This window comes from Furipterus horrens, unplaced genomic scaffold, assembly GCF_987537825.1.
Source record: "Furipterus horrens unplaced genomic scaffold, mFurHor1.1.pri manual_scaffold_5, whole genome shotgun sequence".
Lineage (NCBI taxonomy): Eukaryota > Metazoa > Chordata > Mammalia > Chiroptera > Furipteridae > Furipterus > Furipterus horrens.
The window spans coordinates 42,302,953-42,375,041 of record NW_028327175.1 but is presented as its reverse complement, the minus strand read 5'-3'; the positions used below and the strand labels follow the sequence as shown (position 1 = coordinate 42,375,041).

General features: G+C 38.1%; 1 pseudogene; it reads left to right on the top strand.

The window, feature by feature from the left end:
- Positions 1-34,304: 34,304 nt before the first annotated feature.
- On the top strand, positions 34,305-36,476 carry LOC150008459 (vacuolar protein sorting-associated protein 4B-like; annotated as a pseudogene).
- The last annotated feature ends 35,613 nt before the right edge of the window (positions 36,477-72,089 follow it).

The following is a 72,089-nucleotide window of genomic DNA, read 5'->3' as shown; positions in this document are numbered from 1 at the left end:
CTTGAGTACTGGAAATGTCATGCTGAGCCCCCAAAGAACAAAACAAAACAAAACAAAAAAAACCCATGGAAACAGCAACAAGCCACCCTGGTCTCTATTCTTCTTGAGTTACAGTCTATTTGGAAATAGGAAAGTCGGGGTAGAAACAAGCAGCATAGTTGTAAAGAAGCAAGATTAATTTCTGAAAGGCATACATACTATGAAACAAGTTAGCCAATACAAGGTGAGATTGTCTGGGTGGTCAGGAGGATTTTGCTACTTTAGAGTATGTGTCCAGGAAAGGCCCCACACTGAGTAAGGTTAGCAAAGTTAATCTGTGAATTGACCTATCTGCTTCGACATGAATGATGAGAAGGAGGCGACCAAGTAAATATCTTGTGGATGATTATTCCACGTAGGATAAACGGCAAGTTCATAATCAGAGAGCTTGCTCAACAAATGGATGTAAGTCCACACAGTGAAAGAAGGGGAAAGTGGTAGGCAGTGAGATCAGGGAGGAAGATAATATAGGACCTTAAAGTTCATAATAAGGAATTGGGTTTCATTCCAAGTATTTCACAAAGCATCAGAAGCCTTTAAATAAGGAAATGGTGTGGTCTGCTTTACATTTTAGAAAATTCCACTGGAGAATTCATATAGGATTGATTCCACTGGAGACAGACACATGGAGAGTTCAATAAGCCATTGCAAATATGAGCCTGAGGCTCAGGGGAGAGCCAGCCTTGAAGATACCAGTTGCGGAGCCATTGGTGTAGGGATGATATCAAAGGAGGAAGTTAGGTGGGGTGACTTCCAGAGTGAGTGTAGGTGGCAAAGAGTCAGGACCCAGAGGACTGGCCAGTGCTCTTCTAGAGACCACTCAGTTATCTGCCTTCTAACAGGGCAAGGCTCTCTGGTTCTGATTCCCATTCTTTCCTCAGCCCACTCCAATCAGACATCTATCCCCACTGCTCTACTAAGTCTGCCTCTGTTATGATCACCCTTCCTTCCTTGAAACACAAAGCAAGTGGGTTTTAATAGAGGAACAGCACGCACGAGAACTGAGGTGTGAGGGGGATTTAGAGCAATACTACAGTGACAGGATTTCAACAGAGAAAGATTAGGAATGAAAAGTTAAAATGCTGAGTAGGGTTTCCACCATATTTGAGAGCAAAATCCTACCAGAAACATCATGGCTTGCGTCTGACTTCTTGAATTTCAACTGCTTGCTTGTGTTTCTGCTCACCATCTGCTCCGGGATTCCCTAAGGCCAAGTTCCACTACCAATCCCTGTGACTTCAAGTTAGGCCTCCTCAGTGTTTGTGCCAAGCTGGCATGCCACCTGCTCTCTATGGCCTGGCTTTTCAGATACTGGGTTGTCCAAAAAGTCCATTTAGTTTTTTTCTGTTAAAAAAAAAAAAAAAAAGACACATTTTTTCATTTTCACCAATAATTTTATTGATTTGGATATTTTGATTATATCATCCATCTCCTGCTATTGGTTTCAAGTAGGTAGAGGCCAAGGGTGTTGCTAAACATTTTCCAATGCATAAGACAGCCCCACAGCAAATAATTATTTGGCAAAAATGTCAATAGTGCCAAGAAACTTCATAAACCACTTTTGACACATTTGATCAGTCACAGCATCTTCTCCATACACTGTACAAATCTTTTCTTGTGTTTCAGTTGTCCTTTTGTCCTTTTATTTTTCTTGAAACAGTGAAGCATAATACGCCTAAAAGGTAGCATATTTTCTTTAATCCTCAATATTAAAATGACTGTACAAAAATTCACCAACTTTGGTAAGTTTCTTTTTAAATGCATGCTGTTTTGACAGCTGTCACAATAGATCAAATAAAAATTGTTTCCAATGAAATTAAAGACAACTAAGCACTACTAGAGCCATCTTATGGGGAAAAAATATGAACTTTTTGGCCAACCCAATATGTATATTCTGCCTGCTAGACTGAACCTCTCTCTTATACCTACAAATAAATATATTCCTTTCCTATCATCCCTTACACATTTCTAGTTCTAATTCCTGACTTCTCTAATCTGTGCCTCTTCCAATAATTAATGAAGTTCTGGTTAGCCATGTCTTTCATATGACATATTGTAACGAATCCAATTTACTAATCCTTCATTCCTTACTGAATTCTTTAGGGTCTAGAATATAGCTTACAAGCACTGAGCTTTAAATCTCTGGATTGATGCACTGTAAGAGTTTGCAAACTTTGAAGGGTCTCTGTGCTCACTTTAATATGTACCTTGTGACTGAGCCAGGTCAGATCCCCAATAAAGGCTGTGCTCCTCTTTTAAGCACATACTCTCATATGTTTATCAAAATTAACAGAAGTGGTACAGGAAACAGTGACTGGAGTGAATAGAACTTGGTAATCAGAGGTCTTTTGTACTGGGAAATGTTGGACCAAAGTTTGGGTACTAAGGCCTTTGCCACTGGTTGTAACTCTTCTTCCTAGTGCTTGGTAAAGGAAGACACAAGAGTTTTGGAGGAGTTACTAGGAATTTTTTTTTTAAAGTCACACTAATCTTAAAAAAAAAAATCAACTCCTCTATTATTTTGAGTTTACAGTTCAATATATATTCCTTGAATTACATAATTTATTATTTATCTGAAGCTTGTATGTATGAATTGTGCCCCTCAAAAATTTGTATGTTGAAATCCTAATCCCCAGTGTCTCAGAATGAGATTTTATCTGGAAATGTGACTGTTGCAGATGAAATTAGTTGAAATGAAGTAGAGTGGGCTTCTAATCCAATCTGACTGGTGTCTTAAAGGAGGAATTTGGACACACACAGGTAGAACGCCATGTGGAGATCAAGGCAGAGATCTACAAGCCAAGGTACACTCATGCTTGCCAACGAAGTACCTGAAGCCAGGACAGAGGCATGGAACAGCTTCTTCTTCAGAGCCCTTAGCAGGAACCAGCCCTGCCAATGCCTTGATCTCAAACTTCCAGCCTCCAGAGCTGCAAGACAGTAAGCTGCTGTTGTTTAAGCCAACCAACTTGTGGTTCCTTGTTATGGCAGCCCTATAGCAAACTAACAGAAAGCTTGAGCAGACATAAATTATGTTCTCTACAATATTCCAGTAACGTTTTCCACGATGCATTAATAAAAGTACAGCACAATTCGTCCACACTTCAGAATCCTGCCAGCACAAACCCTCACCTCATCACAATCACCACAGGGAGGAAAGAGAACAAGCTGAGGTGTGTGTGTGTGTGCAAACACATGCTTGCTCTCCTGAAGAAAACTGGTGGAGCGCTTCTTAATTTAGGCATATTTCCAAAGAGGCTAAAGAAAGGAAAGCACATTTAAAACAAACATTTACCCTTGTTGCTAAGTAAATGCCTCACAACATTACTATAGTATCAGACATGAAAATTAAACCAGAGTTATGCGGTTGAGTCTAATGCTGTCTATTCAGTTGGTAGTGACAGACACAGAATAGTTGTATTTTGTATGATATAATTGGCTGGGGATGTGCAGCATGAATTTAAAAACGCCATGCCAGGACACTTTTGTATATCAGAAAACAATCTCATTAACACATTTCATGAGACACTTGTTTAAAGAATTTTAATTATCCCTGAGGCTTTGGACAGGGAGCACGATACAAACCACTTTAGTAATAGAAAAAAAATTTTTATATTGCCATTGGTAGTATCAATTTCATAGCTTCATTTTTATTAACATTTTATCATTAATTGACTGTAATGATTAATATCTTGCAGTATAAGTAAAAATACATGTTTATGGAAATATGGGATATGGACAGATGGACAGAATATTTACTCCATTCAGCTGACACAGTGGAATCAACTGAAATTGCAAATGGGTGAGATAGGTTATGTAAGAAAAATACTGATTTCTTGTTTGTTACTTTCAAATTTGTACAAAATCCAAAGAATAAAAACTAGCCCAAACAATAGGTAACCTCCCCAAATTTGATCTGGTAGTTTGGCTTCATAATACTTGCACTGATGGGACATTAGTTTCCACACAGCTAACCATGGACTTTAGAAATCACTGCCTCTATCCTGACCCCACATTCTTCATCTGTCTTACCTCCATGCCAACCAGATACAACAGGGATCAAGACTGCTTCTGAGCAATTCAGACAGGACAGAGCAGCGAGTGGTATCCACCTAGCCAGAGACTAACCAGCCTCATTTCCCAAACCTGTCTGTTATAACTAACTTATGCTTGAATCACAGGGCCCCTGCACACCACCTAACTGGTTTAAAAGCACTGCTTTGTCATTTTAATAGCTAGACCTGCAGGCAACATGTACTCTGTTGTGATAGGGTGAGAAGTGTTTAGCTTGTCTAGGATCTGATTGGCAGGACAGCCTTAGTCTTTATAATAGTTCTTAGAAATGTTTATTGAATGCCTTGTTCTGCACTTCATTATAAAGCATACTGTGTGAAGTCATGCCACAGCTCAGTATAGAGCTGGGGGCCAGTGAGAAGCTTCAGTTTTCCTAAGAAGGAGCAGCCTCTCTTTTTACTCCAAGCACTATAAAAGAGACATTAAATTTAAATAGAAATAAGAAATGTAGATGAGATCAGAAGAGTGCAGGACTCTGAAATAATAAGAATGCCTTTTCTACCAGAACTCATAGTCTCCTGGGGTGGGGGATGTTTAAGCAATGACAAGACAGATTTATCTCTCATCCATTTTGTAATACCTAAATTCAGTGCACCTTGGAAGATAGCAAAATGCACAAGACTAAATGGTGCTTTATGGTTTTAAGACTAGGACTCTAGGTTCTTTTCTGTTGTTAGGAAATCCCTATGGATTTATGAAGAAGAAATTAGTTTTTCCAACTTTTTTAAAGTATATTTTATTGATTATATTGTTACAATAGTTCCAATTTTTTCCCCTTTGTTTCCCTCTGCCCAGCACCGCCCCTGCCCCAGCAATACCACCCCCCCCCCCCATTCCATGCCCATGGGTCGTGCATACAAGTTATCTGGCTTCACCCTTTCCAATATTACTTTTTTTTTAATTAATGAATTAATTAATTATAGCAATAAAAAATAACATTCCCCCCTCTCAGATTTAAGACCCATTATAATCTTACAAAGTTGCTTCAAGCTGGGCATGGTCATCGTCCTACCTACCCTTGGGTCCCGAAATCCCTAATAAGAGTGGGAGTGTGGAGAGGAGGGCGGCCTTCCCACATGGGGAAGGATCTTGCAAACTCCAGGTCAGTTGGCTGTCCCCAGATAACAGCATGCTTGGTTTAACAGACTGGCATCCTTGCTGTATTCTGGGGGCAACAGATTTGGCAACAGGGTTAAAAGACATCATTCAATCCATAACCACTAGATGACAAAAGGCAGGTATTAATTTTTCAATGTCCCACATTAGGAAAAAAAGAGCTTCTTTGGAGTAAGGTGTGCCAGTCACATCACACCTGTCCAAAATCCTTTTGCCCTTTATACTTAGTTTGGGCTGAGGGAAATATTTTAGGTTTCCCCCCTCTCAGACCTCTGGGCCCTTTCTGTCCAACCCATTAGGATAGAAAAGAGAAACCAGTTTTAAAGTGAAGCCCATAGACCACCCCATTCTTCACCAACCCAGCCACTTAGTTCAGTCAAACTGTTGAGTCTCAGGAGGCAGCGATGTGGACAGGATTAAGTGAGACCTATACGTGCAGCCTATGAGATCATAGGCCTATGCCCTTTGACAACAGAAAACACATGTTAATTTATGCAACATGACCCACAAACAAGTCTCTGAATCTGTAAGACTGTCTTATTGAAAAGACATCCAGTTGCAAGGCATTCGACATTCTTGCCTGTAAATTAAGCACCTTTGATGATGCCACAGACATGGTTTAACTTTCAAATGAAAACAAACTTTGTATGAAAAGAAACTTTGAATGAAAAGAAACTTTAAAGACAGTTAGCTGCACTACTTTATAGTCTACCACTGAGCATTGTGATTTTCCTTGAATTACAATTTTTCTCCTTAAGATTACCCTCCTTGTCATTAAAGGGACTACATTAAGTCCAGTTTTAATTTATCCTGTTCATTTGCATAAACACAATAAGAGCAGAAAACGATCACTTACGATCTTTAGTTCTGCTTTGCTGGAAGCCACACAAGAAACATTTAGGGTGACCTTCAGTCTGCTCTTCAGGGCACAGAAGCTGAGCCACATACCTGCCATTCAACCTTGTCTGTAAACACTTGTCTTTTCCAAGTCCTTCAGGTTTTCCATTGTGCCTTAAGGTCCCTTCTAGCCATCTTTCAGGAAAGCAACCTTCATTCCTACCCTGGAAAGATTGCCATGGACTGCACAACCAAGCAAGGTACCAGGCCTTTTTTCTCATGGGCTTTTATTACCTTCAAAAATCAATCCAAGTTCCTTGGGGCTTTTTGGTAACAACCAGAGCCCAAGCGTATCTCCTTTAGCCATTACATTCCAGTCAAAGTCATGGTGAACAAAACCTCTATTAACAACTGGTCTTATTAGTTTTATGCAAAAAACCTTATGCCATTACTTACTTCTTCAGAATGCCAAATTCTGGAGGGATCAGATAGGGAGAAAAATATACAGCGTGAAGGAAAATCCTTGTCTTCCTAATATTCACTAAAATTGTATTTCATTCTTTATATTTTCTTTTTTTTCCCCCACTAAAAAAAAATTTTTTTCTATTACAGTTGTCCCACATTTTTCCCTATTGCTTCCCTGCACCCTGCCTACCCCTTCTTCACAGTCTGTCCCCACCCAGTTGTCCATTTCTGTGGGTCAGTTATACATGTTAACTAGACCCTTCCCCTTCTTATCCCTTTCTCTCCCTCCCCCCTCCCCCCTTGTCACTGTTAGTCTATTCCTTGTTTAATACCTCTGGTTCAATTTTGCTCATTTGTTTGTGTTGTTCATTAGTCTCCTGTAATAAGTGATAGCATAGGTATTTTTCTTTCATTGCCTGCTTATTTTGCTAAGCATAATTCTCTCTAGTTTTATCTATGTTGTTGTAAATGGTAGAAGCTCATTCTTTCTTTCTGCTACATAGTACTCCATTGTGTAAATGTACCACAGTTTTTTGATCCACTCTTTTACAGATGGGCACTTAGGCTGTTTCCAGCCCTTAGCTATTGTAAACAGCGCTGCTATGAACATAGGGGTGCATAAGTTCTTTTGTATTGAGGTTTCAGGATTTTTTTTGGATATAATCCTAGCAATGGAATTGCTGGTTCAAAAGGCAGTTACATTTTTATTTTTTTGAGGAAATTCCAAACTGTTTTCCATAGTGGCTGCACTAGTCTGCATTCCCACCAGCAGTGTACCAGGGTTCCCTTTTTTCCACATCCTCACCAGCACTTGTTGTTTGTTGATTTGTTGATGATGGGCATTCTGTTTGGTGTGAGTTCGTGTCTCATTGTGGTTTTTATTCGCATCTCTCTGATGGCTAGTGATGTTGAGCACCCTTTCATATGTCCATGGACCCTCTGTATGTCCTCTTTGAAGAAGTGTTTGTTCAGGTCCTTTGCCTATTTTTCAATTGGGCTTTCTGTCTTCTTGGTTTTGAGTCATATAAGTTCTTTATATATTTTGGAGATCAATCCCTTGTCTGAGGTATCATTGGCAGATATATTTTCCTATCTGGTTGGTTCTCTCTTCATCTTGCTGATGTTTTCTTTTGCTGAGAAGAAACTCTTTAGTTTAATATAGTCCCATTTGTTTATTCTTTCCTTTATTTCCCTTGCCTTAGGAGATATATCAGTGAAAATGTTGCTACATGGAATAACTAAAATTTTCCTGTCCATGTTTTCCTCTAGGACTTTTATGGTGCTATGGCTTACATTTAAGTCTTTGATCCATCTTGAGTTTATTCTGGTGTATGGTATTAGTTGGTGGTCTAGTTTCATTTTTTGCATGTCCCTGTCCAGTTCTCCCAACACCATTTGTTGAAGAGGCTCTTTTCACTCCATTTTATGTTCTTTCCCCCTTTGTCAAATATTAGTTGACCATATAGACCTGGTTTTATTTCTGAGCTCTCTATTCTGTTCCATTCATCTATATGTCTGTTTTTATGCCAGTACCAGACTGTTTTGATTACAGTGGCCTTGTAGTATAGATTGATATCAGGCATTGTGATTCCTCCTACTGTGTTCTTCTTCCTCAAGATTGTTGTAGCTCTTCAGGCTTTTTTGGGATTCCATATAAATTTTGGAAGTATTTGTTCTAGGTCTGTGAAATGTGTTGCTGGTATTTTAATAGGGATTGCACTGAATCTGTAAGTTGCTTTGGGTAGTATGGACATTTTAATGATGTTGATTCTTCCCATCCATGAACATGGTATATGCTTCCATTTATTTGTATCTTCCTAAATTTCTTTCTTCAGGGTTATGTAGTTTTCTGAGTACAGATCTTTTATCTTCCTGGTTAAGTTTATTCCTAGGTACTTTATTTTTCCTGTTGCTATGATAAATGGGATTTTTCTTTTAGTTTCTATCTCTGACATTTTATTGTTGTTGTACAGAAATGCCTTCGATTTTTGAATATTGACTTTGTACCTTACTATTTTGCTGAGTTCAATTATTAGGTCGAGTAGTTTTTCGTTGAGTCTATAGGGTTTTCTATGTACACTATCATGTCGTCTGCAAATAATGACAGTTTTACGTCTTCTTTTCCAATTTGGATGCCTTTTATTTCTCTTTCTTGTCTGATTGCTGTGGCTAGAACTTCCAAGACTGTTGAATAGGAGTAGAGAGAATGGACATCCTTGTCTTATTCCTGACCTCAGGGGGAATGCTCTCAGTTTTTGTCCATTGAGTATGATGTTGGCTTCAGGTTTCTCATATATGGCCTTTATAATGTTGAAGTATGCTGCCTCTATTTCCATTTTGATGAGAGCTTTCATCATAAATGGGTGTTGTACTTTATCAAATGCTTTTTTTGCATCTATTGATATGATCATGTGGTTTTTGTCTTTTATTTTGTTTATGTGGTGTATTACATTTATTGATTTGTGAATATTAAACCATCTTTGCATCCCTGGGATGAATCCCACTTGATCACAGTGTATAATCTTTCTAATGTGTTGCTGGATCCTGTTTGCCAATATTTTGTTGAGGATTTTAGCATCTATGTTCATCAGCGATATTGGCCTGTAGTTTTCTTTCTTTGTTGTGTCTTGACCTGGTTTTGGATTTGGGTAATACTGGCTTTATATAACGAGTTTGGGAGTCTTCCCTCTTCTTGGATTTTTTTGAATAGTGTGAGAAGGATAGGGGTTAGTTCTTTCCTAAATGTTTTGTAAAATTCACCTGTGAAGCCATCCGATCCAGGACTTTTGTGTGCCTGGAGTTTTTTGATTACTGCTTCAATTTCACTATCTGTTATTTGTCTGTTCAGGCTTTCTGCTTCTTCTTTATTTAGTTTCGGAAGATTATATGTTTCCAGGAATTTGTCCATTTCCTCTAGGTTGTCAAATTTCTTGCCATACAGTTGTTTGTAATAATTTCTTACAATCGTTTGTATTTCTGTGGTATCAGTCGTGATTTCTCCTCTTTCATTTCTGATTTTATTTATTTGGGTCCTCTCTTTTTCTTGATGAGCCTGGTTAAAGGCTTGTCAATTTTGTTTATGTTTTCAAAGAACCAGCTTCTACTTTTGTTGATCTTTTCAATTGTTAGTTTAGTCCCTATGTCATTTAATTCTGCTCTGATCTTGATGATTTTCTTCCTTCTACTCACTCTGGGCTTTGCTTGTTGTTCTTCCTCTCATTCTTGTAGCTGTAGGGTTAAATTTTTTATTAGAGATTCTTCTATTCTTTTTAGGTACGCTTATATTGCTATGAACTTTCCTCTCAGGACTGCTTTTGCTGTATCCCATAGGTTTTGGGTTGTTGTGTGTTCATTATCATCATTCATTTTCAGAAACTTTTTGATTTCTTCCTTGATGTCATTGTTAACCCATCCATTATTTAATAGCATGTTATTCATTCTCCATGAGTTTGAATGTTTTTGAGTTTTTTCCTTGTGGTTGATTTCCAATTTTAAGCCATTGTGATCTGAGAAAGTGCTTGACATAATTTCAATTTTCTTGAATTTGTTGAGGCTTGTTTTGTGTCCTACCATGTGGTCTACCTCTGAAAATGTTCCATGTACACTTGAAAAGAATGTATATTTTGCTTCTTTGAGGTAAAAAGTTCTATATATATATCAACTAAGTCCATTTGATATAGAGTGTTGTTCAATGCCTCAAAGTCTTTGGTGTTCCTGTGCTTTGAAGATTTGTCCACTGTTGACAATAAGGTGTTAAAATTTCCTACTATGAGTGTGTTGCTATCTATATCCTTCTTGAAGTCTTTCAAAATTTTTCTTACATATTTGGGTGCTCCTAAGTTTGGTGCATTTATGTTTATAAGGGTTATATCTTCTTGATGAATTTTTCCTTTACATACTATGAAATGTCCTTCTTTGTCTCTTTTTATGTCCTTCGCTGTGAAATCTGTTTTGTCTGATATAAGTATTACTACCACAGCTTTTTTTCATGTCCAAATGCTTGGAATATTTTTTTTCCATCCCTTCACTTTCAGTCTGTGTAGAACGTTTGTTTTAAGGTGGGTCTATTGTAGACAGCATATATATGGGTCATGCTTTCTAATCCATTCAGCTACCCTATGTCTTTTGATTGGAGCATTTAATCCATTTACATTTAAGGTTATTATCGATAGGTGCTTATTCATTGTCATTTCCCCCATTTGTACTTGTGTTCCTCTCTGTCTCTCTGTTTCTTCATCTTCTTAAAGCAGACCTTTTAGTATCTCTTGCAATGCTGGTTTCGTGGAGATGTATTCTTTTAGCCTTCCTTTGTCTGTGAAACTCCTTATTTCACCTTCCATTTTCAATGAGAGCCTTGCTGGGTAGAGTATTTTTTGTTGTAGGCCTTTGTTTTTCATTGCTTGGAATATTTTTTACCATTCCCTTCTGGCTTGTAGTGTTTCTGCTGAGAAATCTAATGATAGCCTTATTGAAGCTCCCTTGTATGTTATTAGTTGTTTCTCTCTTGCTGCTTTTAGGATTCTCTCTTTGTCTTTGAATGTTGCCATTTTAATTATGATGTGTCTTGAAGTGGGCCTGTTGGGGTTCATCTTCATTGGAACTCTCTGTGCTTCCTGGACTTGCGTGACTCTTTCTCTCATCATGTTAGGGAAGTTTTCTGTCATTAGTTTTTCAAAGAGGTGTCCTATCCCTTGCTCTTCTTCTTCTCCTTCTGGAATTCCTATGATATGGATATTATTGCATTTCATGTTGTCCTGCAGCTGTCTTAAAACCTCTTCATTCTTGTTTAGTCTTTTTTCATTTTCTTGCACTGCCTGGGAGTTTTTTTCTATGTTGTCCTCCAGCTCGCTGATCCAATTTTCTGCTTCCTCTAGTCTGCTTTTAATTCCTTCTACTGTGTTCATCAATTCAGAAATTGTATTCTTCATTTCCTACTGGCTTCTATGTCCTTTTTTATGCTGGTGTAATTCTCAGTAAGTTCCTTGTAGTTTCCTTGGAGTTCTTTGTAGTTTTCTTTGAGCTCGTTGAGCTCATTGAGCTTCCCCATAATCCATGTTTTGAATTCCATATCTGAGAGTTTGCTTCCCTCTATTTCATTTAGCACTCTTTCTGGGGATTTTTCCTTTCCTTTCTATGGGGGGTTGTTTCTCTGTCTCCCCATTTTTGTGACTCTTCTTGTTTGTTGTTGCTTCTTAGATTGATCTGCACTTTCTGTATCTGCCCCTGGCAGCGTCAGATAACGTACCAGTCTGGGCCTAGGCAGCCTATTGAAGACTACCAGGGAGCTACTGCCTTAGTCTGTCTCCTTTAGTTTTTAATCTATTCAGTCCGTTATTAGCCATCAGACTTAAGGATCGAGGGTCGGACAGCTTAATTCCTGTAAGCAGGGTTTTTGCTTCCCCTCAGGTTGATGCCACTCAGAGGGGAATAGTCTTCCTGCAGTATTGGGAATAAGTCAGCACTGGGACCCGATCAGCTGCTCCCCCAGTTCTCTCCTCAAAGCCACTGCCCCAAATTCTCCCCAAGCATCTCTAGTCCTCTTTGCCTTCCCTCTGCTTAAGCCCAGGGCAAGTGGGGGCCAAAATATTTTCTTATGTGATCTGCTTAAGAGCTCTTTTCTCCAGCTGTTTCTCTCCGGCTAGCAAGAAACCCTGTGACTTTTCACTTTTCACAGCTGGATACTATTTCACTTTCCACTATGTTGCTGTAGGCTGGGAAGCCCAGCTAGAGGTTTAGACCCTGCCTTTCTCAGAGGGAACCCCCAGCTTCTGAGATGTTTCTCAGTCCCTTTAGCTGCCACCCGTGGGAGCCCAGCCAGTCCTTTCGCATCTCCACACTTCCTACTGGTCACGTTGTGATGTAGCAGCCTTTTCTGTCTCTCCATGGTTATAAGACTTCTCTCCAGCTAGTGTGCAGTTGGTTATTCCAGATGATTTCTCCACAATTAAGTTGTAAATCCAGACTGGTCCTGGCAGAAGATTAGTGTCGCTTCCACTTACTCCTCTGCCATCTTGGATCTCTCGTGACCATCTCTTAAGTAAATGGAACATGGGCCAAAAACAATCTATGGTTCCTGTCTATTGGCAATACCAAATCTGAATAGAATTCTACTAATTTAAGGATACATAAAGAAAGAGAATAATATAAGGCCTGTAAAAAAATTCCTTGAGGAGAGTCAGATTCCAGTCTCATACCAGGCCCCCCAAACCAGAGTTCCAGTCAGTTTTTCCAACTCTTAATCAAAGAACACCTCACATCCTACTCACAGTGCTCTTCTTTTAGGCATTTTTGATCTCCTTTTTCTTCTCTGGTCTTCCAAAATACAGCATGCTTCAGCGTGCTTCAAAAAACAACTAAACACTTTCTGACTTCAAGCTTTGTTGCTCACATATAAAGAATAATCCCAGAACTTATGCCATTATTATACTTTATCTTGGTTTGTTGGACTTGTAAATTGAAGGATGTACTTTCATATTCAAACATACCCAGGAATGGTGATAGAAAAAGAAATGTGAATTCAAATAAGGACTTATGAAGAAGGAACACTAATGGGTGAATGAAAAAATCAGCTTACTATAGTATAGTGGTAAAGCCATGTTAATCTCAAGTCCAAACTTGGATGGGAAATACAGTGTTCTAATGAGCTGGAAGTTAAGTTTTGAAATCCCCAGACTCTCATGTTCCCAATTAAATTCAACATTTTCTTGTCTAACTGCATATAATTTATACTACTACTAGTTCAGCTTGTCTAGAGTAGGGAGAAAAGAAGATGGCATTTCTGTTCTCATGCTTCTCTTTGTGAGTCTCAGTGATGCACAGCAGGTGAGTGAGGGGAAATGGTTTTGGTTAAGTGAAGAAAACTTGCAAGCCTTCTTGCTGCCACCTATGTCTAGTTTTTACATTCTTCACTCAATAAATAAAATTTGATGATGAGAGTTCAGAAAGAACCCTTTTTGGTCCCAGCTATGCTAACACCTTGATTTAATTCCATTATTAACTACTTCTTTCTTTAATTCTACAAAAAATTTATTGAGTACATACTATTGCTAGAAATCATTCTAGATTGAGGTTGTAGCCACAAACATTTGACAAGTGTTCCTACCTTCATAGACCTAACTTGTAGTGAGAGGAGATGGACACTAGACAAGTAAGTGAAACTACAGGATGTCAGATGGCTGAAAGGGCTATGGAGAAAGGGAAGAGTGATAGGGAGTATGGGGGATGAGTTGAGTATTGAAGTTCAAAGTGGAGTAGGCAAGCAAGACTTGACTGAGAAAAAAGAAGTTTGAGCAAAATTTGAGTAAGTGGGGAGGACTGGATGTGGGTGTTTGTAGGAAAAGCATTCCAGGCAGAGGGAATAGCAAATACAAAAGCCTCAATATGCACCAGACTGAATATCAAAGCATGCCATCTCCCTTCTCTTACCAAAAATAAATGCCACATAGAATATAATTCTGCTCTAACAGGGAGCCAACTATGCATGAATCCTGCACTGATAACCTCAGTTAATTCTGCTCAGCAAGACCATTACAATTTGAAAGCACAAAGTGCCTTGGAACTCAGTCCATGTGTTACATCCATCTTAGGTAACTTTCTATTTGTTTTTATTTTATACTTGTTGAAAAGATACAGATAATACAGAAGTTTATATGGGGAAATATGAAGGCTCTCTGTACAGATGTAGATGTGAATGTAACCACCTCCATCTCTGAGTTCCAGATTTCATTTTTGTTTCATGCTGTGATCTTTGACCAACCTCACTGTCCTTAGCAAGCATACAAAAGCCCTATAATTGATGACTATCTGTGCTCCTTAAAATATATCCATAAATATTTTTGTTAGTAGCAGCCTAAATGGCATGACAACTGAGATAACTATCAAACTGATAATAGTATTGATTATATACTATCATCTATCACAAAACCACCAGGATGTATGGCCCCTCTCACTACCACAATCTTTGTCCCTGAGTCCTATCAGTCATTATTACCTGAGTTACACTCTAAAAAAAAAAAAAGTACTGTAACAGCTTGAGATTTAATTTAACCATTTAAAGTGTATAATTAGAATCAAGAAGAGGCAGAAAGTCTGAATAGACCAATAACAGCTAGTGAAATTGAAGCAGTAATCAAAAAACTCCCAGCACACAAAAGTCCTGGACCGGATGGCTTCACAAGTGAATTCTACAAAACATTTAGGAAAGAACTAACTCCTATCCTTCTCAGACTATTCCAAAAGATACAAGAAGAGGGAAGACTGCCAAACTCATTCTATGAAGCCAGTATAACCCTAATTCCAAAACCAGGTCAAGACACAACAAAGAAAGAAAACTACAGGCCAATATCGCTGATGAACATAGATGCTAAAATCCTCAACAAAATATTGGCAAACCGGATCCAGCAACACATTAGAAAGATCATACACCACGATCAAGTAGGATTCATCCCAGGGATGCAAGGATGGTTTAACATTCGTAAATCAATAAACGTAATACACCACATAAACAAAATGAAAGACAAAAACCACATGATAATATCAATAGATGCAGAAAAAGCATTTGATAAAGTACAACACCCATTTATGATAAAAACTCTCAGCAAAATGGGAATAGAGGGAGCATACCTCAACATAATAAAGGCCATATATGAGAAACCTGAAGCCAACATCATACTCAATGGGCAAAAACTGAGAGCATTCCCCCTGAGATCAGGAACAAGACAAGGATGTCCGCTCTCCCCACTCCTATTCAACATAGTCTTGGAAGTTCTAGCCACCGCAATCAGACAAGAAAGAGAAATAAAAGGCATCCAAATTGGAAAAGAGGAAGTAAAACTGTCATTATTTGCAGATGACATGATAGTGTACATAGAAAACCCTATAGACTCCACAAAAAAACTACTCGACCTAATAAGTGAATTCGGCAAAATAGCAGGATACAAAGTCAATATTAAGAAATCAAAGGCATTTTTATACACCAACAATAAAAACTCAGAGATAGAAACTGAAAGAAAAATTCAATTTACCATAGCAACAAGAAAAATAAAATACCTAGGAATAAACTTAACCAAGGAGGTAAAAGACCTGTACTCGGAAAACTACATAACATTGAAGAAAGAAATTAAAGAAGATACAAATAAATGGAAGCATATACCATGCTCATGGATGGGAAGAATCAACATCATTAAAATGTCCATACTACCCAAAGCAATTTATAGATTCAATGCAATCCCTATTAAAATACCAGCAACATATTTCACAGACCTAGAACAAATACTTCAAAAATTTATATGGAACCAAAAAAGAGCCCGAATAGCCACAGCAATTTTGAGGAAGAAGAACACAGTAGGAGGAATCACAATACCTGATATCAAACTATACTACAAGGCCACGGTAATCAAAACAGTCTGGTACTGGCATAAAAACAGACATATAGATCAATGGAACAGAATAGAGAGCCCAGAAATAAACCCAGGTTCATATGGTCAACTAATATTTGACAAAGGGGGAAAGAACATCAAATGGAGTGAAAAGAGCCTCTTCAACAAATGGTGTTGGGAGAACTGGACAGGGACATGCAAAAAAATGAAACTAGACCACCAACTTACACCATACACCAGAATAAACTCAAAATGGATCAAAGACTTAAATGTAAGCCGTGATACCATAAAAGTCCTAGAGGAAAAAATAGGCAGGAAAATTTCAGATATCCCACGTAGCAACATTTTCACTGATATATCTCCTAAGGCAAGGGAAATAAAGGAAAGAATAAACAAATGGGACTACATCAAACTAAAAAGTTTCTGCTCAGCTAAAGAAAACATCAGCAAGATGAAAAGGAAACCAACCATATGGGAAAATATATTCGCCAATGACATCTCAGACAAGGGATTGATCTCCAAAATATATAAAGAACTCATACGACTCAACACCAAGAAGACAGACAACCCAATTAAAAAATGGGCAAAGGACCTGAACAAACACTTCTCCAAAGAAGACATACAGAGGGCACATAGACATATGAAAATATGCTCAACATCACTAGCCATCAGAGAGATGCAAATAAAAACCACAATGAGATACCACCTCACACCAGTCAGAATGGCCATAATCAACAAATCAACAAACAACTTGTGCTGGAGAGGATGCGGAGAAACGGGAACCCTGGTGCATTGCTGGTGGGAATGCAGACTGGTGCAGCCACTATGGAAAACAGTTTGGAATTTCCTCAAAAAACTAAAAATGGAACTGCCTTTTGAACCAGCAATTCCATTACTGGGATTATATCCGAAAAATCCTGAAACACCAATTCAAAAGAACCTATGCACTCCAATGTTCATAGCAGCACTATTTACAATAGCCAAGTGCTGGAAACAACCTAAATGCCCATCTGTAGATGAGTGGATCAAAAAACTGTGGTACATTTACACAATGGAGTTCTATGTAGCAGAAAGAAAGAAGGAACTTCTACCATTTGCAACAACATGGATGGAACTAGAGAGAATTATGCTTAGCGAAATAAGCCAGGCAACGAAAGAAAAATACGTTATGCTGTCACCTATTACAGGAAACTAATGAACAACACAAACAAATGAGCAAAATTGAACCAGAGGTATGTAAACAAGGAGTAGACTAACAGTAACAAGGGGGGAGGGGGGAGGGAGAAAAGGGGGTAAGAAGGGGAAGTGTAAAATCAAAGAACATGTATAAATGACCCACAGACATGGGCAACTGAGTGGGGACTGAATGTGGGGGAAGGGAGGGGCAGGATACAGGGAAGCAAGAGGGGAAAAAAAAAAAGTGAGACAACTGTAATGGAAAAACAAACAAAAAAATTTTTTTTAGTGGGGGAAAATGAAAATATGAAGAATGGAAATGCCAGTTCAGTGAATATTAGGACAAAGATTTTCCTTCACGTTGTATATTTTTCTCCCTATTTGATCTCTCCAGAGTTTGGCATTCTAAACAAGTAAGTAATGACTTAAGTTTCTTTGCATAGACCTAATAAGACCAGTTGTTAATAGAGGTTCCTTTTTCTGAACAAGCCTTTGACTGGAATGTCAAGCCTAAAGGAGACATGCTTGGGCTCATGTTGTTACCAAAAAGCCCTAAGGAACTGGGAATGACTTTCAAAGGTAATAAAAGCCCGCGAAATAAAAGACCTGCTGCCATGGTTGGTTGTGCGGTCCACAGCAGTCTCTCCAGGGAAGGAACGAAGGTTGTTTTCCTGAAAGATGGCTAGAAGGGACCTTAAGGCACAATGGAAAACCAGAAAGACTTGGAAAGGACAGGTGTGTACAGGCAAGGATGAATGCCAGGTATGTGGCCCAGCTTCTGTGCACTGAAGAGCAGACTGAGGGCCACCCTAAATGTTCCTTGGGTAAGTTCCAGCAAAACAGAACTAAAGATCATAAGTGATCATTTGCTGCTCTTGTTATGCTTATGCAAATGAACAGGATAAATTAAAAATGGACTTAATGTAGTCCCTTTAAAGACAAGGAGAGTAATCTTAGGGAGAAAAATCAGAATTCAAGGAAAATCACAATGATCAGTGGCAGACTGTAAAGTAGGGCAGCTAACCGTCTTAAAAGTTTCTTCTCATTTAAAAAATGGTTTCACTTGAAAATTAAACCATATCTGTGATATCACCAAAGAGATTCAAGTTGCAGGCAAGTAGAATGTCAAGTGCCTTGCAACTGTATGTCTTCCCAATAAGACAGTCTTACAGATTTAGAGACTTTTTTGTTGGTTATGTTACATAAATTAACATGTGTTTTCTGTTTTCAAAGGGCATAAGCCTATGACCGCATTACCTGAGTGATTGTCTGTACGCATAAGCCTCACTTAATCCTCTCTGCAGCGCTGCCTCCGGAGACTCAACAGTTTGGCTGAACTAAATGGCTGAGTTGGTGAAGAATGGGGTGGTCTGTGGGCTTCACTTTAAAACTGAATTCTCTTTTCTATCCTAATGGCTTGGACAGAAAGGGCCCAGAGGTCTGAGAGGGGGGAAACATAAACTATTTCCCTCAGCCCAAACTAAATAAAATGGGCAAAAGGGTTTTGGACAGGAGAGATGTGCCTAGCACACCTTCCTCCAAAGAAGCCCTTTTTTTTTTTTTTTTTTTTTTTCTCCTAATGTGGAACATTGAAAAATTAATCCCTGCCTTTTGCCACCTAGTAGTTATGGATTGAATGATGCTTTTTAACCCTTTTTGCCAAATCTGTTGCCCCCAGAACACAACAAGGATGCCAGCCTGCTAAACCAAGCACGCCGTTGTCCGGAGACAGCCAACTGACCTGGAGTCTGCATGATCCTTCCCCATGTGGGAAGGCCACCCTCCCCTCCACACCCCCACTCTTATTAGGGATTTCTGGACCCAAGGGTAGGTAGGACGACGACCATGTCCAGCTTGAAGCAGCTAGAGGAGCTTGAGACCTTCGCCCATTGTCCTTTACAAGATTACAAAGGGTCTTAATATCTGAGAGGGAGGGATAGTTATTTTTTACGAACCATGGGTATGGACTTGGGGGGGGATGCTGGGGGAGGGAGATACTGGGTGGAGGGGAGTAAAGGGGAAAAAATTGGAACTACTGTAACAGCATAATCAATAAAATATACTTAAAAAAAAATAAATAAAGTGTATAATTAAATTTTCATATATCCATAGTTGTGTAGTCATCACCACAACAAATTTTAGAACATTGTTGATTTTTTCTATTTTTTATATATTCTTTAATTAATTAATTTCCACTCTAATCCTTATAATTTCCTTCCTTCCACTTGTTTTATTTTAGTTTGTGCTTCTTTTTCCAGTGTCTTAAGGTATCTTAAAGTTATTGATTTATTCTTTTTTTAATATTGATATTTACAGCCATAAATTTCCTTCTAATATTTCTTTAAATGTATCTTACAAGTTTTGTGTTTTGTTTCTCTATTTTTATTTATCTCAATGTGTTTTTATTAATCTTTGTGATTTCTTCATTGATTCATTGATTATTTAAGAGTGTGTTGTTTTATTTCCACATCTTTATGAAATCCTTCTTTCTGTATTTTGATTTCTTTTTATTTTATTATGGTTGAGAAGCATGATTTCAATTCCTTTTAGATTTGTTGAGGCTTTATATGTGGTTTTTAGAAATATTTTTTAAGCCAACAACTTTTATTATTATTATCATATTTTATAGAAAAAAGGAACTATAGTGAATGGGTCAGGGTTATACACAAACAAAATGTTGGTTCGTACACATTGCTCTATTTACATGTGGGAGCAGGCTCTCCCCAAAATCAGGAAAGATATTGTCAAATAGCTCTTCCATCAGTGGGTTGGATGTTGTCCCCACAAACCAAAAGGTCACTGTTTAGATTCCAGATCAGGGCACATGCCTAGGTTGCAGGTTAGATCCCCAGTTGGGGGCATGTGAGAGGCAACCTATAGGTGCTTCTCTCCCTCTCCTTCTTCTTCCCTTCCTTTGTCTCTAAAAATAAATAAATAAATTTTAAAAATCACATAGAAAATGAGAAATTATTGGGATTATGACCAAAATATATTTCTACCATTATACTTCTCCCCTAAGGCCAAGGAGAAATGGTCACTCAGAGGCCATGGTTTCCCTCGTCTTCTTGCTTCTCTTGCTTCTGCAATACCATAAGACCCATTAAGAGTCATGTTCAGCTATTCTTGGCAGTCATAAACTCATTTTCCATTTCCACTTTTACCTTTTTTTTCCTATTCCAGAGACCAACTGCATTTTATAGTTGTACAACATGCTTACTGACTCCTTCCTAAGTGGACTTCTAATAGGTAAAAGGGATTCAGATACTGTTGCACTTAATGCAAATACATTGCTATTTTCATAATTCCAAATTATCCCTTTCTTTTCTTTGGATTTGGCAGTTACTGTGTAAGCATGATTTTGACTGTTTTTATTTTCCCCATGAATGCATCAAAGGGGAGAAGAGATTATGCCAATGGAAAAAATATTAATGACAGCAGTGTGTGTAAATATGATAAATAGAATCAGAACAAACTAGTTGCCACATTTTACTAATTATTTGGAAATATAGTTTTTATTTTAAAAAGACACTCTGATTATGTGTTCTGTAATACTTAAGTGTCAAAATAAAATATTATCTCCATTTAAATATTCAGTAATATTTAATGTTAAAAATATATAAAACACATTGATTAATTAGATTGTGAATCTCTGAGGCCAGTGGCTGCCTCATCAGCTGTTTTCAATGGTCTTCAATGTATAGTGCAGGACTTAGAAATTGGCAGGTGCTCGATATGTGTTTGCTTGGTAATGTAATTAAAATTTTTTTCTGAAAACAACATTTTTAGTCTGAAGTACTAAACATTCACTCCTTAATATCTCTCCTAAAGAGCATATTCATACATCCCACACATATTCTCTATGTGCCTATTATGCGCCAAGCTGTGCATAAGGCACTGGGGCCATGGGAGTTACCTTGGCAGACATAGGCTCTGACTTTGTATACTGTCAGCCATTAAACACATAGTCTCGAGGATCATTAAATAGTTGTGATGATTGGTTCAGTGAAAGAATATGGTGCAAGAATATCGAATAATAGAAGGTTCACCTCTAGTTTATAGAAGGCTTCCCTGAGAAAATGTCATCTAAGCAGGCCTCCGAAGGGAGTGAGGGGCTACAATACTGATGTGTTTTTTTCAGGACTGCAGAGTGGACTTTGTATTTTAAACTATTTTAATGTTCTTGCCTTTAGATGGGGCATGCACTTGCCAATAATCTACAATGCTCACAGCCTAGCTCTGATTGGTCCCTGGACTGAGTAAAAATTTCTGTTACCTGCTCATTCCCTGTAGGTCTTTGAATATGTGAATATTGTTGCAGAACCTTGGCTCTTGTTTTCTGTCCTGGTTTTAACTCAACCTGTGGTAAGAAATGCATTCTAAATCTTGATTCAATACAAACTTATTTTCTGTATGTGCATGTGAAAGCATCTACCCTTACCACTCATCTATTCTACTTCATTATTTAAAAAACTCTGGTCATGGTCCAATAAGTTCATTTTATTTCAGGAGACAATAATTATCTGTAAACTATAGTTTAAGAAAAAAAAAAAAAAACAACTATGTTTGGTAATGTAGAACAAAGACTAAGCTAAGCCAGTTTTTCATTGTGCACTAAATAATAATCAGTCATCATAAAAAACAAAGAGACTTCTTTCTTCCACCCCACCTCCCAAACCCTGAGTTAAATCTACTATAATTCCTATCCTCATAGCTAACTTTCCATATGCTTAACTACTTTTATATCTAGAAAGCCACAGCCTAGGAAATGTTATGCAACAATTAGACAAATTACCCTACTCAATAGCACATAACCTTTCAGAAGTCCCTTTTGGTTAGATTTCCACACTCTTACCTTTATATTGCAAGTCCAAGTTTAAAAGAATAAAATGAGAAAAATGAAAGACCTGAGAGGAGGGGAAGAATCATAGAATGAGGAAGTTAGTTGGGGCTTTGGGCCAGCAGGTACTCCTCAGTAAGGAAGTTTATTCTGTGGCACTAAGAGGTTAAGTATTAAGGATCTAAAATGGAACTTGGATCAGCCTGTGCTTCCCTGAGGGCTGGAGTAGAAGCAAAGGCATCAATGGTGATACATGTGAGGTGAGTTTAAAGTCTCGAGACCCAGAATTCGTAACACACCCAGCTGTCTATCAAGGGGTCTCATTGGGCAATGCCAAGGCAAAAGTCAGCATTGATCCTGCCTCTTTGGGAGAGTCCATAATGATCCACTTCCACTGTGAATCTGGAAGTCTTTTGCATAGGTCTGGCCACCCCTCTTCACCCCTGCCCCAATCACCCACTATAATCGCATTATTTAATGAGATTAAGAAAGTTAGCCTAACAATGAGGCATCATTCAACACACTCTACTCTGAAGATAAATTTAAATGAGTACTATTTGGAAGGGACACTTTCTGGACAGCTATAGAGAAACAAAATACTTAATAACCCTTGTGGAAAAAATTATAGTAGGTTATACGAGTGGAGGAAGCCATGGTAATTTGGAAACAATACATGTTTCTCTGGAACAGACTTAACTAATAGAAGTCACTTGATTTTGTTGGTGATAATTGCAACAGATTTCCATGATGAAGTAGGAGAAATGCTTCCATGCTTGGAATTCTACCCAGAATTGTTTTAACATGTTGCCTTTTCCTTTGCTGGTGTTCTAGAGTCAAAACATAGTGTTTCTCTACAACCCTAGCAACTCTTGTATGGAATTCAGCATTGTTGAGACTATATGATAAAATCTCAGAACTTTCCCTGAAGCATGCATGAGGTCCTACTTGACCTATTTCTATGGCTATAGCAATCTGTTAGGTTGGTTTCTCTGGCAGCTCTCCCTGATTTTCTGAAGTTAACTCCATCTGCTTTTGCTGAATTGTGCTTAACATTAGTATGATTTGCAAATGTAAGTTCAAAATCTAGTCTAAGTGTCCACTTACAGCTAGAGACTCATACCCTTGTTATAACCCTACTATAGGTGATATGCTTTGGTGAATACAGCTTGAGACTTATATATCGTTGTTCTCAGGCAGTTTCTATACCTCATTTGTCAGGACAATAGAGAACCAGCTGGATTTGTAAAATAAAATTCATTGGCTTAGCTTCAAAATCTTCTTGCATATGTGCTACACTGGATGTCCTTAGGAAGAAGATAGCATTGGTAGCAGAACAATTCTTTTACCCTAATAATCTAATGGGATAACTACTTGATATAATAACTTATATACTCTGCAGTGATGTCTGTTGGCATGGGATGAAGCAAGATGCTGTCTGGTTGGGACAAAAAGAGCTCCCACTTCTGGAGAAGAAACATATTTGCTGAATTATTATTCTTCAAGCCAGGGATAGGGAGTCGTGAGTTGCAGGCATAATGCCAAATGAGTCCTCACTTCCCCAGCTCATAATTCCCACAGTTGGCTACAGCTGAAAGTCCGTAGAGATAAAAAGTGCTGGCTGCTTACACCACTCCTTTCTGTGCATGAAGTTAGAAAAAAACCTTGTGAAAACCCCAGACTTTGGGAACCACAGCCATACAAGCATTCAGAGTCTAGGAAGACCTGCAACCAGAACCACAGCCATATTGCACAAGCCTCTCATTCATTTCCTAACCTTCTCAACCCTAGAAATAGAATATCCTATAGAAAGCAGCAGTCAGAGATATCAAGCCAGCATCCTAAGGGAGACCACGCATGCCTTGCCAGGCAGATGCATAATGTCTGAGGTCAGAGAGCGAGCACAAAAGTCAAATTCAGCATGTCTACCATACTGAGCTTCCATCTGTCCGCATGCCTTTCCTGTCACTTCTACATCTCTAGCCACTGTTTAGACTCTCTTTGGTAGTTCCTCTCAGATACTCTCTCTCTCATTCCATTTCAATACTGTTCTTTGAGTGACTTGTAAATTTACTCTTTCTTCAACTTCACATGCAAACCCATCAGAGTATAAAATTCACAAAATTTGAATGAGGCAGATCCAGATTTGATTTTTAGCTCTTTGACCTATTTGTAGTGGCACCTTGATGGTTAACTTCTCATCTGTAATTCCTGCAGAGTGGCTGGAAGAATAAACTTATCCCTTGATTCAGCAAATGTTCATGAAACATCCTAAAGCAGAAAAAGCAGAAAGCACAATGCCTGGCCTATAAGCACATGATAAATATTAATTGTTTTTACTATGAAGAAAATAACCATGAAGACAAAAGTAATATTAAATGTCAATCTAACCCGGATCCTACATTTTTAGACACTTCATTCTGAGCTCAGTAAATATTTTCCCATTTATTATTGTTTTTATGGCTTTTGTTGGGCCTCAGATTTCTAATTTATTCTCACTGTAGATACCACTTTCCTTTTTTGGCTTGGCTCTTGCAAAGTGCTGAGGTGGTAGTCTTTTTCTCTGGATTATATAATCACCTACGACAATTTAAACTCCTTCACAAGCTTCATGTATCAGGTAGCTCTCACTAGGAGAGTTCCTGTGCCGAGGAGTAGTTGGATGGCACCCCAAGAAATCTCCACTTGCCATATGGTGTGACAAATGTCATAAGGTAATTGTTTGCTTCGTTCCAGTCCAGCTTGCCAGGAACCTGGTGCTACGTCTGCAACACACAACACCAAGGGCTTAACTGCACTCAGCCCTTCAAAAGCAACTACTTGAAAAGTTCCGATACCACGGATTCTCTGAAGTTTCCACAATCCAACAGAGTTCTGGTGTCCCGAGTTCACCCTCCCACGTACTGCTCTCTAGTTTTATGTTAATTGTGCTTGCTCTTACCACTAGTTTGGGGATTGGTTCTAATTTAATAAAAGTGTTCCTAGTATAATTGCTAATAATCTCAGAACTTCAAAAAACTTGTTTATAATTGCTTATGAGTGGTTTGTCATTTTTATTTTCTTAGAACAAAATTCTAATTTTTTTGCTAGTTCTACAGCTTTTTTTCATTAAGTGGCAGCTTCTACAACATGGGTATCCAAAGGGTATTGTCTTTCTTTAGCTGATATAGTGTCTAATTTATTGTATTAACCACATGTATGGATGATTGGTCAAATTAATTGCTTTACATAAGAGGGCTTGTACAACAAGGTTGTTAGTTAATTTTTTTTTTTTTTTTTTTTTTTTTTGGTAACATCCTTAGGGTTCCGTAAGCAACAACATAGTTCATTCTTAACCTCTTGTAACTTTCATTTACTAATTGCCTTGTTAGCCAATTTTGATATTTTTCCCTAGGGTTACAAATTCAAATTCCTAAATGGAATGGAATGGCTTGTAGGAAATGGCTGAAAAGAAATGGTGAGCCCCCTGGTACTAGTGTTTCTAATTTTTTTTTTAATATTAATAAAATAGGTATTAGAGGTCCTCCAAAAATATCAATGGACTACACTTAAGAAATAGCCATTTACAACCCCTGATTACCATCTTGGGGCTTTTGTCTCTGTGCATATTCTTTACTTAAAGGCCAAGGTCTTTCACATTGAGATCTAGACTATCAGAGGCTAAGTGCATTTCATTATGCTAAGAATAGTAATTATTTTTGTTTTATGACTAAAAATATATTTTAAAGTTATTAGAGTCGTATTGATCTGTCAACTTTTTAATTGCTACTGGAGAATCTCTGTGTGTGTGTGTGTGTGTGTGTAAAATAAATGACCCTCCTCGGTTCTATATCTAGACATTTTCTTATCAACATAATATGTATGTGTCTGTAGGACTTTGTTTCTTCATTCATATAATATCTCACAATCTTTTCTCCTGTAGTTATTAAAATGATGGACTAGCCCCATGCTCTAGGAATTATAATATGTGAGGGAACCTGAGAAGAGTTTAATAGACTCGCACTGAGACAAATGTTTATGGAGGAGGAAGAATTAAGGGGAAAGACGAGGTGAAGGAAAGATTTCATCCTTCATAGAAAATTCATGATATCCTTTTTTTTTTTTAATCCTCATCCAAGGACATCTTTTTATTGATTTTAAAGAAACAGAGAAAGAAACACTGATGTGAGAGAGAAACATCAGCTGGATGGAACCCACAACTTAGGTATGTGCCCTGACCAGGGTATTGAACCTGCAGCCTTTTGGTATACAGGACAATGCACCCACCAACTGAGCCACTCAGTCAGGGCAAAACTTCATTATATCTTTGACAAATACAGTTGGAACTTCTGCTGCAGAACAGGAAGTACACATTTACCCAAATTCAGTTCCAGCTCTCTCCAGGAGCCTTTATCCTCCCAGCCCGAAGATAGTTAATGTTTCGAAAACACATTTCCCTCTTCAAAAGTCTGGGCTAATTCTTAGGAAAACCAGAAGAAATCTGATCTATCTTGGAACAAAGCAGGATATTTTCTTGCTCCATTAAATCTCAGGTTCTTTGTGTTTGACTGATTTTTTTTCAATAAACTTTCTTGTCTTAAAATTTAAAAGAAGACTAAAATTGCTGTAGCATTCATTGAGATCATGATACAGTGGATATGGTCGTATACCACTCAGAAGCTCTCTTCTAGACCAAGGAAGACCATTTCCTCAGCTGCTAGGACTGCTGGCTGCTGATGGCTCACAGCTGAGCCTCAGGTCAGTATTTGCCCATGGACAAAGGGTGTGGCCTCATCCTGGTTAGCACAACCTCCCTGGAGTCAGCTGGCATCCAATGACAGGTTCCAGGGGCTCCTTGCCTCAATTTGGGAGATCTCTGAAGAAACATCACAGACCACAGATCCCAGTGAGACCAACTAAGTCCCCTGTGGCTACCCCATTATAGTTTAGTTTCTCTATCTCAAAACCCTGCTTTTCTTGTTTCCCCTGAAAACTTTCTGCATACAATTCTCTACCCAAGAATTTGTTTCCTGGGAAATTGACAAGAGAGTTAGTACCAAGAATGGTCCTAGGAAGCAGACTCTAAAATGGAATTTTTATACCCGATTATCTGCCAACCAGGTGGCAATGAAAACCCCATCACTAGTGGCAGGTAGAGAACGAACAGCCCCTGGCGTGCTGCGTTGGTGCAATTGCTAATGCTCTTACCTGCGGTGAACTGGGATGTGATTCTAACTAAAAAGAATGCACTGGTTGATGAATATCTGAGAAGAGTTTGAGGAGTGTGGGACAGTAGTAATCATAAGGATTATGAAATTGGATGGCTCCTCTGATGCTACTGATCTAGTAGATAGAGACAGCAAAATGCTGAGGAAGATTAATTCCCTATGGGAGACAAATTGTGAAAGTTAGAGGGTTTTATTGACAGCATAGAGAGAGACTCACCTTTAGCAACTGACGGGCAGAAAGATCTGAGAATTAGGTTCAGTACTTAACTAAAAGGGGAGCAGAGCTGAGAGAAGGTTGCATTCTCAACCCTAACCAGTCTGTTTCACAAAGATTAATTTATAAACTTGAGCCTATATCTCAGATCCAAACTCACCAACAAAGACGAAGAGAAGTCATGTTCCAATCAGAATGAACCCTGCAGCACCATGGCAAGAGTGTACAGGAATGAGTTTCTCAATCAGCAAAACAACATCCACTTCCTTGGATAACCATGTACTAGACAGAGGGCAATAACCAAACATTTTGAAGACTTTTTGGCAAAGCTTCTATGTTAACATCAATAGCCAAGGACTTACAGCATCATTATTGTCCTTGTGAGAATTGTGATATCTGAATGCCAGGTAATAAATGGAGTAATATCCCATGTCTGGCTCACAGAGGGTGGAGCTTTTGAGTCCAGAGGCCTAGTGCATGCTTAGGCATTCCTCTAAAGGACAGATGATTGCACCTTGTCTCTCCTGTCACTAAGAAGGAAGAACAGATTCTAGAGGCAGGATATTGTGTGCTGGGGAATACTGCTCTGATCCATTTGCTAAGGAACACATAAGCTGAGAACTTTGAATGGAACTCCATGTGGCAAATGCAGGGCTTGGTACAACATAATCAGCCCTGTACCCTGGACCATAAATCCAGCTGATACTAGGATACTAGAAGCACTTGTGGTAAAAAAAGAGACATTCTGTGGAGGTTATAGCTGGCCTTTGCAGGAAAATCACAATAAGGGTTCTACAGTTCTGAAGCAAGCCAGGCCATCTGAACTCTATAATGACATGCACCATTTAAAATAGAACTCCTGCTATGCTACTGACCCCTCATAGAGACTGAGCTTCTGACCTGGGCCATAAAGTGATATGAAGCCACAGCTGTCCATGATAGATGGGTTCTGTCTACCAGGCCATAGGCCATGGAGTCTCAGTAGCAGCCCATCATAAGATGGAAATGGTGCAGGATCAAAAATGAGCAAGGCCAGAGACAAAAGCCAGCTGCGCAATCAAGAGGCCCAGACTACCATATCCTCATCAACCATTTTTTCACTGGTTTCTTTCCCTGAGATCATACCTACGAGTACATGGGACTCCTTCACACCAGCTGAAGGAAGAATTAAGATTGAGGTTATTCATAGATGAGTCCATTCACATGTGGGTACAAGCTGAAAATGGACTGTTACTATACTACAGTCTTACTCCGGGAAGGTCCAGGAAAAGGGCACTGAAGAGAAATCCTGCTAATGGGCGGAGTTCAAAGGAATGCATCTGTGCATCTGCTTTGCTGAGAGAGAGAAATGGTTGAGAGAGAAGTAGACGTGGATTCTTATTAGACAGCAGTGAATGGTTTCACTGGTTGTTCAGATGAAGTCTGGAAGGAATACTATTGAAAGACAAAGAAAAAGGAGGTGTTGGGTAACAGGATGAGGATGGACCCAAGAGCAGGCACAAAAATTGAAAGTCATTATTTTGCCCGTTAACACTTCACAGAGAGAGTCCACCAGAAGAATGCCTGCCAGGGTTCTAGGCAGAGAAAAAAGGCCCTACAGAGATGTAGCATTTGAGAAGTAACAAATAATGATGGTTGTCCCTAGTCAGATGCAAAGCTGTTTTATACATATAGAGGGGCAACCGTCCTCCCCAAAATTTTCTCATTTGAGTTAGTTTTAAAAATAGAATAGCTAGAAAAAGGAGATAGTAAAGCAACATCAAGTGACACTAAAATCTTATATTGTTCTGCACCACAGAATTATCAGTAGAGTGTGTTGAGATGAGGAAGATGTTTTAACTTGGGGTCAATAAATGGGCCTCAGCATTTCAAGGGAGATTTTTGGGAAGCCGCGTGGATGTTTGTGTGTGGCTCTATTAAATGGCAAGTGTTTCATTAGCTTAAGACACACTGTACAGTTCAAAGAGTATTGAATAGACAAGTGTGAGACCTCACCCAGCCTCCTCTTGCTAATTAACCAGCTTTCAGACTTGAGTCTTTCTAGACCTTGATTTCCTCATCTCTAAAATAAAGGGTCAGACTAGATCAGAGAATGTTCATTTTTCCTGCTCTAACATGCACGTGCCTGTGTGTAGCTCAGAAACATAAATGATGCCCCACACTGTGCCCAGACTTTGAATATTATGCAGCAGCCCTGATAAACTGAGCATTTTAGAAATACCCACTCCTTAATCACTACAAATAGGAAAAGCCTTGGTCAATGTATTTAAATTCCTGTTGGATTTTAAAGTCTTTCTTTTTTGATAGAGCTCCTAATAAAAATCATTATATAAGAGGTAACCATTAGGCTTTTTTGTTGCTGTTGTTTTCAGTCTCTATTCTTGTGCTTGTAGAACATGCCAGAATCTGCACTTCTGTTTTCAATGCCAGTCACTTTTTGGTAAGCATGTCTTTATTTTGGCCAAAATATTACAATTAAAATTTTATTAAAAAGAAGTTTGCAATGTACTGCCAGTTTTAGGCACTCCATGCTTTCCCTCTAAAGCCATCAATATTTTCTTTGTGGCTACAGCTATATAGAGAAAACAAAAAAGCAAATAACAAATAAATTAGAAAATATTCCACAGGGAGTATGTTAAGTAATTAAGAAGAGATGTCTAAAGTGGCTTAAATATGTGACTTAGATGAAAATAAAATGTAAAATATGAACACTCCCCCAAATGGTATTTTGGCACATACAAGTATTTTCCTTAAGAACAAATTACTTTGGAATATACTCTGGCAAAATTATAAAGTAACAGAAATGCAAATCAAAATGACAATGAAATACTACTTTATACTCACTAGGATGACTATAATAACAAGTGTTGGTGAGGATGTAGAGAAACTAGAACCCTCATACACTGCTGCTGGGATTTCAAAATGATGTAGCCACTTTGCAAAACCACCTGACTTACTCAGACATACCACACGACACAACAATCCCACGCCTAGATACGTACCCAAGAAAAGTGAAAATACAAATTCACACAAAAATGTGCACATGAAATTTCATAGTAACATCATTTATAGAAGCCTAAAAAGTAGAAACAACCCAAATATTTATCAGCTGATGAAAGGGTAAACAAAATGTGCTAGAAAAATATAACTGAATATCATTACCCACCATATAATGTTTCCATTAACAAGGGATGCTTATTAGGACAGTGGTCTCATAAGATTATAATGAAGCTGAAAAACTCCTATTACCTAATGACATTGTAGCCATTATTACATTGTAGCACAATGCATGACTCACATGTTTGTGGTGATGCTGGTGGAAACAAACCTATTGTGCTGCCAGGCATATAGAAGTATAGCACAGTTAGGTACAGTACCTACCACTTGATAATGATAAATGACTGTTTCTGGCTTATGTAGTTACTCCACTATACTTTTATCATTATTTTAGAGTGTACTCTTCCTACTTACACAAAAAGTTTGCTGTAAAACATGTTGTGTTACACCGGCAGCCGCCTTATACATCTCATGTTTACAACATTTCTTGATTGCATCATTTTCTTCTTTTGCTTGATTCAATCTCATGTTATTTTGTCCAGTAACATGCTATACAGGCTTGTAGCCTAGGAACAATAGGATATACCATAAAGCCCAGTGCGTACTAAACTATCCAGGTTTGTATAAGTGCACTCTATGATGTTCGCACAATGATGCAATCACCTAATGATGCCTTTCTCAGAAGGTAACCCATCATTAAGTGGTACTTTACTGTACTATCCAGCAATAAAATTGAGTGAAGTATTGATACATGCTGCAACATGGATGAGCCCTGAAAACATGAAGTGAAAGATGCCAGATACAAAAGACCACATAGTATATGAATTCTTTTAAATAAAATGTCCAGAATAGGCAACTATAGAGAAATAGAAAGTAGATTAGTGATTTCCTAGGGCTGGGGTGGGTAGTGGGTTGGAGGAAATGGGGAATGACTGCTAATGAGTATGTGGTTTTTTAGGGGGTGATGAAAGTGTTTTTAAAATTATTGTAGTGATGGATACAGAACTCTGTACTAAAAACCACTGAGTGGGTGAATTGTAGGGTATGTGACTATGTCTCAGTGAAACTACTATAAAACATGACAGAAGAGAAAGACTTGAAATATAAGACAGAATATATAATGCAACCAACCAAGAAGTGATGCAAAATATCCTACTGTGACAATTATGCAGCAGGCTGACAAAAGTTGGTACATACACAAATCATGTGATTTAGAAGTATAGTATGATATTGATAAAAGTAAGGCATTATCTCTTCTGACAAATAAGAACAAAGAAAAATCATTAGAAAAAATATATGCAAAAAATCCCACCCCAATATTGCATGATCTCAAGTGAATGTCTAAGGAAAAGTACTGCCTGAAACACAAAGCTACACCTCCACTGATTGAGCAAACAAATAATCAACAGCTACTCAGAATTCAGATGTAATGTCTTTGGGCCAATAACAGAAAACAGAATCATTTCCTTATGATGAGTTTTGTCCTGACGGAAATTTGATATTTGATAACATTTATTCATAGAACAGTCTTTTCCTTTTAATCATTTATTTAAAAAAATAAATGTTTGCATCTTAAAATTTGTTATTTTATAAAATAAAAGAATTTGCATACAAGGTATTTTCTGAAATTTTCTTCTACATTTTTTAAGAAACAAATTTTACCTTTGGAAAATTTAAACTTATTCTCATGTAAGAAACATGTAGCTTAAAGAAAAAAAATAACCCTGATATCAATGATTTTCATAATCTTTTTACTTAGGTTACATTTTTAGGATCTTATAGCTGTAGTTTTAAAGAAAATTTGGCTGAAGTTTAACAATTTTAAAAACTTCTACTTAGTTTCTTTATATTCTCTTCAATTCACATATAACTACATCAGGTTATTCTTATTTAAAAATTTAAAATAATTATTTCTTATTTATGTAATTCTTTATAATTATAATTTTCTTTTTTATATTTTTCTATATTTTCAGGTTTTTCTGACATGACCATATGTTACTTTTAAAAGAAAATTGCTATTTGAAAATCTAATCAAAATTATCTTGGAAAAGCCAATAAATAGTATTAGGTTGACTAGCTCATTAAAAAATAATAATTTACTCTTTATCATACTATATCTCAAGATATATTTTAGGTTAAAAGCCAGTGTTTTTAAGAAATCTTAAAAGTACAAAGAAAATAACAAACACTTGTTAATTATGTACTGGATGAGAGAAGTTTTAATTAAGTCTCAAACCATAAAAGGAAAAATAAATTGGTCAACATAAAAATATATTTTTATATGAGAAATAACAATGTTAGCAACAATAAAAGATGAAAAGACATACCAGTAATATATTATATAATATGTATTAGCAGTCCATAAATTTGCTGATTTTTGTATTAAAATGATAAAATCTCTTATCTTATTTTTATTTTTTATTGAATATTTTCTTATTGTTCTATTACAGTTGTCCCAATTTTCCCCCCATTGCTCTGCCCCTACCTTCTGCTCCCACAGTCAATCCCCACCCTGTTGTCGATGGTGGGTCATTTACTCGTGTCCTTGACTAGATCCTTCTCCTTCTTTCCACTCTTATACCTCTCCTCCCTCCCCTCTGGTCACTGTCAGTCTGTTTCATATTTCCATGCCTCTGGTTCTATTTTGCTCATTTGTTTATTAGATTCCTCTTATAAGTGAGATTGTACATTATTTGTCTTTCACCAACTTGGCTTATTTCACTTAGCATAAAATTTTCCAGTTCCATCCTTTTTTTTTTTAATTAAAAGCTCTTTTTAGAATAAGGTCTGGGGAACTAAGGTACACCATGTTGACTACAGTTAACAATACTTGTATTATATACTTGACAGTGGCTAAAAGAATACATCTTCAGTGTTCTCGCTACAAAAACGAAATGGTAATTATCTGACATGATGGAGGTGTTAGCTAAATTATAGTGGTAATCACTTTGCAAAGCGTAAGTGTATCAAATCAACAAGTTGTACGCCTTAAACTTAACACAATGTTTTAGGTCACTTATATGCCCATAAAACTGGAAATAAATAAATAAAACTTCTCTTTAGTTCAGGACCTCTTATGTATCTTTGAAAAACTATCACTGTCCATGATTGAACTTAAAATCTAACAGTGTCTGGTACTAAAATATTTAATATGTATCTGAACAAATACATATGATATACCAGTTCAACAAAATACTAGTTTTTGGTTCCCAGAGGTTTTTTTCTTTCTTTTTTTTTCTACATGGCGAAATTTTCACCCAACAGAGCCTTGCACTCCTGAGACTGGCTTGAGGCAGCTGATGTTGCTTAAGTGGTGGGTGGAGATCTTCTGTCAGCCGTTTGGCCCCAAAGAATTAAGGCCCTATTGTGTCCAATCCAGGAAGGAGCAGCAATTCCACCGACAGGCAGGCAGGTCTCAGCAAGCCCAACCAAAGTGGCGCCATTCAGGTCAACAATCCACAAACTCAGCGGTTGACACATAAGTCATCCATGAATTTTTAAAAAATTACGCTTTAAGAATTTCTATTTTTATACTCTAACAAAAAATAACATTAGAAGCTACATTTAAGCTCCAATATTATAACCGACACATCAGTCGGCTTATAATTAAGGCCTACTTTTTCCCATGTATTTAGGAAATGAGCTCATATTTGTTGAGGGGACCAAATCCCTAAATAGGATTGTCCCAGAGACAGCTACCCAAAGAATTACTATTTAGCGGAAGTTTTGTGGGGAGGGCTTTGGCGCTCCATGTAGGTTTGGAACATGTTCGGGAAGGGAGGCTGCTGCTAGAGTTTCTAGAGCCACCAGCCTGCACACGTTTGGGGCTACCCTAGGCGTGACTCCATGTCGCCACAGTTGGTTCTGTACCCTTGTTCCTCCCTGGGGAACCTCCTCAGGTCTCCGCCATGGCATCCACCTTGTCCAACCTCCAGAAAGCAATAGATATTGCTAGCAAAGCAGCCCAGGAAGACAAAGCTGGGAACTATGAGGAAGCCCTGCAACTCTACCAAAATGCTGTGCTGTATATTCTCCACGTAGTTAAATATGAAGCACAGGGTGAGAAAGTCAAGCAAAGAGTAAGGGCGAAGTGTACAGAATATCTTGATAGAGCAGAAAAACTAGAGGAGTACCTGAAAAATAAAGACAAAAAAACACAGAGGCCAGTGAAAGGGGGGCAACCGAGTCCAGCTGAAGAGAAGGGGAATGACAGTGATGGGGAAGAAGAATCTGATGATCCTGAAACAAAGAAACTAAAGAATCAACTTCAAGGTGTCATTATTATGGAGTGGCCTAATGTGAAATGGAGCGATGTCGCTGGTCTTGAAGGAGCCAAAGCAGCACTTAAAGAGGCTGTGATATTGTAACAGAGCCCTTGGGCTGCTTCAATTGAAACAGAACCCACGGGCTGTTCAGTTAGGGGCCCGATTGCCTGCCGCCGGAATTATAACTCTGAATATCAGAGTTTGGTGAAAAGAAAAAGAACTGTTTATTTACACATAGTTCTGCCTCCCCCTCCCAGACCTGGCCAGTCTTAGGAAAGTCAGAAACACCGTTTCCCTACTTCCTAGGCACAGTTCAGCTTTACCAGTAGCTGTCAATCACTCAGTTCTGATTGGGGAGGTCCTTTCTGTGCCCTCCAGCTCTCAATGCAGGACCACCTGGATTCTCAGCCTCCTTGTAAACTGCCTTCTTCCTGCAAACCGCATGGATCTCCTCTCCTTCTCAAAGCAGCCTTGCAAGAGCCTCTTCTTAAAGCCGCCTGGAGACCCCTTCTCCAAGCCAGATGGAGGGAGCCCACAAGAGGCAGAGAGTGAGGGCGTGAGGGCCAGAGAGAGCCTGAGAGAGAGAGCCTCCTAGAGCCAGAGCCAGCCCAAAATATGTCCGCAGCTGCTTCTCTCTTCCTCCCTGCCTCCTCTCCCTCCCTCACTGCGTCCTCAGACGCAGTGGGTGTTGCAAACAGTTCTGACCATTCACAGAACCCTACGTCGGCTCTGTCTGCTTCTTCCATACCAGCCCACAGTCCAAGATCCCTCCCATCTTCCTGAGTCTTAGAAGTAAAGCGGATCTTTGCAACAATGTATCCAACCACTAGCTCCAGGCATGCAAGGGCATCCTGAAAGCTGCTTCCTGCTCCCTATCTCCCAGCCGCAAACTCTGGGGTTTGTTTTTGGACTCCCCTGTTTCTGTAACAATATTGCCCATTAAATTTCCTCATCTTTTCACAGGCAAGAGAACACCTTGGAGAGGAATCCTCTTATTTGGCCCCCTGGAACAGGAAAGTCCTATTTAGCCAAAGCTGCAGCCACAGAAGCAAACTACTCGAATTCTTTTCAATTCATTCCTCCCACTTTGTTGCTAAGTGGCTAGGAAAAAGTGAAAAAAAGCTAGTTAAGAACTTATTCCAACTTGCCAGAGATAATAAACCTTCTGTTATCTTCATTGATGAAATCGACTCTCTGTGTGGTTCAAGAAGTAAAAATGAAGGTGAGGCTGCACATAGAATTAAATTGGAGTTCCTAGTTCAGATGCAAGGGGTTGGTGTGGACAATGATGGGATTTGGGTTCTGGAAGCTACAAATATACCCTGGGTTCTGGATTCTGCTATTAGGCGAAGATTTGAGAAACGAATTTATATTCCTCTGCCAGAGGCCCATGCTCAAGCCACAATGTTTAAGCTGCACTTGGGGACCACTCAGAACAGTCTGACAGAAGCAGACTTCTGAGAGCTCGGGAAGAAAACTGAGGGTTACTCAGGGGCAGACGTAAGCATCATTTGCGCCAACGCACTTATGCAGCCTGTTAGAAAAGGACAGTCAGCCACTCATTTTAAAAAGGTTCAAGGACCTTCACGAACTGATCCTAACACCTTAGTAGATGATCTGTTGACACCCTGCTCTCCCGGTGACCCTGGTGCCATTGAAATTACATGGGTGGGTGTCTCTGGGGATAAACTCTTGGAGCCAGTTGTTTCCATGTTGGATATGTTCTGGTCACTCTCTACCGCAAAACCCACAGTCAATGAACACGACTTGTTAAAATTAAACAACTTTTCAGAAGATTTTGGCCACGAAGGCTAAACCAAAGACAATGAGGAAGACATTTACAATGTGTGTCCTTTCTTTCTTAGGTATTTTTTGCTTTCTTGGATGACATTCAGATTATTTCAGTAAGACACTTTTACCACAGGGAAATACAGACCTCACTTCAGTATTCCTCTAGGTTTTACAGTACTCCCTCACTTGTCGCGGGTATTACGTTCTAGACCACCCCGCGAAGTAAGAAACTTACATTTATTCTACACTCTTAAACTAAACCTATGTAACTTTAACAACATACATATACAGTACTGAAAAATCCCATGATATAGCAAAAAATCTGTGATAAATAATTAAATATAATATTTTTAAAAATCCCGCGATACAGTGAGGCCATGATAAGTGAACCATGATATAGAGAGGGACTACTGTATATATATATTTGCTCTATTACCAATTAAATGCTCTTTTTAACAAAAATTATAAAATAATAAGCTCTGAGGAAATGAGTGATATGTGAATGGCAAAAATAAAAATTACCCAGTAAAAAGAGGATTAAAATTGATTGAGATACAAATATTTAAAATTGTTATGAATAGTGGTCTTTGTAAAGAACATTTATTTATTTATTTATTTTTACTAAAATGAAATAGGGCTTGTTTCATATTTTTTAAAAATTCTTAAGCATCATTTTCATCAACATAAATTTATTTACCTAGTTATAAATTAAAAATTATAAAATCTTTACTCTCAGGGATGGGTAATAAAACAGCAAAGAGCACTGTGATTGGGCTTGAAAGATTTTGAATTGTGTTCTAGCCAAGGCACTGGTTGGTTTTTGTTTTTGTTTTTGGATAGGTTGTAGATTTAAATAATTTCCTTAAAAGCCACAAGCTTTTATATTTAACTAAATAATACCTTTCACTGTGCAATCTCAAGAGAAGGACTTTCTAAATTGTACTGTCTTTATCTTGAAGGAAAAAATTATCTATTTTAAATTGTCTTTTTGGATCAAGATTGGCCTAGACCAGTAGTAAATAAATGTCCTTTATAAATAACTGCAATAAAATATTGTAATGGGAAACTTTGCTAAAAGGAATGACCTTCCCTTGGATTATGGAAAGTGTCTTGTGTATGATGTGGGCTTGTCTGTGTACATACATATACATAATTTTTTTGAAATAGGGCAGCAAGGGTCTTTTACCTTTTAAGTTCAGGGAACAGTGTGTCCTGGCCACACATAGATGTTATCAGTGTGATGTTTCATGGAAATTTAGAAATTATCTGATGTCTCATTCAGTAATAAAATACAAACATGACACTATGTTATCTTAATGTTTTCAAATAAAAATTCTGAGGGTCTGTGTTATATACTTTAGCATCAACACTAAGTTGTGCCTTTACATTTGCACTGGCTATACACGCAAAGGAGTATTAAGTTAGCTAGAATGAGGAAGACTCCTTAATTATTGTAAAGCTCTACCTTGCAAATACTATGGAACGGCTTACGTTTTAAAGTATATTTGTGCATTTACATATTATGCTATGTGGTTGCCTTAGGGCCTTCTACACAGATTGTTTTTGTTGGTATTAAATGGAAATCATAGGCCTAAAACGTGTTGTTCTTAAATGGGGTAAATTGATATGACCTAGTATTGTCTAAAAAAAAAAAAAAAAAAGAATTACCATTTAATAAGAGCTAATATTTATTAAGCACATACCAAATTCCAGATATTGTTCTAAGTACTTTACATAAATTAATTTATTTAATCCAGTGACAAAATTTTATAGCTGAGGAAAAGAATGCTTACCCAGGAAGGAATTGACTCATCCAAGGTCACACAGCTAAAAATGACAAGGTTGAAATTTGAACCTTGATGGTAGTTTCTTCAAGATTATGTTCTTAACTACCAAGCTATTTGATAAAGCTAAAAGGAAAAAATATGACTGAATATGGAAGAATAGTTGGCTAGCCTTATGATTATAAATTGTCAGAGCAAATATAGACTTGGAAATTTATGATGTGTCTGAAGAAATAAAATGAGCATCTCAGAATTTAAAGGAGAACAAAAAACAGTTTCACAGTCAGTCAGGCAGGCCCTAGCTAGGACGATGGGTTATCACTCCATAGATGAATTGTGGTTGTCAGCGATTTGCATCTATTAATGTGTACAAAGCCAACACATTAGGTCTCATCACCTCAGTCATACTGAATTACATTATGTAATTTAATGAAATGTGAAGTTAAACCATGAAGTGCAGTCATCACCTCAAAGTGCTGATGTGTTCTCTGGCAAAGGATCAACTGGAAAGACCCGATTCACACTCTTCCCTTCTGCTGAAGGTGATCACATCGTGACCTCCCACCTTTTGGCCAAGGTGCTAAATGCCTCTTTTTTTACATCTTTTCTCTAAGTGGTTATGTTAGAAGTAGACAAATTATATTTATAATTTTTTCTTTTATCCTTAACTCTCCCTTTTGATTAGAAACCCTTGGGTAGAGAGAATGTTGGAAAAGTACAATCCAAGATTTTGAAGACTCTTATTATATGAGGCAGAGTATTGCTTTGAAGGATGGCTTTAGTATTAACATAAGAGACCATTAAGTGTGTCCTTGTTCCTCTTAGAAATATTCTGGTACTTTAGTAAATAGATCCTCATAGATGAGCATTAAACCACCACATTCAGGTACTCATATGCACAGACTAGATTCAATTGGCTGATATTTTTAGTATTTTACATCTACCGTCATGAGAGTGATTGGACTAGATGCTTTTACTTACCAGGATACTGTTTTCATATGATTTTTGTGTCAAGGTTATACTAACCTTACAAAATGAGTTGGGTATTTTTTCTTTATTTTTATTCTCTTAACAAGTATTTATAATGTATGGATTATCTGTGTCTTTAAGTTTTGGTGAAAGTTGCCTAAAAAATCTGTCTGGGAAAGTGGGTGTTTACTCTGAGAAAACTATTTTTGCTATGATTGCAAACTTTTCAATAGCTATTGATCTACTGAGATTGTCTATTTATTCTTGGGCCAATTTTGAAATTTTATGTTTTCTAGAAGAGTATTTTACACATATTGACTCAAAAGTATGGAAGAAACCTGATTAACCAATTATAGTAGAAAAATTCAAAAGCTATTGATGTCTCTACAACATAATAAAGTCTGATTTTGAAAAATCTATTTGAGATAATTTTAGACTTATAGAATAGTTTTAAAAATAGTACAGCATTTCCATATTACCTTATTCATCTTTTTCTAATGTTAACATCTTATGAAAGTCAAGACATTAACATTGCTACAATACTATTAACTAAACTACAGATTTCATCAGTTCTTTCATTAATTCTGTTTTAAGATCCAATTTAGGATCCTGATTATCACAGTTAGTTGTCATGGTTTTTTCAATATGGTATCTTTTGACTTACAATACCATTTAACTTTTTAAAATAATACTGTTTTTGCAGCTAGGCTGACACTTTTCAGTTTCAGTTTATTTACTTATCATTTCATCTTTTATCTCCTTTTTGTTCAAGTTCCTGTTTCTCTCTTTTTCTACTATTTTTTATTTTTATTTATTTTTAGAGAGAGGGGAAGGGAGGGAGAAAGAGAGAGAGAGAGAGAGAGAGAGAGAGAGAGACATCAATGTGTGGTTGCCTCCCGAGCACCCGCAACTGGGAACCTGGCCCACAACCCAGGGATATGCCCCGCAGACCAGGAATCAAACCAGCAACCCCCCGGTTCTCAGGCCAGCACTCAATCCACAGAGCCACACTAGCCAGGGCTCTACTTTCTCTTTAAAAATTTCTTACCTACTTTTTTTGGCAGTTTCCCAGAATACATATTTTCAAAAACCATACTCTATTTTGAAATGTAGGAATTTTTTCCCATTTTTATTAGATTATTTTTTCACAAGTCACATTTTCCCTTTTACTTTCCAGTTAAAAAGAAGAATATGGCTGTTTTTAAACATCATTTTAAAATAATCGAACAAGCAATAAATAACATAAATGGATTCTTCTTGCATTTCTTCATGTACTTGGGTATGTTCCCTGTCTCCTCTTTGAATTTAGGCCGAATACTTAGCTGAGCATGCTAATGTAATCTGGTCAGCCATTTACGGTCATTCAGCAACCTTTGGTGCAGGAGATAGCTGAAGATTATGAGCTATAATAATTAAAGAATTTTATGATTGTAAGCTTTTCCTATATAGTTTTGAAACTATTTCACCAAGGTGCAGTTCCACAGACTTGGGAGAATACTGTATTTTATTCAGCCATACTGTACAAATTCAACATAAAAAAAGTTCCATTATGATCTTTCTGTTAATAAAGAGCCATATATTTTTTTCTTCACCACCAGCTTCTCTCCTTCAGATATTACCATATTACCATGAGCTTATACCTGTCATATGTAGTAGCAGAAATAACTCCGAGTTGAGTCCCATCTCTTCAAAGATCCACATTCTAGATACTGCTTTTCCATATTAGCATTGTTAATCACCCTCTGGGACAAAGATACTGGGGCAAGGGGGTGGGGGAAGATTCAAGGAATCAATGACATCTAAATGCAACACAGAGATGGGTTCTGATAGCAGTGATTTCCCCCGGGGCTACCAGCTCTTTCAGTCTTTGTCCTTTCAAACTAAGGGATCTTTAGAGGAGTTTTCCATAATGTTTTCTTCCTACTTGTCACAATCCATACTGCCCCATTATTCTCTCAATTGTATGGTAGCTCACGGAATTTTCGCTTTGATTCAAAGATCTTTTTTTTTTTTTCTGATAGAAATGTCAGAAATTTTATAGTGCTATCTTGACACTATTATAAAGATTAAGTGTTGGTATGATTTTCTTACATATTTTTTCCTATTTGCAATGGTCCAGTTGGTTTTGATGGTTAGTAGAAAGGACTGTTAAAATTACGTTCACCTCCATCTTTCGCTAAATCTTTGTATTTTCAGTATTTAAAGTTCTGGCTCTTATTTTTGTTTTTCTTTTAATGAATCATGTATGGACCTAACCCTTATAGGGTGTAATACCATGAGACAATTCATTTCTCTCTTCATCTGTTTAATAAATGTGACTTTTTCGCAAGTTGGGTTTAATACATACAGAGCTTAACTATGGTTATGGAAACACACTTTGCAATTTTCTCACCCTTTTCTTTTCCTCTTTTGAGTTTGAACGAGGCAATTACACTCCTTTTCACATATGCTGAATTTTTCTGCTGGGAGTAATATTGCGACTTACTTTGCCAATAAAATTTCTGTTGTAGCAATATGGCAAAATAAAAGTATTTTTCCATAGGAATATAATTTTAGTTCATTTCTCTAAGGTTTCCATTCCAAATAGTGAATATGCCACACTCTATACATAAATAAGAAAGCTTTTGAACTCTAATGGCAAAAGATGGTGTATATATTTGAACACTGCTCTCATACAATCATCCTGTTTTAAAACTTCCTTTGATGTGGTAGAGTGTTACAGAGATGGAGAAAATGCAAATATAAAGGAAAGTTATTAAAAGTAGCATTCTTGTGATCTATAAACCTCTTGTTTCTGCCCCTTTCACTTTCTTTTAAGATCAATTGTGAACTGAGGACTCTCAATTCTGGTTTTCTAAAGGAAGGGTACAATGTGCACTAAGACTTTAACTGAGACATCACAGCCTCCAGCACAGCTCATGAAATCCTAACACAGTGACCCTGAGGCTCCTGGACATGAACAAAAGCAGTCAAGTAGTCAGGGAGAGAGAAATAGTTTCGCTTCCCCTAGGATATGCTTAGATATTGTCCAACTAAATATTGTGGAAAAGATACTTTGATGACCACACAGATCACTAGAAACTCATTAAGTCAAATACTAGAATAGCCTTGATAATGTAAAACTAATTGTGCTATCAGTATCAGTGCCTTAGACACATGGCAGATATTACTCATCATGTCTGATCATTACCGCGCAACCCACTCCCCCCCACTCCCTCTCAACAGTGTTCCAGAAACTGGTCCCCATCCATTAGGGTCAGCATATAAGATATCACTATTCTGCCATACTAAATCCTAATGAGTTAATACCACAGTAGATTACAGTTCAAGAAACCTAAGGGAACTTGCAATGCCCTACACAGCTTGACAATTATTTACTGAGAAATGCCCTGCCATCTTCCTTGAAGGCACTTCACAACTGAACACACTTCGAGAAAACTTTGGGAAGCAATTTCTATTAAATAATCTTGGCCTATGGAATTCAGTGTATCTCCAATTTTAGTTATAACTGGTTCATTATGAGGACATGGTAGTAATTCTTTCTTACACAGATAAGGCTTGAAAAAGTGGGTAAAGAGCTTGAGAATTTTGCCCTGTGGTAGAAGAGCTGTGGGAAACTTTGCACAGAAGATTCTTGAACAAGGCACCTCATTCCCATGAGGGCAGTCAGAAAGATCTTATTTAGGACTGCAAAGATGCACTATGAGATCCTTGGAGAAAGAATTCATCTTTCGCTTCCATTTTTTTTTTTTCACTTATATAAGAAACAAATATACGATGTCAGAAGCTGTAAAAGAGAGATAGAGAGGTGTGGAATAATAAAGAAAAAGTAAAAGTTACCTGTTATCCCACTGTCTCTGAAAAACTGGCATTAATCATGTTTATATGTAGGTATTTTAAATACATATTAATAACAGGAAATATAACTGTTTTATGCCTGCTAGAAAGGCCCATTCTTAATAGCATTTCCCTGATCTAAAGCACATTTCATCTGTTGGATGAAGTTTTATGAGGTTGAGAATCTTATTTCTCACCTAACTGAATCTCTCAAGCTCAAAAACCATAAAAGAACAAACTGGGACATGACTTTTAATGTTCACCTTTGTGTCCTTTATATTTTCCATTAGAAACAAAGAAATATTTTTATTTGGAATGAGACCCAGAAACTTGAATCAGAGCTAAGGAAATGTTCAGATTTGTCTGTCTCAAGTTTACTTGAGCAGTTTTAGGGGTGCTTTTTGTTGTTTTTGTTCTATTCCGTTCTTACCACACCCATGTGATGCTCTTCTCTCTACCATCTGCCGATTTTTAAAGGACGAGCACTCTTTCAGTATTTCTATGAAGCAGAACTATGCCACTACCTGGAGCCAAGAGACCTGATGTGTAAATCAAGGTCAGTACAACAATGAGCACTGAAGGAGGAGGATGAAGAAATAGTCTGCATTTTACCATAATTTCTAGTGCATTTTAGCCTTCCTGGCCCATGTGCAGAAAGGATGGGACTTTAGGAACTAAATCTATTTACATTAAGCTACTAGTCTAACTCTTCAGTGAAGAAACATTTGGAAAGGTTCTGCTTCTCTTTGGAATTTTGGCCAGTACTGCATTCTTTTCTCCACATGGTAAGAAATGGGCATTGCCCACTAACTCAGCTTTCTAGTATTGGTGTGTTTTTTGAGAAGTGGCAATGTACTCTACCTGTCGAGGATGAGAAATCACATGACTGATACTCAAAGAGAACCCACTGGGAGGTCCCCTCTTAGGAAAACACATTTGTCAGGGAAATAGTTAAAGGAGGAGGAGCAGGGTGAGCAAACTTCACTTGAAAGAAAGGAAGAGCACATGCAGCCAGGTGGCATGTCCAGTGTGAATGGGTGGAAGACTCCAGCAAGATGTTTGGTCTCCTCTTGCTAACATCGTCTTGGCAAAGAAGATGAGAGGACAGTTCTGGCAATGTTTTCACGAGAGTGCATGAAACCCAGACCCAAGGAGAACTGCCAGATGCTTGAGAAAACCAAACCACAGGGGCTCCTAAAACTTTCATCAGCTCTGCACCTCCAAAAGGATTAAATCCGCCCCCTACCCCGCCCTGCTCCCCTGTTAAGTGAGCTATTCATTTTATGGCCCTGTGACTCACAATTGTCATCCCATTACTTGGGAATCAAGAATGGATCCAGGTAGGGACCCAGTTAAAATTAAGGAGGAGGAAAGTTAAATTGTTGTATCTGGTTTATCTTTTTAGAGTAAGCAATGAAACAACTATGAGGCATATACTGCATACTTCATATCTTGGATCAACAAGGGAGTCATGCCAAATGTCAGATTAAATATTCCACAGCTGAAGTGTTTGCATAACTTTTCGGTGGCTACCATTTAAAGAAAGAAAAACAGTGATGGGCCTTTAAAAAAATATTCCCTTAACTCGACATGCTCACGGTGTACTGCCAGCAATTGCTCTCAACTTGGAAGGCAAGGCCACTCATATCTTGTCTCTGGAGAGCTGGTGCCAGCTGGCAAGCAAGGCCCAGTGTTTCCATTCACTCCAGAAGCATGAAGCCCCACTGTGCGCCCTGAAGGCCACAGCTGCACTGCTGTATTGTTGAACCATGTCTGCTTTGGCTAAGAAGCAAGTAATTTTGAGAAGGTATTTCCTGGTTCTCGAAGTGTCTGTCGTGTTTCAGTAATGGGTTTGCAATCACAGCATGTGCTTTCAGTTTAGGTTGGCTCTGTGGGTCTGCTGAGGAAACCGGAGACATGTCTTTTATTGAAACAAAATAATACGTTTGAACAAATCAGCTTTATTGTCATTGGCTCTGGCGTGACTTGGAATAATTTTAGCTTTGTATTTCTCCAGGATTGCTTAAGAAGTGACGCTCCTCATTTTCAGGTTGTGTGAGGGGAAGGAGAGAACTGACATATCTTAAACACCTACTAAGTGTCAGGTGTTTTTCATGTATTTTTGCAATGTCTAAACAATCTAAGGGAGGAGTTGTTCATCCACTTTTCCTGATGAAGAAACGGAGGTTTTTAGAGGGTTTGTCACTGGCCCAAGGTCATGTATCAATAGTTTAGCCAAGAATACAAGCTGCTGTGAAGTCCAACTGCTTTATTTCACCTCAGATCTGCTCCTTACTCTCTGTGATCTTGGTCATACCATCTTACCTCTCTGTTCCAGGTTCCTCAGCTGGAAAAGGAGAGTAACAATGGGAACCCTACATTGAAAATTAAATGGGTGGAAACTGATCAACATGGTAACTGATCAATAAATTCAACCACTGCTATGTGACAGTGCAGAGATTTCAACTTAGTGCAGCTCCTTTCCAAGCTGGCGCGAGGCCACTCACCACTCTGCCGGTCAGTGCCAGTCTTCTCAAGGGCAAGGGTTTAAGTCAACACTGTTATTCCAATGACTCAAAGTATAAGGTGATGTCATGTCCTGATTTTAAAATTATTTTCCCTATCGAGGCAAACAAGGCCTATAGATCTGGCTCAGGCGTGGGCATCTATAAAAACAGCTCTTCCTGCAAAGGAAACAAAAAGAATTGAATGGGAGATACAGAGGCTGGAGGGTTCTGTTGTCTCATTGCCCAGGTCAGTGGCTCAAATTCAGAATTAAAAATGAAATATTGCCACGTGATATGTTTTCTCATGAGAGCTGGTATCTAGTCTATTCATTGCAGCAAAAGTGGACTTGAAGTGGTGATGATAACTGTGTTCAACCCCAGCTGGGTCCTTCCTGTGCACCAGCCTCTGTGCAAAGATTAGTAAGACACGATCCATGTTCTTGCAGAGTTCTGGACATGTATTTAAATGAGACTTTACCATACAAATACCTTGCACTATACCACAGCTATTTTGAGATACATTCAAAACAAAGCCTTGTATATTTTATCAACTGTCACATAACCAGAAAAATTTTAAGCTTTGTGAAGAGGCTTTCTTGAATAACTTTCTTTAATAATTCTTGATGAGAAAGCAAAATCCACAAATAGGAGAGAGGCCCATAATGCAGCCAAAATGGTTAGTCACTTGGAAGTTTTTCCAGTCTTGCATGGATGTCTTGGGCCTCAGTTATACCGGTAACTACCCCCAGGGACTTGAAATCAGAGATCTGAACATGAGTTCTGGCCCTGTCACATATAAGCTGTATGGTTTTAGCCAAAAATTACTCAACCTATATGAGTCATGTTTTTTTATCTGTAAAATAGAGAAGATGATAAATATTCAGGCTACAGCCTTGTTATAGAAGAGTGAATAAGTTGGAAGCTTTCTTTCTGCAGTAAAGACTTGTAAATATTGTTGTTACTTCTATTCATGCTTTCATTTTCATTTATTTTGGATAAGTTTTTCATAGTATGACTTTTACATTATAAGTCTCATACTTTATAGTTTAATGTTTGTCCATATTTCAGTAAGGAGGGTGGAGAAGAACAGCATCAGTAAACAATTTCTCAATACTGCATCCATAAGGGCAACAGGTGAAAAGACGGCACCTCCCACCGATCTATTTTTGAAACAGTAGTTTGTGGATTAATTACTTTATGTCTGATATTATACTAAGTACTGTGTGTGTATCATTTCCACAGCAAACTTATTAGATATTATTATTTCCATTCTACAAATAAACCTCTGGTTCAAAGACGATGTGGTACATTTATACAATGGAATACTACTCATCGATAAAAAAGAATGAAATCTGCCATTTGGATGAATCTAGAGGTCATTATGCCAAGTGAAATAAGTCAGACAGAGGAAGACAAATACCATATAATTTCACTTATATGTGGAATCTAAAAAAACAAGAAAAGTTAATAAACAAAACGAAATAGAAATAGAACCATATATATAGAAAACAAACTGATGGTTGCCAAAGTGGTGCAAGGATGGGTAAAATTTTTAAAAAAGGATAGCACATACAATTATGTACAACACATAATACTTGATTTTTAAAAGAGAAAAACAACAGTGGTTTTGAAAGTCTAAGCAATATTCTTAAATTCAGAAATCTAGTAAGCAGTTGAACTAGGATGTAAAATTCTGTCTGCTTGAATCCAACCCACAGATTCTTAACTACAATATATTCTGTGTCTGAAGATAATAATAATAATAATAATCTGAAGTGGGCAAGGAATTACTCTTAACAATGCCATTTATTATGTTTCTAGGAACTGAAATGTGATAGTTTATAGCTTTCTTTTAGAGTTGTATAATTATAAATATGTACCTATGGATAGGAATTTATGAGATATCATCTAGGCAAAAGATAAGTGAAAGGCCTTCTTTTCCCCAAAAGAAGTGAAAAAGATAGAAGTCATTAAAAATTGAAAGTCATGGTCATTCATTCTTCTCTGCCAAGTATATATATATATTTGGAGTAGGGTGGAGAGAAAGTTCTTAAAGGCCATGTTTTTTTGTTTTTGTTTTTGTTTTTCTTCTGGACTTGATGAGTTCTTTAATTCCCAAATAATTCTGTAATTGGTGATTAATCCTTGAAACTCCTGAAACACTCACATGATGGCAACCCAGATTCCAAATGTAGTGAGATTTATCCACCGCTAATCTCTCTATCTATCTTTAACAAAAGTATTTTATTTATTTCCAAGACAGAACATGTCTCTATAACATGCCACTGCAGCAAATTCTACATCCTCATAGATCAGAGTATAAGACAGAGTAGAGAGCTAGAGCTAGACCCAGAGACAGTTTTGTCTTTTATGTTTTAGAATGCACTACAGATAGAAGGAAAAACTGTGTGGTTTAGACATTATGCAGGCAAATTATAACTCAAAGCTGCATTTAAATTTGTATACCTATCAATGAATAATTTTGCTATGTAATTTCTAATTTCATTTTCTGTTCTACCTCACCTTGGGCCAAAGTAAAACAAATAAAACAAACCAGATAATAATAATAATAATAATAATAATAATAATAATAATAATAATAATAATAATAATACCAAACCTCCTGGCTGGTTTAGCTCAGTGGATTGAGCGTCGGCCTGCGAGCTAAGTGTCGCTGGTTCGATCTTCCAGTCAGGGCACATCAGAGAAGGAAAACTCTGACTCCAAAAAAAAAACCTCCGCTGCCTTGCGGCATACCTCTTCAGGGGAAAGGCTAAGGGAGTAAACCCCGACAGAAAATCCGGAGCCGGAGTCCCTAAGGCGGTTTGACGTTGTAGTCAACACCGGCAACTCCTGCGGCGCACCTGAAGCCAAGCTGTATCGACTCCGTCTTTCCCTTGGACCCTTCAGCTGCGAAGAGAGGGGGGGTCTGCTGCATGGGCAACAGCAGACCCTCCATATTACCCTGCCCAGGCTCTGTAGCTTCAGTGTCATCGCAAGATGTCGATTCAACACGGGAGGAGACAGATACCATGTCACTCCCGAGTCGGACTGCACAGCCATTCTCGGCGGTGCAGATAGACTCTTAAGAAGCTACACCATCGTCTCTCGAGACAGACGGCTGCCGACGACGACGACCAAACCTCCTTTATTTGATGACAATAATAATTGTGGAACATCCCTTTTTCCTAGTACCTGCCACACAGGGAAAAATTGCATGTAGCTAATGTGGCCCAAGTTGAGAGGCTTCAGAGGAGTTGCCTGGGAAAGCCTGTACTAATGAAGCAATCCCCCTTTGCAACTCTTCATTGGAAGTGGACCCATATTTAAGGGTCACCCAAGAAGAGGAGAAGAAATGTGGGGCCGACAAAACAAAGAAGCCTGCCATGCTTTTTGCATCTACAGTATGAAGGATTTGGATTGATTAAGAGAATGTTAAGGACCATTTAAGCTTCAATATTCTCTCATGATCTGATTTCCCCAACATATAATAATGTTATCTGTCAAACCTAATTGTAATTTCTTTCTTTGCAGAAACCCAAACTACTTTACGTGGAGTCAGCTGTTTAACAAAATTGCCTGTGAGAAAAATAAAGATGACTTTTTTGAGGTTCACAGCAAATCAGTGCTAGACAGTTATTTTCTTCTTTGGTTCTCTCATTCTGGACTCCTGAGCCACACACGACAACACACAGACCACTTGGTTGTTAGTTCTGCGTCTAACCGGCTTCAGAAGTTATCGAGGTCAGTGCTAGAACAAATGAAGACAATATATGTTCACATTTCCAGTGAACTCAGAGTTCTGGGAAATAAACGTTTTCAAACATTACAATGTCTCAAAGCAGCTTGTTATTTTAGCTATTTATGTGGCAGAGGATCCTTTGCTTTGGCAGTAATTACTCTGCCAGCTTCTCTATCTGGCAAGTCTAAATTTTCCCAGGTTGGGTTTAAAGTGAGTACACCTGTGAGTAAATAGAGCACTGTCAAGTCAGGAGAGTAGGACAATTCCCGTTAGCGTGGCTGCAGCTTGTATTCAGTGCCCATAACAGAAAGGTCCCGGGGGTTCCTCCTTGTCATTGCATTTAGAAGCTAAGAATCTTGGAAATAACATTTTTTAAAAGCACATATTTATTGTACTTGTTTATTGTCCGACTACTTCCAGAGCGCTAGCATCATGATACCTAAGCAGATTTAATAGGAAACAATTTTAAAATGAGGAGTCTTCAGAAGATTCATTCTTAAACCTAAATAAAGTGCAGAGAAAAGTAATTAAAAAAGAGGATGGCTGCAAAAAATTAAGACGTTGGCCTGTATTCACAATATTTTCTGAAATGGAGAGACAGGGAGGCCATATTTCTCTTCCTCACGCTCATTCTGTACTCTTTAAGGGCTCATTTAAGCAAATAAGGACTGACTGGAACACTGCTTTGAATAAGAAACTAATTTGGGGGTGCCGGATAGAGGTTATTTTTAAATGGCACTAACCTGATCACTTTTATCTTCAACTTTTCCTGAGGGACACCGTGAGGAAGGTTTTTGTTAAGATCCCCAGTTTCCACGGCTTCAAGAGGCACCACTGACAGGCAGAGCAGGGCTGTCGTCAGCACAACTTGTCACATGTCTAATGTGGGGTTACTTTCAAAGCCAGTGCCAACCCAGTGTTGTGGACCGAAGTCTGTGTTCCTCCAAAATTCATATGTTGAAATCTTTTCTCCAGGGTGATGGTATCTGGAGGGGGAGCCTTGGGTAGTGATTAGGCCATGAGGGTGGAGCCCTGGTGAATGGAATTAGTGTCCCTCTATCATCCTATAAAAGAGGCCCCAGAGATCCCCATTGGGGGTCTACCATGTGAGGACACAGTGAGGAGCCAGACATTTATGGAGCAGGATGAAAACCCCCACCAGACACTAAATCTTCTGGAGACTTGATTTTTGGATTCCTAGACTCCAGAACTGTGAGAAATAAATGTTGTTGAAGCCACACAGTCTATGATGACATTTGACATTTTTTTATAGCAGCCTGAGCGAAGGCATAGAGTAAGCCCTGATGGTGCCTGACTGTGTTGCTAAGAAGCAAACTTTATAAACTTCGCTTTCCTTCTTAGGAACCCTAACTTTTTACCCTTAGCACCTTGTAAGCGCACATACAAATCCTCTGTCATCTGTCACTGAGTTTCTCTGGAGCTATTTATAGCTCCGGTAATGTCCTTTTTGAGCCTACTTTTTTTTCTGACTTCATAAATTGAATGCCAAGTCTCAACTTGTTTTCACTGCTCCGTCACCATTCTTCATGTTAGGGATCATTCAAAGTGGTGAGGAAAAAAGGTTATGCCTTTGCCTAACATTCACTGAACATCCATTTCCAAAACACTGTGGAGCATCCAAAGTTGAATCAGATTGGTACCCAATTCTCACATAGTTTCAATGTACAAGAAACATAAAACATTAAAAAAAAAAAGTTACAAGAAAAAAGTATTAGGGGGTCAGTAGCAAGTTCCAAGGAAAATGACATTTGGTCTTCTGGGAGATCGGGAAGCATCTCATGGAAGTCATTTTGGGGTTGAGCTTTAAAGTACCCTTTAAAAAAATTTTTTTTTAAACATAACTCTAGTCAGTAACATTTTATGACTTCTTGAAAATTTTAAAACACATGAATAATAATGATTGTATGAATGTGTATAAAATAGTAAACAGTATGGAAATAAGCCCCCTTTTCTTCCCTTCTTTAACCCCTGACAATCAGCTCTCATTCCTATAGGCAAAATGATTAACACATTAGTATGTATCATTCCATGTCTTTTTCTATGCACTTACATATTATAGATATGTGTATACCTTGGATTACATAAGATGTATATGCATTTAAAGGCATAGATATTTCCCTATTTTCAACAATTTAGCTTACATATTTCCATGTCATACGTATTTTTTAAGTTTTATTTGTATCGTTTATGCTGTTATAGTCGATCCTGCTTTTTCTTCCTTTCTCCGCCTCCACCCAGCCCCTCCCTCTCCACACCCCAAGCCCATCCCCATACTGTTGTCCCTGTCTGTGGGCTGTGAGTAAATGTTCGCTTATTAATCCCTTCACCATCTTTCATCCCGTTCCCCACCTTCCTCTCCAGAACCTGTCAGTCTGTTTAAAAAAAATTGTAAGAAAATCTACTTCATTTTCTTGATTTCACAAGTGGTTTGGTACCAAAGTTAATGGAATCTACACAGAGAACCCCATTTGTGTAGGAGGAAGAAGAAAGGGAAGTAACCACAACATTAAAAAACAAAATTCTGGATAACTTTCAGCATCTGTCCCCATGCCAAATTAATAAAATTCACCTGAGAATTCTGAATAAAAGAACAGACAACAAAAATGGCGAAGAGGGAAGGAAGGGCATATTGGTAACAAAGAAGTTACAAGGTAGGAAAAAGGGAAAAAGCCACAGAGCATCCGAAGGACAGACGTCATTCTGCCTCCCCAAACCAGGACACTCAGCAGGGAATCTGAGGGTCCCCTAGACTTATCAAAATAAAGCCGAAGGTGAAATGAGGTGACACAATGTGCAAGGGTTAGCATACCATGGTGCTGATTCTGGGCTTTAGGGACCCAGGAGCAGCACCATCAATGGCACCTCTCATCCTTTAGGACCTTCAATTTGCTCTTTTTCCTATATTGGGACACAGAAGAACTTTCCAAGGAACTTTCACTCCCCAGCAGAAGTGAATTTCTGGTCAAAATTGGCTTATACCTGCTAGGATGGAGGCAGGGTGGGGGCAGGGAAGGCAGGGCAGGGTTTGGTCCAGGGCCAGCCATCTTCCCCTTCCTTGCTTCAGCTCTTTAAGTGTTTTAACCACTGGGAGAGACCATATAAATGAAACTTGTGAAAAATAAGGTTGGAAAGGTAAGTTGGAACAATATCTAGGAAAGTCTTAAAATCCAATACCACAAGTATGGAGTTTTTAGCAGGCAGTGGGAAATTACTGAAGATTTCTGAATGTAGGAGTGACAAGATCATGACTTGGCTTTAGATTGACTCCTTTGCCCATTATGGTTTAGAGAGAAAAGACTCAAGAAGCAAGAAAGTGACTATCACACCAAGATGGCTTAGATGAGAGAGATTATCTCACGCAGCAAGAAATCCCATGGCTACAGAGAGAGATTCAATTATTTTTCACAAAGCAGTGGTGATTGTCTGAAACCAAGATACTGGCTGAGGGTGTCAAGAGAGGACAAGGAGACAACAAAAAACTAATGAATAATAGAAATATACAGAATGTGAAGGATGAAAGTTAGGAAGCAGAACAACAAAAAGTAAATTCTTTATTGTCTATTTTTTATCACTTCTGGTTTAGCACAGGACCTTACCTCTAACCCCTAAATGATTGTTTTTACATGAAAATAATTTAATATAAATACTCATTCTCTCAGGAATGTTATGTTCTCATCTCAGAAAACCAATTTAGCCAAGTTATTTTAGAATAACTAAAAGATTTCTTTCTCTATGGACAAGACCTCTGATCCATTTCAAAATAACTTTATTTACTGTCACCAAAAGTAATTACAGTGCTCATCCCTAGTGGCCACTTGTCACCTTATGAGAGGTTTCCACATTTATATGGGGAGTACCCACTGAAATGAGTAAAGTAACTCAGTAACCCACAGGTCAGTCTGCCAACTGAAAACAGGAAAGGTGCTGTTCTGCAGACTTGCGACAGTTGGCCGTAAGTAGGCCAGGTGCTCACTCAGAGTTTCAGATATGAATGCCCAAGTCAGGGCACCTCTTCATCACATGTCTTGGCAGGGCATCCTCCAAGGTTATTGTTATAACTCTGAGATTCTATTTTTCATGGCAGGATGAAGGGATGTGGACTTGAAATTAAAACACGAAAAGACAGTCTGCCAATTGTGTAATTTATAAAGTGATGACTTAAGATACTATATACTTTTGAGCATATTTGAATGAATGAAAGGATAACTAAATATCTATAGATGTGTAGAAATAGAAATAGTTAACATTTATTGAGCACTCAGCATGTGCTAATATATTTACATTTATTAACTGCTTATCAGGTAGTTACTGTTATCGCTATATTCTTTTATAGATAAGAAACAAAAGGAATGGAAAAAGACATTGATATATTATTGCAATGAGTTCCAAAATGAAAACAACAAGCAGAATGTATTTGGTGGTATTTGTCTATTTCCATTTCATATATATTTATTTTATCTTATTTTTCCTTTCTCCTCCCAGTTTCATCACATAAACAGTTTTGAACCTGGATGTGCTGAGCAGCAATTTTCAGGACTGTAAGGAAAAGCTGTTTCATGAACAGTACATAAAACACTCCCTCCTCTTCTGGAACCATATGTCTGTGGACCTTTGCCTCAGAGAGGCAGCTGATAAAGAGCTCTGTGGTGGCTCTTCCAAACATGTCTTCATGGTTTGCAGTTACAATATGTATGTAATTCAAAGCATTAAATAATCAGTTCTCAGAATCTGGTGAATGGAGGACCTTTTCCAAAATGACTTAGTGTAGCGTCTTCTGAAGTCCATGCTAAAAGGAGAAATGATTAGGCTCTGAAGGTTTTTCCTTAAAACTTAGTGTCTCTATTTGCTGAAAATGACTGTGCCTATTAGGCTTTACATAAAATTCCCTGCCACACATCACTCTGAGGGCTCCAGTCTTCATCTAAGGTGCTCCCTTGGGTTCTGCTATGGTGCTGAAATCCCACTGAGGTAGGAGTCACCTGGTCTGAAATTCCTGGAAATATGTAATTCACTTAGGGACACAGGGCTCTTGTGTGGCCATATATTCAAATGTGACTATTGCCCTGACCACATATGCAAGTAGATTTGCTGGCGGTAAATCAAAAAAGTCCAAGCAGGGCTATACCTGGTGTGTTCCACAGACAAGGTGATCGCCTGTGGATTGCTACCAGTCCGTGCAGTGATAAGTAGAGAACTTGGAAGTGAGCGTTTTGAAGCTTCAGTAGCAATTTAACGGAGTACTATTTCTATGTCCATTAAATCTGTTAATTTTCAAGAGTTTTATGTTTTGACTTCTTAAAATTTCTATTATAATTTAACTTCTAACAATCAATTTTTTTCGTAACCTTTTTTTTCCTCCTTCTTTTTATACTTGATAATTTTTTTATTGGATTGTGGAGAGTGTAAATTTTCCCTTTGGGTACTGGGTCTTTGGGTGTTTCTTTCCATAGCAGTAGACTGTGTCCTGGCACACAGTTATGATTCCAGGGATCAATGGGATCCTCCTGAGGTCTGTGTTCATTCTGGTTGCCTCCAAGCAGTGAGGCAATAGTAGGACTCACCTTGTTTCCCTTCTCTACAGGGTTCATACTCCTAAATGGACTTTTGTCCAATATCTAAAAACCATCATTTCACATATTTTTCTGGTCTCCTAATTGCTTAGAGTGGATGAGTGAATTAATACTTTTCATTTCTTTTGGCTAGAAACAGATTTCCTGAGTTTTTCCTAGGCTTGATCTTAGTGTCCAATAATTCACTGTTAGCAATTTTATTTTATTTTGTAAAAGGATCAATCTACAATGGAAAAAAAAAATTTTTTTTTAAAGCAAAAAAAATACCCAAACAACTCAATTAAAAAAATAAACAAATGACTTAAATAGATATTCCAGTGAAGAGAATATGCCTATGGCTAATAAACACAGGAAAAGATGCTCAAAATCATTAATCACTTGGAAAATGCATATCAAAACCACAATAAGATACCACCTCATACTCATTAGGATGGCTGTTATATACAACAGCAAGCTCCAGAAAATAAGTTCTGATGAGGGAGAAAATGGAATCCTTGTCCATCAATAATAGGAATGTAAAATGGTACAGCCTCTATAGAAAACGGTAGTGGTTTCTCAAAAAAATTAACAATAGAATTATCTTATGTTCTAGCAATTTCACTTATGGATATATACTCCCAAGAATTGAAAGCAAGGACTCAGATATTTGTACGCCCATATTCATATCAGTATTATTCACAACAGCCAAAAGGTGGAAACAACTTCAGTGCTTATTGACAAATCGATTTTTTAAAAAGTTATATTTCATACAATGGAGTATTATTCAGCCTTAAGAAGAAAGGAAATTCTTACATGTGCTACGACATGAATTAACCCTGAAGATATTATGTTAACTGAAATAAACCAGTAGTCACAAGGAGACGAATATCATATGCTTTCATTTACATGTGGTGCTTAGAATAGTCAAAATGACAAAGTCAAAAAGTGGAATGGTGGTTGCCATAGGCTGGGAGGAGAGGAGAGTGGGGAGCTATTGTTCAATGTGTCAGAATTTCAGTGTGAAAGAATGAACAAAGTTCTGGAGACAGACAGTGGTGATAGCTGCACAACAGTGTGAATATCCTTAATGCCCCTGAACTGTACCCTCACTAATGGCAAAATGATCAAGTTTACATTATGTGTATTTTACCACAAAAAGAAGAACACTTAAAAATAAAACAGCAACTGGACCTTCCCCCCAGGTGGCTTGGGAGTCACTGATCTTCAGAGGCTCCAGGTAGGAAGAGGCCTAAGTGAGGGGCACTTTGATGAGCTTTCTGCTCATGATTAAAAATGCCAAACAAGACAGGGACCACTCAGCCAGGCAAGCAGGGAAGTTTAAGTATGTCAGATCTATAGAAGCTGCCATGGTGGTTGTTTTTTATCATCTATTTCCCTACTCAGTTAGCAGTGAAATCCTTAACAATGGTCCGCGAGGTGGGTTTCATGGGCAGTGAGGAAGGTAGACCCTGGGAGGGCTTAGTGTGTTCTGCAGTGTCTTGGGAGAGACCTCAAGGAGTTGGGGAGGAAATGGCTGCTCTGAAGAGGATCAAGAGCAATTAAGTCTCTATGGTCTGAAGGGAGGACACACTGTTTAGCATTAAAAAAGAATGCAACTTCTGGCCAAGATGGAGGCCTAGACTAACACGCCCCATTTCCCTCCACAACTAAGAAGGAATACAACTACTGCAAAACCAGCAATAACCAGAAGTTCCAGAAAATAAATGAAAGTCCAACGTATAAAGTTATAAAGAAGTGGTGCTCGTCCAGACAGGTAGGAGGGGCGAAGCCGGGGAGGAGAGTTCAAGCTGTGCTGTCCGCTGCAGCAGCAGTGATGGAGGCAGGAGAGCAGTAAGCACAGATGCCCCTATTTAAGGGGAGGCAAGAAGCGCCTGGGGAGCACCCCCAGCTGCAGACCAGATCCATCAGCTTGTGATTCCAAAGCCGGGGAATGCAGACCCCCATTGCCTTGGACTGTGAGGGCCAGTGGGGGTGGGGATTGAGGAGGAGGCTCCTGGTCTCTCAGCGGAGATTGAACAGCAGGAATTCATCTTGGACCCTCACCCTCGCAGAAAACACCCAGTTGTGACGAGTGCACAGGGCTCCCCTCCTATAGCGTAAGAGGTGTGACAGCCCTGCCCAGGAAGCAAAGGTAAACACAAAACTGTTCAGGGTGGCACAGATCATGATAGAGATCCCAGTGACACAGCTGACCAGACAGCAAATTTCTAATCTAACGAAGCAGCAGATAGGAAATCTTTCTGAGGCACAGTTCAGAGCTTTGCTTATAAAAGTGCTTACTGACCTAACAGTAGATCTTAAATAAGACAGAGAAGGAATGAAGGCTAGTCCTGCTGAAATGAACAAAAACACATACGAAACTAGTGGTGAGGGCAAGAAGACCAGAAATCAAATCAACAAATCAGAACATAGGGAAGGAACAAACAGTCAACCAGTGCAGAAAGAGGAAATGAGAAGTGAGGAAAATGAGGAGGGGCTCAGAAACTTATCGGACAGCTATAAGTGGGCCAACATCCAAATCATAGGGTTGCCAGAAGGTGAAGAAGAAGAACTAGAAATGGAAAAAATATGTGAAAAAATAATGAAGCAGAACTTCCCTAACTTGGGGAAGGAAATGGACTTACAGGTCCAGGAAGCACAGAGAGTTCCAAAAATACTGCACCCAGGGAAAACCACACCAAGACACATTATAATAAAAATGTCAAAAATTAAGGCTAAAAAGAGAATATTAAAAGCAGCAAGAGAGAAGAAGAGAATTACATACAAAGGCATCCCAATAAGACTGTCAGCTGATTTCTCAAAAGAAACTCTGCAGGCAAGAAGGGACTGGCAAGAAGTATTCAAAGTAATGCAAAGCAAAAACCTACAACCACGAATACTCTACCCAGTGAAGTTGTCATTCAGAAGAGAAGGGCAGAGAAAGTGCTTCCAGGACAAAGAAAAACTGAATGAGTTCATCAGATCCAAACCACTGTTATATGAGATGTTAAAGGGACTTATTTAGGAGAAAGGATCAAAACTATGAACATTAAAATGAAAGCTGTATCACAATGACCAACAACAGAAGCTAGGGAACTGAAACAAAGGCAAACTAAGTAGGCAACAAGAGTGTGAAAAGAATTATAGGTATGGGGAACACTTTAGGGGGAGGTCAGCGGGGAGGGGGAAGAGGGGAAAGGGAGGGAGATGGTGCAGGAATTAGGAAGCATAGTAGGAGGGAGTGGAGTAGATAGGAAGATGTTGAGAAGAACTATATGCACAACCAATAGGCATGGACTAAGTGGGGGGGATGGACAACTGGAGGGAGGGATGTCAATGGGTGGAGGGGAAAAAGGGAAAAGAAATTGGGACAACTGTAACAGCATAATCAATAAAGCATATTTTAAAAAAAGAATGCTATTAAATAGTATATATAACATGATCCTATATATATATTTCTAGGTATCTACACATAGAAGAAAATTCCCTGGAAGGATATAAGTCAAAATGTAAACATTGGTTATTCTTTCCCTTTATAGGTTTTGTTTTTATTATCTGTTGTTTTCACAATGGGTAGGTAAAACTTTTATAATTGGGGGCAAGGAAGTAACTTTTATTTTAAAATTAGAAAAGGATTGAAGGAAGAGGTTATGTGGCCAGACTTGAGGTACCTTTATTCTGCTTTTGGAGATTTATGCATAAATTAGTCTATGTTTTATAATTTTTCTTTTTTTTTTTTAACATTAAAGATCTGGCTAGCAGTTTTCACATTACATTATAAAGTAAGGATGCTTATGATTTTCTGTGCTGGAAATACATTTTATTCATCTAGGTCAGATAAGATTAGAGTAATTAAGGTCACTGGATTTTGTCATTGAACAAATCCTTAAATCCAGCTCTAATCTCATTCATTAATGCTGCAACCACAGAATGGGTAATTGCCAGTCTATAATGTGTCATGCCTATTCAAACACATATGTTACAATATTCCATGTTGTTAATGCAGTTGCTTTGTGGCTTTAGAGAAGGACTGGTGTATCCAGTACTCCAAGAGTTACTTATTTACTAGTTCCAAAGAGGTTATCCTGGGGGTAACAAGCACGGAATGTTCTGTGACAGGAGAATGTCTACGCTGAAACAACCTAATTAATCAAGACGGGGCATGCATGTGGCGACTATGCAATATGAGCAGATCTGTCAGCTCCTGAACTGTCACCATGCAGCCTTGTGGCTGAGGCAATGGCCCAGTTAGAACATGCTGGCTGCCGGTGTGGGAACCCTGCTCGCCTATTGCCACATCAGGCTCAGGCTCAGTTGTCTCAACTTCAGCCTGACCCAGCTGGAAAAGACAATCCTGTTATCTTATGATTCTCCAGCACCAAACCTTTCACCACTTTAAAGAAGAGACAAACAGATTTGAGTCTTAATCTCTCTCTCTCTTTCTTTTTCCATGGGGAAGTGAAAGTCCCTAAGGGAATCCCAAAAGATCAGCCTCCAACTGTGCTATCTCAACCTTTAGAATCCTATCCAGCCATTAACAATGTTGCTGTAAAAGGTTATTATTTTTTTACTTTATTTTTATTGTTGACACAGTGTCCCCATTTCCCCCCTCTCTGCATACCTCCATCCAGCCTCCCATCCCCCTTCCCTCTGGCCATCAGCACTCTGTTGTCTGTGTCATGCATATAGGTTCTTTGGCTCCTTCCTTCACCTTCTTTCCTCCAGCCTCCCCCACTCCTCTGACAGCTGTCAGTCTGTTCCATGTAGCCATGCCCCTGTGTCTATTTTGTTCATCAGTTCATTTTGTTCATTAGATCCACATATAAGTGAGATCACATGGTATTTGTCTTTCTCTGAAGACATGGGAATGTGTTCACTTCATTCTATTATTGTGAAAAGAGCAGCTTACAAATGTAACTTTATGAATATACAGTGTGGTTCCAATTTTGTAAACAAAAAGATGGAGAGAGTCTTTATTTATTACAAAAGGCAAGAAGGAGTTAAAGACCGAATGTCAACATTAGGTGGGGAGAATAAAGATTTATGAGTTTTTGTTTTCTTGGGGGGGGGGGGGGCTATATACTTTCCTACATTTTCCAAACTTTCTAGAGTAGGAATTTATTACTTTCTAAAAATAAAATACACCTAATAAATGTTATTTTAGAGTTATTCCCTAAACTAATGATAGAGTAGTTTTTATTTCTTGATATAAATTCAACAGCAACAGATATTTTCTTATAAATCTCCATCTTGTCATGTTGGGATGAGACTTAAAGAGAAATTGTTCAGCCACGCCACATTTTTCTCAAGCTAAACTCTTACATGTACCCTGACCTTCTTTATCACATAATCAGAAAACTTATCCAGAAGGGAAAAAAGACACCATCCAATTAGCTCTGCTTTTTCTCTAAGTTCTACAATAAGATTTAATAAAGAGGCTGGCTTGGGCCACGGGGTCACTTCCTTTGGGAATGCTGTTCCCTCTCCTTACCCTGACACCAGGAAGGAAAAAAAAAAAAAACAAAAAAACAATTGGCATTCATACTGTGCTCAGAGCTTTAAAAGTACTTTCACACTTAATAAGAAGAATGCAAAGAGAAACTCTCTCCAGAACAATCTGATGCCCTGTTGACAAACACATCCTATTACCCAAGCACATTCTAACTCAGGTCATAAGTGGCAGCAAAAGGAATCACAGAGGCACAGGATAAGGGATCTGGTGTTATGCCAGGCACTGCTCCAATCAATGGACACAGAACATGTGGTCCTTATAAACCCACTGGGAGAAAGGCATCATTATCTATACTAGGAGTCACATACTACAGTCCATGGATCAAATCCAACCTATAGCTTGTTTTTGTAAATAAAATTGTATTGGAGCACAGCCATGCCCATCTGCTTATTGTCTATGGCTGCTTTCCTTCTACAATTGCTGAAGTGAGTCATTGAAGCAGAGACCATTTTTCCTGCAAAGCCTAAAATATTTATTATTTGGACCTGTGCAGAAAACGTTTGCCAATCCATGACTTACATGATACTTATAAGGAAACTGAAGCTCAAGGATGTTCAATAATATCTCAATGTCATTCAGCTACTTAATGGCGGGGCCAAGATATAAGCCTGTGTCTATCTTACTTTATAGACCACGTTCTCAATAGTTCTAAAAATCAGAACTTGAAAGAGTAAGACTCCAACTTCTTGCAAACTATATTATACATATGGCATGGCACATTATAAGCTGAGACATGAAAAACTGTGCTATTATTTTTAAGACATGTTATGAGATATAATGTGTTGGGTTCTTTAAATCATATAGAGAACACTTCACTCTAAGCTACTCTCCTTGACTTTCTAATTTAACTCTATAGCAAATAAATAAATAAATAAATAAAACCATTTCAAAAAACTAGTAGAATTTTATACACAAAATTGGCTTTAAGTTTTATTGTATAGTTTTCACATTAAAAGAGACCCTAAAATATTTAACATGTTTCCTTAGTATGATATGGTATCACCTGTGTGAACTTGTTAGCTTCCTCCCAATCTAGATACAGAAGGGTAGGAAAAAGTGTGTTTAAAATAAAAATCTAACCTATTCTTCATTTTTGGCATGGCTTTTGTTTTAAACGTCAGTTTATCTTTCAAAATCTTTTTAACTTAACTCCTTAACCACTCAATTAGCTGAGGCAGGGCACTTTGCAGAGACTTTCTGTAGGTACCTGATAGAAGAAACCGTTATGGAAGAAATTGCTGACACTTGCCTGGTCACACTACCTCACCCATTGGTGACATAAAAATGCATGGCATTAGAAACAGAGATCAGAGAAGGGTGATAGGCTGGCTCAGTTCTTGGGAGGGACAGCAAATATGGGAAAGGCAGCATCTTCTCAAGATCCTAGTCTTTCCTAGGCAGAGTCTAGCTGTTCTGTTAATCTGAGCAAGGCTAGGTGAGGGGAGAATAAAAGGAATGACCACCAACTTACTTTTGCTCTGGAGATGTTAGAATTCAGGTTTTTGAAAGTAAAGGCTTCCATGCATTTCAGTCCCCTTATGTTTGATTCAAACCCAAAGGGAAGTTATTAAATCAGTAACCAAGTGGTAATTATCCCAGGCAAATGTTAGAAGGAGAAATAAAAGCCTTCATTCCACAAATCTAATCTGGGAGTATGCACCCCTCTCTGGCAGTCACACAATGAACTTGTTACTTTACTTGCTAATTTCACTCACCCTTTTCCCTCCAGGAGAGCAAAGGGGAAAAATTTCCAACCAATCAGCTCAATGTGGTGAAAATGTTCATTAACTGTTTCTTGGGGATGGCAGTGAAAGTACTGGCTAAGGCCTAGCTTGGGGATTTCCACTCCCCACACATTTCAGTTGTCTGTTAGCTCGAAGAATTGGGTTGGCAATTATACGCTCCTAAGGCCTCTAAAAGAACAGCCTCTGACCTCAGCTCATTCCTCACTGGTAATGTGAAAGCCAAGTGCAAGAGTTCTATGCAGCAGGACACGCTCTGAGTCAGTTGGGCCACGCTGTATAATCACAGGGTCAGGACGACCCACAGCACCAAATGACTTCTGCCAAGTCAGCTTTTGCACCTCCTGGGTAGAACATTCTTTCTTGTCTGAAAACCAGTGGAAGAATGTAGACTCAGATTTTTCTCAATTCCATTTTACCTCTATGCATCCTACCAGGTGACTTGTGGCTTTAGAGTGAAATGTTCCTGCAACCCAGTGTATTTACACCAAGTCACATTTGGGACTATGAGTTGGCTTTCCCTATATGCCTTTTTTCCTTTTCTCCAGATGGCAAATTCAATTGCAGCAGAGTCATTATCGCGCCTCTGTGGCCCCTTTCCTGACTCTCCCAACCAGAGATTGTTCCTTTCTCACCTGTGTTTCCTCAAATCTCCATGTAGAACTCATCACACCATAATGAGGTCACCTGGTTATTATCTGAACCCTAATCAGTTCCCAGCACAATGTAAACATTCAGAAAGTCTTTGTTTATTACTAATAAGAAAACATCATTATAGATTACTTTATAAACGTAAGTATTAAATTAAATAAAAATTTAAAGTAATTATTAAAATAAAGTTCAAATTAAATGAATTAGAATTTGATATTAGTTAAAATACTGCTCAAAGACTCACAAAGCATAATATGTGTCTACATTATTAGGAGAAATGAAAAGTTTAAGCAAAAAAGTAAGGGACAAAGGGCAGGAATATATGCAGGCAGCACCTCATTCTAGAAGAAGCCAATTAGATGGGACACATGATCCTCACTGCCCTCAGCTACCAGGGAAAATGTGGACAGGAAGCTATCACCAACAGAATAAATAACCAATTTCACATTCAGAGGTGGTTAGAAGAGGAAGGCAGCAGAAGCCTCAGGCCAGAGCTGAAGGAGCAGTTCAGGGAGATCAGACTGAAGACACGGACAGTGGCCTTGCCAGCATTATCTCCAAGATCAGAGTCAGACAGAGCTGTCTGAATTCTACCTCAGGCAGACAAACAGAAGCTAGGTGTGGAGAAGTTGGTATCAAACAAGCACTGTTTCCCATATACCCAGTTTATAGAATATACAGTTGACCCTTGAACAATGTGAGAGTGAGGGGCGCTGACCCCACATAGTCAAAAATCGGTGCAAAACTTTTTTTAAGTATATTTTATTATGTTGTTACAGTATCACAAATTTTTTCCCCTTGGCTCGCCTCTGCCCAGTACCCCCTTCCCCTCTAGTAATCCCCTCCTCCTTAGTTCATGTCCATGGGTTGTACATATAAGTTCTGTGGCTTCACCATTTCCTGTATTATTCATAACTTCCCTATGTATATTATCTACCAACCAATTATGCCACTTAATCCCTGCACCATTTCCCCATTTTTCTCCCTTCCCCCTACCAGCTGATAACCCTCCAAATGATCCCCATACCTATGATTCTGTTTCTATTCTGGTTTGCTTAGTTGGGTTTTGTTTTTATTTTTTAGATTTAGTTGTTGATAGTTGTGAGTTTGTTGTCATTTTAATGTTCATAATTTTGATATTCTTTTTCTTAAGTAAATCCCTTTGACATTTCACATAATAATGGCTTGTTGATGATGACCTCCTTTAGCTTCATCTTGTCTGGGAAGCACTGTATCTGTCCTTCCATTCTAAATGATAGCTTTGCTGGATAGAATAATCTTAGTTGTAGGTCCTTGCTTTTCATCACCTTGAATACTTCTTGCCAGTCCCTTCTTGCCTGCAAAGTTTCTTTTGAGAAATCAGCTGAAAGTCTTCTAAGCACCCCTTTGTAGGTAACTCTCTGCTCTTCTCTTGCTGCTTTTAAGATTCTCTTTATCTTTAACCTTTGGCATTTTAATTATGATGTGTCTTGGTGTGGTCCTTTTTGGGTCTAGCTTGTTTGGGACTCTCTGTGCTTCCTGGACTTGTATGTCTATTTCCTTTGCCAAATTTGGAAAGTTTTCCTTCATTATTTTCTCACATAAGTTTTCAATTTCTTGCTCTTCCTCTTCTCCTTCTGGAACTCCTATGGTTTGGATGTTGGCACATTTAAAGTTGTCCCAGAGGTTCCTAAGCCTCTCCTCATTTTTTTCAATTCTTGTTTCCTCATTCTGTACTGGTTGACTGTTTTTTTCTTCCTTATGTTCCAAATCATTGATTTGAAACCTGGTTTCCTTTCCTTCATCACCGGTTTTGTGTGGATTTTTCTTTGCTTCATTTAGCACAGCCTTCACTTCTTCACTTATGCATTTGCCATACTTGAGGATTTCTGTCAAGTCTCTGAGCATCTTTATCACCACTGTTTTGAGCCGTGTGTCTGTTAGATTGTCTATCTCCTCGTCACTTAGTTCTCCCACTGGAACCTTGATCCGTTCCCCCTTTCAGGCCATACTTTTCTGTCTCCTCAACTTGACAGGCTCCTGTGTTTGTTTGCCTCTTTGTCTTAGGCAGAGCTGTCACTCCTGTTATGTTTTAAGGGGTATTCATCAGTACAAGGCAAACTGTTTCACCACGTTTTGGCACTGTGTGTGTGGGAGGGGTCTGAGAGGGAACAATACTGCTTGCTCAGCACTTGTCCCTTTTCCAGGCACTTCTCCCACTCCTGTATGGGAATGACACCTCTCTAGGTATTGTCCTGGCTGTCATTCCCAGAGTGGGTGGGTCTGCAGACATTCTAGGACTGTGGGGGCCCTTTAAACAAGTGGGCTCTGCTGAAAGACCAGCAGTTTCTTCCTCTGCCTCAGCCCCTACTGGTTTGCACAGTCAGAAGCAATGAGGCTTTATTTTCCCTGGTGCTGGGACTGTGAGCTGTGTGGTCTGGTCTTGTGCTGGAAGCACTCCCCAGGCGTCCCTCCTGACTTTTTAAAACGTGTGATTGCACTTTCTCCTGGCCTGCTGCTGCTGTCACCACACCGCACCCCTCCACCCTGGCTCTGCTCCTCCCACCTGTCTGGATGAGTATTTCTGCTTTATATCTTTGTTTGTTGGACTTCCCATGCAGCTTGATTTTCTGGAACTTCTGGTTGTCTCTAGTTTTGAGGTAGCTGTATTCCTTCTTAGTTGTGGAAAAAGATGCAGTGTGTTTGTCTAGACCTCCATCTTGGCTAGCAAAAATCCATAACGTAAGTAAGCCCTCTGCACAGGTAGATTCCCAACCACAATTTGACAAGTGGACAAATATTGCACTGATATTGTAGCACCCACATTCTTTATAAAGAATCTCTCATATGATCTCTGGAGAAAATAATTTGGCATCATCTTCTAAAGTTATGCCTATATATACTATATAAGTTCCCCATACCTAAAAATTCCACTACTAGGAGAAAAATTCTTGGACAGCCACAACACAAGTCACACGCAAAAATTTCATAGCTATACTGTTTGTTATAGAAAAAAACAGATCTCTATCACCTGGAAAATGGACAGTGAAACTACAGACTATTTATTTGATAACGTATTATACAGTGGTGAAAATGAATTAATTACACCTAGAGACAACATTATGGAGGAACCTTAGAAACATAATAAAAATGAAATGAGCAATTTGCAGAAGAAAATGTATAGAATGATTAAATTTTTCCTAAGCCTCTAAATAAGGAAAGATATTCAGTATACATATGTAGTAAAATTTTGGGGGGAAAAGGTAAGAGAATGAGAACCCAGAATTCAGGGTAAGAAAATGAGAGCCCAGAACTTTGACAGATAGTTGTGGGTTCAGATGCTCATTTTTTGTTATGCTTCTCATGTACACATGCAATATAATTTTTCTGTATGAATCAAAAATTATATAATAGCAAACCAATATGTTATTACTAAAAGCCGTGTTGTTTTGAATGATTTTTATATTGAGAAGCTTTGCTATCCATTGTTCCCCTGTAGGAGAATGAAGAAGAAATAAAGGCTGAGGTGTGGAGAACAAACTTCTTCAACATGAAACAATTTTGCAAGAAACCATTTATCCCTGATTTAAAGATGAGAAAAGCAAGGCACAGGGAAGCCAATTAATTTGCTAAAGTTACCCAAAAGGTAAATGCCAATTTTTATTTCTCTCATTCACCCAGCCAATAGTAATATTTAAGCTGTTTTAATTTGAGAGAAAAAAAGGCCAGAGTAAACTTTTCACTAGCAGAAATAACATTTCAAGGGGACTCAAATTTAAATTTTTGCAGTAAGTGATTTTTTTCCTTGAGACTCTCTTTGGTCATTTCCACAAGAAACTGAGCAGAACTTAGAACTGTGGCCTCCCCAGTTCTGAAAATATTTAGAATTGAGTTCCTACCAAAATCTCCTTCACTGTTCCCATGTGAAATCAAGCCTCTAATAAACTAACACTGATGAAACCTTTAAGGGTAAAAATATCAAAGGAAAATTTGAAGTTCCAATGTAATTCAGGTTTTAATAAATGAGAGAAAAGATTCAATCAACTGAAATTTCCTTTCAAGTAATTTTCTGAACTCTATTTCTGGGTTAACCATAATTGTAACAGAGAGGTAAACAATGAAATGTTGCTACAGAGAAATGTGAGTGGATTTTCTCTCCAGCCAGAACAAGAATAGATGTGTCATAAGTGGAAAATTCCTCACTTGGAATGAGGGTCCTTAGCCAAACCAGCGCCTCTGTGTGACAATGTGACCCACATGGCCAGAGGGAAGGGGGTTTGCTGGGTGGAGGTAGACAAAGGACAGAAAAATGGGAACATCTGTAATAGTGTCAACAATAAAAATAAAGTAGAAAAAAAAGAGAAGTACACATTAGTTGTTACAGAATAGTCATGGGGATGTCAAGTACAGGCCATGGAATATAGACAATAATATTCTTGTAACTATGTATGGTGTCAGATGAGTACAAGACTTACTGAAATGATCACTTAGTAAGTTTTATAATGTCTAATCACTGGGGTGTATACCTGAAACTAATATAATATTGTATGTCAACTGTAACTGAAAAAAAAAAAAAAAAGAAAACCCTCTGTCCTTAGCACAGCCTACAAGGCCCTTCATGATCTGTTCTTGACCAACTATCTCTCTGATCTTCTCCCTCTTACTCAATTTAGTTCAGTCACTCTGGTTTTCTCTCTGTTTCTGGAATATACCCCCACTCCTTCCTGTCTTGGGACCTGCTTTTTTACATCATAGCATATATAATTAACTGGCATTACAATGTATGTGTTTATTTGCTTGTGGGTGGTCTCCTTCCCCACCCCCAGTAGAATTTAACCTCAATGAGAATAAAGACTTTGTTTGCTTTGTTCTGGGAGACAGAGACAGGGGGGTAGAGAGAGAGAGAGCGCCTTGAATCCAGTAGTTTTGTGGAAAGAAAGTCAGGGAAAACCTAGAGGATTTGTCCCTTAGCATGCTCAGTGGCAAGAAGGAGCTGGCTTATTTTGTTTCTTCCCATGCCTCCCCAAGGAAAACGTCATGATTTTGTGAAAAGGCAATTCCTTTAATGTTTATAAAAAGACATGGAAATTCAACGGTCTTTTGGAAGGAGCCAGCAGGAGAAGAATGAATATAGAAAGCATAAAGTAGTCTCTTTACCAGGAAAACAGAAAGGAGGGAGATTAAAACAATGTGGTAGAAGTAAGAACGCTGAAATAACTGGAAGATTATAAAATCTTAAATGAGATTTCACAGGGGAAACTGCTATCATACCAGGAAAGCAAGAGCCTCAATTGCCATTCTAACCATACATTATGAAGAGCTAGCAGAGACTGAAAGTGGAAAGAGGTTTTCCCTCAGTATCTTTTTCTTTTAAACAGCTTTACTGACGTATAATTAAAATACAATAAAATTTACATATTTAAAGTATAAATTCTGACAGATGTATACATGCATGAAACCATCATCACAATCAAGATAATGAACATATCCATCACCACCAGGAGTCTCTTCATGCCTCTCTGTAACCCCTCCCTCTCAATACTCTCCACTCCCATCCCAGGCAACCACGAATCTGTCATGTAACTTAATTTGCAATTTATAGCATTTCCTAGAAATGAAACATACAGCTTTTGTCTGGCTTCTTTCACTCAGCAAAATTATTTTGAGATTCATCCACATTATAAATCATATTGTAGCTTCACGTCTCTTAATAATTGAATAATGTTTCATTGTATGGCTATACCACAATTCTTTTATTCATTTACCTATTAATGAACATTTCAGTCCTAACCAGTTTTTGGTAATGAATAGTCGTGCTCAGATCTTTGTAGAATGCGATTTTATTTCTCTTGGGTAAACATCTATGAATTGAGAAGGTGGACTATATGTTACATGTTTAAATTTTAAAGAAATTATTAAACTTTTCTAAAGTAGTTGTACCATTTTAATTTTTTATTTTAGAGAGAGGGGAAGGAAGGGAGAAAGAGAGGGAAAGAAACACCGACATGAGAAAAACTGATTGACTGCCATCCATACACACCTGACTGGGGACCAAACCTTCATACCAGTCCTGTGCCCTGACTGGGAATCGAACAGGTAAACTTTAGGTTTGTGGGATGATGCCTAACCAACTGAGCCACACTAGCTGTGGTAACACTTTTACTAGCAGTATATGAGGGATCCAGTTGCTCCACATCTTTGTCAGCACTTTGTATGGTTAGTCTTTTTAATTTCAGTCATTCTAATAGCTGCATAGTGGTAGCACCTTGTGTTTTCAACTTACATTTCCCTAATGACAAGTAATGCTAAATATATTTTTATGTGCTTATTTGCCCTCTGTATATCTTCTTTGGTGAAGTGTTGTCCATATCTTTTGTTGGGTTGTTTATTTCCTAATTACTGAGTTTTATGTGTCTTTTAAATATTCTACATGTAAGTCCTTTATCAGATATAATTTGTACATGTTTTCTCCCAGTCTGCGGCTTGTTTTTCATTTTTTTAACCATCTCCCAAAGGCACAACTTTTTCATTTTAATGATATCCAAGTTACCAATTTATTCTTTTCTGGACTGCGTTTTGATGTCATGGCTAAAAAATCTTTGACTAATCCAAAGTCATACAAGTTTTCACTTATGTTTTAGAAGTTTTATAATTTTAGATTTTATAGTTAAGTCTATGATCCATTTTGAGTTTAAGTTTCTGTATGGTATAAATTGTAGATTGAATTTTTTTGCATGTGAATATCTTATTGTTGAAAAAGCTATCCTTTTTGTACTAAATTGCCACTACACTTTGTCAAAAGTCAGTTGTCCATATACAGGTGGGGGAAATGTAGGTTTATAGTTGTATGTGAAATACATGAGTTTATTTTTGCATTATTGTTTATTCTATTATTTTCCATATGAAGACTTGTAAACATACACCTTTTAAAATCCTTACCTGAGGATATGTTTATTGTGTTTAGAGAGAGGAGAAGGGAAGGAGCAAGAGAGAGAGAAAGAAACATTGATGTGAGAGAAAAATGGATCGGCTGCCTCCAATATGTGCCCTGAATTGGCATTGAACCTGCAACTTAGGTAGGTGCCCTGACTGGGGATCAACCCAACAGTCCTTTGGTGTTCAGGACAATGCTTCAAGCAACTGAGATACCTGGCCAGGGCTGTAAACCTACGTTTTTCCCCACTCTGTGTATGTGGATCCAGTACCACACTTTCTATACTATTTGATTGATCTATTTAATTTTTATACCAATTCCATGTGCCTAGTTAATAAGTGTAGAAATTAGATTATGTTAATCCTCCAACTTTGTTATTTTTGTCAAAGTTGTTTTGGCTATAATACATTCTTTGCATTTATGTGTGAATTTTGGAATCAGCTTACTAATGGTTGAGAGTTTGATAGGAATTACATTGATTATGAATATATCTCTCTGTTTACTTAGGTGTTCTTTAATTTCTCTCAGCATAGTATAGTTTTCAATATATAGATATTTCCAATATTTTGTCAGACTTATTACTAAGTATTTAATTTTTAGATGTTATCTATTAAGTTTTTTCAATTTTTGATTGTTCTATGCTAATAGAAATGCAGTAGAATATTTTACATTGATTTTGTATCCTGATACCTCTCTAAGTTTACTTGTAGTTCTAGTACTTTTATTATGGATTCTATCAGGTTTTCTGCATAGCTGACCATCTTGTGTGTTGAATAATGACAGTTTTGCTTCTTCCTTTCCAATTTAGAAACTTTTTCATCCATCCATCCATCCATCCATCCATCCATCCATCGATACATACATACATACATTCACTCATTCATTTTTGGACTTACTGCACTGCCTAGAACCCTCAGTACAATGTTGAATAGAGTGGTGAGAGCAAACATTCTTACTGTCGTCCTAATTTTATACCTATAGATCATTTTAAAAGCAGTTTTTAAAGAAGAAGAAAAATGCAGTGAGTGGGTCAATATTGTTCAAATAAAGAGTTAAAAGGGATATTGGTTGCCCTTAGGGAGGGGTGTTAGGGAGCTCAGTGAAGGTGAAGGGATTAAGAAGTAGAAATTGATAGTTACGAAACAGTCATGGGGATGTAAAGTACAACATAGGAAATAGTCAATAATATTGTAATTACTATGTATGGTGCCACATGGGTACTTAAAATATTGGGGGATTACTTTGTAAAGTATATGATTGTCTAACCACTATGCTGTATACCTGAAACAAATATAAAATAATATTGAATGTAAACTGTAATTTAAAAAAATAAAATGAATAAAAAAGAGTTAAGAGGGGAAAGAAGACTAGGGCAAGGGAAGAACCAGTGGGTGAGGGCAGGGTTTTGTTAAATTCTATAGAAAGGTCAAGCACTATTCCAGTATTTTGGCAAGTTTGGTAAAGAGCAGACAAGCTGGAAGAAAGATGAGTCTTTTAGTGATCATGGATTTGTCCCTCGAATGCACTCCTGTATCATAATGGTAGAGACTACCACCCAACGTAATCATTTATTTATCTACCAGTAGGATTGAAAATGTGCCTCAAATCCTTAGTTGCAGTCTCTAGGTTGATGGGACCTGACTTAATTTCTGGACATAAGTACGAAGTAATAGCACAACTGGATAAAGTGACCCACAAGAAGTAAATGTAGCCAAGTCCCAGATCCAACATGAACTTATTTCTCACTGATATGTTTTTATCCAGTGTTTTGTACAATCATACTCCATGAAAAAAATGAGTTGAGTTACAATAATTCTGCTTGGAACTAAATCACACGTGTTCTCAAAACATAAGCAAAGTCTTATGTTCTTCAGAGGAATTTTGTTGTATGAGGATGTGACCCCCCCAAAACTGGAATTACCTTCTGAAGGAAGCTTTTGTAGCACAGGCTTCCCTCAATAGGTGAGTGTTCTAGGAACCCATTTGTATTAGTGTACCAGCGGGTGTTGTTTTAAGAGGCTGCATTAGGTTTGGCTTCCATGATTTTTTTTTTTTTTTTTTTTTTTTGAAGACTCTTTCAATGCATTAGCCCATTTCATGATGGGTGATTAACAAGTGCACCTGCCCACACCACACTGAGTGGTCAGTAGTTTTGACCAAAAATGGCATGATCCCCATGCCCCGCCTCCCCTATTGACTCAATCTCACCCCAAACAACATTTTTTTTTGTTTCCTTGGATGAAAAAAGTCCCCAAAGGGTAACATTTTGCTCATGTGGAAGAGGTAAAACAAAAACTAGCAGAAACACTAAAAGGCATCAAAATCAACATGTTCAAAAACTTTTGAGCAGTGGAAAAAACATCTTGCTAGGTGTATTGCATCAAATGGAGAGTACTTTGAAGGTGACTAA